General features: G+C 60.5%; 6 protein-coding genes across 19 annotated transcripts in view; 1 reads left to right on the top strand and 5 right to left on the bottom strand.

Moving 5' to 3' along the window:
- Positions 1 to 24, bottom strand: part of LOC102573746 (guanylate-binding protein 1) — a 6,085-nt gene extending 6,061 nt beyond the window's left edge. Inside the window, exon 1 of the mRNA XM_006270267.4 lies at positions 1 to 24. This exon is cut by the window's left edge and continues 82 nt beyond it. The gene's annotated coding sequence lies outside the window, so the exon portion shown is untranslated.
- Positions 25 to 18,198: 18,174 nt separating this feature from the next.
- LOC102577077 (guanylate-binding protein 1) lies at positions 18,199 to 31,573 on the bottom strand. The gene is made up of 14 exons (XM_059718140.1): positions 31,547 to 31,573; positions 31,060 to 31,153; positions 30,353 to 30,639; positions 27,457 to 27,831; positions 25,801 to 26,000; positions 24,411 to 24,655; positions 23,977 to 24,126; positions 23,647 to 23,830; positions 23,351 to 23,544; positions 22,769 to 23,011; positions 22,073 to 22,347; positions 21,508 to 21,720; positions 21,136 to 21,238; positions 18,199 to 20,630 (listed from the first exon to the last, which is right to left on the bottom strand). Exons 1-14 carry the CDS (start codon positions 31,571 to 31,573, stop codon positions 20,260 to 20,262), a joined length of 2,961 nt encoding a protein of 986 aa, XP_059574123.1. The 3' UTR covers positions 18,199 to 20,259.
- Positions 31,574 to 31,627: 54 nt separating this feature from the next.
- On the bottom strand, positions 31,628 to 36,293 carry LOC102574140 (guanylate-binding protein 1). 4 transcript variants are annotated; one of them, XM_059718184.1, is made up of 11 exons: positions 35,742 to 36,292; positions 35,217 to 35,447; positions 34,950 to 35,077; positions 34,605 to 34,714; positions 34,270 to 34,472; positions 33,884 to 34,126; positions 33,196 to 33,476; positions 32,886 to 33,098; positions 32,583 to 32,685; positions 32,280 to 32,473; positions 31,628 to 32,209 (listed from the first exon to the last, which is right to left on the bottom strand). In XM_059718184.1, exons 1-11 carry the CDS (start codon positions 35,767 to 35,769, stop codon positions 31,994 to 31,996), a joined length of 1,950 nt encoding a protein of 649 aa, XP_059574167.1. In that variant the 5' UTR covers positions 35,770 to 36,292; the 3' UTR covers positions 31,628 to 31,993. The 4 variants fall into 4 exon arrangements, with proteins under 4 accessions (XP_059574167.1, XP_019353188.2, XP_059574168.1 ...); XM_019497643.2 differs by having other exon boundaries at positions 35,754 to 36,292; XM_059718185.1 differs by lacking the exon at positions 32,583 to 32,685 and having other exon boundaries at positions 32,046 to 32,209; positions 35,742 to 36,293.
- Positions 36,294 to 36,403: 110 nt separating this feature from the next.
- On the bottom strand, positions 36,404 to 42,826 carry LOC102557728 (guanylate-binding protein 1). Of its 2 annotated transcripts, none has more exons than XM_059717807.1 (18): positions 42,808 to 42,826; positions 41,326 to 41,513; positions 41,151 to 41,257; positions 40,856 to 40,968; positions 40,569 to 40,762; positions 40,213 to 40,431; positions 39,989 to 40,089; positions 39,814 to 39,912; positions 39,455 to 39,734; positions 39,215 to 39,342; positions 38,888 to 38,997; positions 38,551 to 38,753; positions 38,216 to 38,458; positions 37,639 to 37,919; positions 37,348 to 37,560; positions 37,097 to 37,199; positions 36,833 to 37,026; positions 36,404 to 36,730 (listed from the first exon to the last, which is right to left on the bottom strand). In XM_059717807.1, exons 2-18 carry the CDS (start codon positions 41,498 to 41,500, stop codon positions 36,611 to 36,613), a joined length of 2,883 nt encoding a protein of 960 aa, XP_059573790.1. In that variant the 5' UTR covers positions 41,501 to 41,513; positions 42,808 to 42,826; the 3' UTR covers positions 36,404 to 36,610. The 2 variants fall into 2 exon arrangements, with proteins under 2 accessions (XP_059573790.1, XP_059573789.1); XM_059717806.1 differs by lacking the exon at positions 42,808 to 42,826 and adding an exon at positions 41,642 to 41,799.
- On the top strand, positions 41,954 to 46,284 carry DMRTC2 (DMRT like family C2). Of its 3 annotated transcripts, none has more exons than XM_059717808.1 (9): positions 41,954 to 42,928; positions 43,440 to 43,671; positions 43,849 to 44,009; positions 44,091 to 44,182; positions 44,276 to 44,435; positions 44,613 to 44,730; positions 44,949 to 45,024; positions 45,114 to 45,870; positions 46,035 to 46,284. In XM_059717808.1, exons 1-9 carry the CDS (start codon positions 42,598 to 42,600, stop codon positions 46,145 to 46,147), a joined length of 2,040 nt encoding a protein of 679 aa, XP_059573791.1. In that variant the 5' UTR covers positions 41,954 to 42,597; the 3' UTR covers positions 46,148 to 46,284. The 3 variants fall into 3 exon arrangements, with proteins under 3 accessions (XP_059573791.1, XP_059573792.1, XP_059573793.1); XM_059717809.1 differs by lacking the exon at positions 41,954 to 42,928 and adding an exon at positions 42,962 to 43,183; XM_059717810.1 differs by lacking the exons at positions 41,954 to 42,928; positions 44,276 to 44,435 and having other exon boundaries at positions 43,536 to 43,671.
- A 1,998-nt stretch (positions 46,285 to 48,282) lies between these two features.
- Positions 48,283 to 65,134, bottom strand: CIC (capicua transcriptional repressor). 8 transcript variants are annotated; one of them, XM_059719193.1, is made up of 21 exons: positions 65,053 to 65,134; positions 61,300 to 63,765; positions 56,693 to 56,842; positions 56,291 to 56,489; positions 56,093 to 56,216; positions 54,913 to 55,095; positions 54,654 to 54,816; positions 54,407 to 54,582; positions 54,127 to 54,334; positions 53,939 to 54,039; positions 52,762 to 53,851; positions 52,492 to 52,679; positions 51,764 to 51,906; positions 51,489 to 51,673; positions 51,175 to 51,414; positions 50,485 to 50,918; positions 50,149 to 50,405; positions 49,895 to 50,049; positions 49,678 to 49,809; positions 49,472 to 49,603; positions 48,283 to 49,141 (listed from the first exon to the last, which is right to left on the bottom strand). In XM_059719193.1, the coding sequence occupies exons 2-21, from the start codon at positions 63,728 to 63,730 to the stop codon at positions 48,828 to 48,830; spliced, it is 7,005 nt and encodes a 2,334-aa protein (XP_059575176.1). In that variant the 5' UTR covers positions 63,731 to 63,765; positions 65,053 to 65,134; the 3' UTR covers positions 48,283 to 48,827. The 8 variants fall into 8 exon arrangements, with proteins under 8 accessions (XP_059575176.1, XP_059575178.1, XP_059575171.1 ...); XM_059719195.1 differs by having other exon boundaries at positions 49,895 to 50,046; XM_059719188.1 differs by having other exon boundaries at positions 54,127 to 54,582.
- Positions 65,135 to 65,666: the final 532 nt, after the last annotated feature.

Raw genomic sequence — 65,666 nt, 5'->3', positions numbered from 1 at the left:
CAAGGGAAGCAATGTCCCACCCTTTTCCAAAGGGAGGGGGCAAGGAGCAGCTGGACCTGAATGGGAGCTGCGCCAGCCGGGGTTGGAGAACACCAGGGCTGAAGCCCCTGAAGAGTATAAAAGGGGAGTGTGCTCAGCAGGCTGCAGAGAGAGGGGAGGGATGGCGAGGGGGAGAGGAGATCCAGAGAGGGCCATCCTTGGGACCCTGCTTGAGCTTCAGTGGTATGCAAATTGGCACACAGGGATCAGGCTCTAGGAGCTGCTCGAGGCGGCTCGAGCCTGCGAACCCAGAAAGTGGCTGGGCAGTCGGTGTGCAGATGGGCACACAGAGAGCTGGCTCTGGGAGCAGCTCGAGGCTGCTCGGGCTCCACACAGCGTGCAGACTGGCACACAGAGAGCCAGGCCCTGGGAGCAGCTTGCGACTGCTCAGGCTTCACCTGGTGCACAGGTTGGTACACGGAGAACCGCCTTGGAAGCAGCTCGTGGCTGCTCACGTTAGCCCCAGCCCTAGGTCGAGTGACCGGAGCCCTGCAGTGCGGCTCTGCCTTTAACTAAAAGAGCCCCGGTGCCCAGAGCAGGGCCTGGGAAAGGGCAATACCTGCAGTGTGAGACCGGGGGGTCGGAGCCTGCAAGGGCTTGGCTCCCGTAAGAGAGAAAGACCCCTGGGTGCCCAGTGTGGGGTGCCAGGCTGTCAAGGACAGCCGAAGGCGTCACTCAGGAGAGGCTCTTGCGGGATCGGCCACCAGGGAATGAGCCTTGACTTCTCCAGAGAAGAAGCATGAGTTGCTGGGGAATCGGGCCTTGCAGGGGAGGCTGATACGGGTGGGGAGGGTCTGCTGCCTCCACCCACCATTGTGGAAGGGGTGTGTCCATGTCCCAGGGCTGTAAAGGGGAGGGGCTTAGCGCACTCCCTATTTTGTGGTTGTTGTGTTAAGGGCTATATAGCTAGGGGTATTCTTTAAGAGGATTTATATGGTGTATGTGTTTTAATGTCTCAATGTGTAAATTGGTATTGTTATTTGTAAAGGTTTAAATAAATATTATTGTTAATTTACTTGGGTTATATAGGTTAATATTCCTATGTGCTAATTGTGTTGTATAGGTTGTAAGTTATTTGGTTCATATTTGGTATTATATGTGAATTGTGGAATATTATATATAGTTTAAGCCTTGTAAATATTCTGTGTTTTATATTAAGTGTCTGTATTTATTCTTGTAATAAATTGTACATAGTTAAGTATTTGGTTTCAGCCTACCTCTATAGAAAAGGAAGGAAGCCACTCTAGTAGCTGACCCCTTCCTCAGCACCCTGCCTGACCACCACTACTGTCATCGGAGGACACGGCATACCCCCGGGTGTACCAGGGCTAGACCTGCATCCCTCTCTTATGCAAGGGGACTGTGCCAGCACAGAAGTCCCTCGCGGCTAGAAGACCATGGATCCCACAGCCCAAAACAACTAAAGGTGAGGGAATCCAATCCCTCCCTGGAATGCCAGCAGGCAGGTAGGGGCAATCTGGTGAAAGAACAGGTTAGGGACTACCTAGAAAAGCTGAATGTGTACAAGTCCATGGGGCCATATGGGATGCACCCAAGGGTGCTGTGGGAGTTGGCTGATGTGATTGCAGAGCCAGTGGCCATCAGGAGAGGCAATTGGCATCATGGCAATCAGGAGGGGTCCCAGATGATTGGAAAGGGGAAACATAGTGTCCATATTTAAGAAAGGGGAAAAGGAGGATCCAGGGAACTATAGGCAGGTCAGCCTCACCTCAGTCCCTGGAAAAATCATGGAGCAGATCCTCAAGGAATCCATTTCTAAGTACTTGGAGAAGAAAAGGGTGATTAGGAACAGTCAACATGGATTCATAAAGGGCAAGTCATGCCTGACCAACCTGACTGCCTTCTATAATGAGATGACTGGCTCTGTGGATGCAGGAGACCAGTGGATGTGGTGTACCTTAACTTTAGCAAGGCTTTTGGTACAGACTCCCACTGTATTCCCACAGACAAACTAAGCAAGTCCGGGCTGGATTAATAGTCTGGAAGGTGGATAGAAAACTGGCTCCAGCACTGGGCTCAGAGGGTAGTAATCAATGGCTCGATGTCTAGTTGACAGCCAGTATCAAGTGGAGTGCCCCAGGGGTTGGTCTTGCGGCCGGTTTTGTTCAATGTCTTCATCAACAACCTGGAAGATGGCAGAGTGCATCCTCAGCAAATTTGCAGATGACACCAAGCTGGAAGGAGTAACAGATATGCTGGAGGGTAGGGCTAGGATTCAGAGTGACCATGACAAATTGGAAGATTGGGCCAAAAGGAATCTCATGAGGTTCAACAAGGACAAGTGCAAAGCCCTGCACTGAGAAGGGAAAAATCCCGTGCACCAGTGCAGGCTGGGGGTGACTGGCTGGGCAGCAACTCTGCAGAAAAGGCTCCGGGGGTAACAGGGGACAAGAAGATAGATATGAGCCAGCAGTGTGCCCTTGCTGCCAAGAAGGCTAATAGCATCCTGGGTTGCATTAGTAGGAGTGTTGCCAGCAGACTGAGGGAAGTGATTCTTCCCCTCTAGTCATAGAATCCTAGAAGTCGGGTCGGAAGGGACCTTGTAGATCTTCAGGTCCGACCCCCTGCCTGGGCAGGAGGAAAACCGAACTCAAATGACCCCAGCCAGGTAGGCATCGAGCCACTTCTTAAAGACCCCCAGGGTAGGAGCCAGCACCACCTCCCTTGGAAGTTGGTTCCAGATCCTAGCCGCCCTGACTATGAAGTAGTTCTTACGGATGTCTAATCTAAACCTACTCTCCAACAACTTGTGGCCGTTATTCCTTGTTATCCCAGGGGGCACTAGGGGAAACAAGGTCTCCCCCAAACCCTTCTGGTCCCCCCCTAGTGAGCTTATAGACAGCCACAAGGTCCCACCTCAGCCTTCTCTTGTGAAGGCTGAACAGGTTCAGGTCCCATAGCCTCTCATTGTAGGGTCTGCCCTGCTGTCCCCGGATCATGCGGGTGGCCCTCCTCTGGACCCTCTCAATGTTGTCCACATCCCTCCTGAAGTGCGGCGCCCAGAACTGGACACAGTACTCCAGCTGCGGCCTGACCAGTGTCGTGTAGAGGGGGAGGATCACCTCCTTGGCCCTACTTGAGATGCACCTGTGGATACACGATAGGGTCTGGTTAGCCCTGCCGACCGTGACCTCGCATTGTCGGCCCACATTCATCTTGGGATCACTGATGACTCCAAGATCCCTTTCTGCCTCTGTGCTCTCAAGAAGGGAGTTTCCCATCTTTTAAGTGTGCTGCTGGTTACTGCTTCCCAAGTGCAGCACCCTGCACTTGTCCATACTGAAACGCATCCTGTTTTAGCCCAGCCCTGCAACCTATCCATGTCTTGCTGCAGTCTTTCCCTCCCTACTAGCGTGCCCACCTCACCCCAAATTTTGGTATCAGCAGCAAATTTGAACAGGTTGCTTTTCACCCTGTGGTCCAAATCGCTGATAAAGAAATTGAACAGTGCAGGCCCAAGGACCGAGCCCTGGGGGACTCCGCAGCACTAGTCAGCACTGGTGAGGCCACATCTGGAGTCCTGTGTCCACTTTTGGGCCCCGCACTACAGAAAGGTTGGGGACACATTGAAAAAGTCCAGCGGAGGGCAGCAAAAATGGTGAGGGGGCTGGGGGCATGTCCATGTAGGATGTATGGATTAAACCCATCTCTGCTGGGACAGGGACAGGCCCTTGCTGTAGGTCTGTGCAGCCTCTGACACAACGGACTCCCAATCGCACTTGGTTCTGAGTCTTAAACCATCCCCCTTGCTTCACCTGCCAGTGCTTTCAAGAATCCAAGGATCCTTGAGGGCAGGGGCTTCCAGCACCGTGATTTTAAGACAGTGTGACGGGCTAGCTGGTAGTGACCTAGCCCAGGGGTTTTGAAAGGGCAAAAGATGATTGGAGGACTTGGGATTCCCTTTCTTCACCAATCAGGCCCCAGAGACTCACCCCTCAAGTCCCCTGATTGGCCCCTTGGGTCACCTGGAGGGGGATAAAAGGGGCAGCATGGCTGACTCAGAAAAGAGACCAGCCAGGGACCATGAGGAAGGAGCTTCAAAGAGCTGGCAAGAGCTGAGTCAGCGGGGCGGAAGCAGTTGCCCCAGAAGAGCCCGAAGGAGCAGGACCTGCAGGCAGCAGTGGGACCCTCAGCAGCACAGCGTGTGGCCGGCAGGAGAGGCTTCCTGCTGGGCTCCAGGATGCCCTATGAGAGGCTGTGGCCAGCAGGAGAGGCTTTCCGCTTCAGCGAGGATCTGAGCAGCGATCTGAGAGGTTCCCAGCTCAGCTTCCAGCTCCTCTAATCAGAGGCCAGGCAGCTTGACCTGAGGCCAGGACTCCTGGAAGGTCAAGACCCCTAGCAGCTTAGAGCAGTGCCAGCACTGGTGGCTGCATGGCAATATTTCTGCCTACCACCTGGGACATCCACGTTCAAGTCCCAGCTTTGGTGACTTGGGGTGACTGAGCTAACAAGGAAAAATTTCTCTTGCAGGGAAAGGGGCCATTGTGTTTTCCCCCTTTCTCCCCCTCCGGGTACCTAGGCCCTATATTTCTTTGTCCTTTGACATTTTGTATTTTGTGCCTTTTTATGTTTCCCCAACCAGTATTGTTTGCGCTGCTGTTTGTGTTTTATATTTTGTTAACCCTGTCTTTTGCCAATGATTGTAAGTGTCTAACCTTTGTTGAATCCTGCCCCTTGGGGCATTGTAGTGTCCCCTGTACCCCCTGGTTTATACTGGTTATGTTCCCAGTATTGTTCCCTCATTAAAAGGTATATGGTTAAATCCCCAGTGGTGGTCTGGCTCTGCTCTATAGGGGGAGGAGAGTCCCTACACCTCCCACAGCGCTTGTGCACCTGCTTTGATCCCTTCAACTGGAGAGGGGGTACCTCTTGGAGTACTGCCCGGGTTACAATAGCAAATAGGTCTGCAATCAGTGAGAGGTAGAGCAAAGCAAAGCAATGGAGGGAACGGGAAGACAGGAGCCACCAGGCCAGCAATAATGGCTGTGTGAGAGGGAACACCGGGCAGAGCTCCAGAAAGATTGTGACTGCAGGTCAGGGAGGCAAGCTGGTCATTAGGCTAAGGAGAAGTCCCCATGCATGGGTGGGATCCCTGTGACTGGAAGGGGAGGTGCCCAGGGGGACATAAGTCCAGCTCCTGAGCCAGGACAGCCAGCCTAGCTCCAATCTCAGAAGTAGAGGAGCTCCTCTCAGCACAGGCTGCCTAGGAGAATCTGTGGGCTTAGAAAAGGCACTGTGAAGGCCCACACTGCATTAACCTAAGTTGCACCCTCCCACCCCACAAAATCAGATACCAGGGAGTTTCTCCAAGGTGAAACTCCTCTTCCCCCCACACTTTATTACGCCAACAAGTGAAAACTTCCACCACTTTTTTTTGCTTGAAAATGTCCAGGATAAAAAATATATACGCATAAAAATGCAAAAACCAGGTCCCTTCAGCCCGGCAGCTATGCACAGCATCCAGGGGGCTGCTGGCACCCTCCCAGAGCCTGCAGCTCTCAGCACATAATGCAGCTGCAAATGCAGGCAAACTCAAAACTTCTCCAGCTCTGCTACGAGGTGCTTGTGTTGCACCTTCAAGGCCTGGTAGAGCCAGCCCTTCACCCCCTGTCCCAGCTGGGCACCAGGTCATACAGCCTGCGCATTTGCTCCTGGCAGGTGGCTCCAGCCCTGATTCCCTGGTACTGCTCCTCATACAAAGGGAGCCCGTGCGGTTTGTCCAGGAGGGCATTCACCACCGTGGAGCGTGGATCAGCCGCTCCCAGTGTTTGTCAATGACATGTGGGTCTGCAGAGGAATGGGGAGGCGGGGGCACATGTGAAATGCAGCAGGTTTGTTACCAAAATGTCTCTGCTTCTTACATTCCTCTGGGGACAGGGCTTCTTTAGGTCTTCTGGGAATAGCCAGCCCCTCTTGACAACCTGTACTGCGCTCCCTGCCCTATCTGTTGCTCTGCTTTCTGCTCCCTGCCCTATCTGCAGCTGTGCCCTGTGTCCTCTCCCTCTTCTCCCAAGTTCCAGGCCCAGAGGCTGACCATGCTTGTGGCATCCCTGAACTACGAGGTGGCGATGCCCTGTTAGCCCCTACTGACCTGCTTGTTCTTGGGTGACAATCGGGTTTGCTGAATGTCCTCTGGAAACGAGCAGAGATGGGGGGAGAGTCAGAGCACGGGCAGGGGCCATTTGATGCACATCAAGGCTTTCTTCCCCCGTCTGTGCCGTCATTCTGATGCAGACTAAAGAGCCTCTTGCTGAAGGTGTGCAAGCCCTGATTGGGCCACGTCCCCTACCGTAACGCGGGGTAGACGAGAAGGCCACGTGTCCCAGGCACTGCCTGAGGGGAGCAGTCAAAAGTAGGGGCAAAGGTGACACACCCCAGAAGGGCAGGGCCACTGCCCAGCTCACTGCTGTCTGCTTTCTGCTCCCTGCCCTATGACCCCTGCTCAGCTCTTTGCTTCCCGCCCTGTACCTCTGCTCCATCATCTGCTTTGCTTTCTGCTTCCTGTCCTGTGCTCCCTGCCCCATCTATTGCACTGTTTTCTGATCCCTGCCTCTTCTCTCTGCCTCATCAGCTGCTCTCCTTTCTGCTCCCCGGCCCATCTGCTACAGGGCTGCCGACTCCTTCATCCATCTGCCTCGTGCCACACGTAGAAGCGGCCTGTGGCACTGGTGATGTGTGTGTCATGGGTTGGCCACCCCTGATTTAGATAATAGATGGTGCTTACATGAGTATCATCCCTGGGACCTGGGAACAGCATAGAGACCTCTGGTTCACTCCTCTCCTCATTGCTCATTGTGATGTTAAAAGCCCAGCCTCGCCTGGTTGCTGGTAAAAGAAGAGCATCCCACAGTGCCTACCTACTCTCACCATGGCCTTCCAGAGAATTTTGGCAGAAGAAACATCTGTGATATGCAGCTTGATGCCCATCTCCATGTCCCTGGTATAGATTTCAGTGAAGGGCTGCCGCCTCTTTGGCTTGGATAAGAGAACTTGAGTTTCTGAGGCAAAGACAAGAGCAGACTGTGAGAGAGCAGAAGCAGCCTGGGTGGTCTGGAAGCTCAACAAGGTCCTAAAAGCAGTGACTGCAATCTCTTGCCTACTGCATGCCTCCAAGAAAAAAAAAAGCAAAAATATTTATTCCTCTCTCTCTCTCTCTCTCTCTCTCTCTCTCTCTCTCTCTATATATATGACTCCAAGAAAAATACATGCCCGGTTTTAGGAAGGCAGTACGTGGTAAAAAAAGATAAGTAAGGCCAACTGTAGGACACAGAGTAAGACCTCCTGGAAACGTAAGGCTGTCCAGGAAGCGTGGCATTCCAGGAAACACTTTGGGTGATGCAGAAGAAGCTTTCTGGAGGGAATTTTTGATTTGATCACAGTGTTTCGGTCCCTGAAGGGTGATGAGAGAGAATGTGGAGATGGGCTTCTCTTTGTGACCACAGGGACAGGACTAGGAGCAACAGTCTCAAGCTGCAGCAGAGGGAATTGAGGTTGGCAACAAGGAGGGCCTTTCTGCCTGTGAGGGTGGTCCAACAGTGGAACAGGCTGCTTAGAGCAGCTGTGGAGTCTCCATCCTTGGAAATTTCCAAGAGCAGACTGGACAGATGCTTGGCTGGGGTGGTTTAGCAGGGATAATCCTGCCTTGAACAGGGGGCTGGAATGGATATGACCCTGTGAAGTCTCTTCCAGCCTAACTTTCCTATGATCTTGCAATCCCAAATGGCACAAGGATCTCAGCCCCCTCCCTGGAGTCCACCTGCCCTTCCTCGCCCTGCCCAAAGCAAGTGGAGGCTTAGCAACCTCCATAGCAATATTGTGCTGCTCACCTCAGGTAGTATCTCTGCATTTAGAGAGCTGGCTGGCCATGGCGTAATTCCTGTCAATGTACAGGGGTTCGTCCATCTGAGGGGGCTTGTGTAGGAGAATTGTGTCGTGCTTCACCTCATATTCTTCTGTGGCCTGTGAAGAGGTTTCCAGGTTCCACCACTTCTGTTAGATCAGTGGATCTCAACCTTTTCAGATTCCAGTTCCTCGCCAAAAATGTCAGCTCTTAGTTTTCATTCTTTTTTTCACTGCTGAAAAATACCGAAGCAATTCTGCTGTTGCAAAGAACTCAGAAAGACCCCAGACGGGCAGGATACTTTTAATACTATGGAGTCCTCTTTGAAATCTCTGGGTTACCCTTGTGAATCATGTCTGCAGACCCAACCGTGCTCACATTGTGTGACACCTTGTGTACCCTTGAGAGGATTTCAAGGCACCCCAGCATGCTATGTCATCCTGGTTGAGACTCACTGTGTTAGACACGGTACCCATTCATCCTCATTTCTCTCCACTGTCTCTTCTCCGGCCCCACAAGGGTCTACCTTCTTTCCTTTGTTTTCACCTGGGTTGTTTTGAGTTTTAAGCTAGTGGAACATTTTCCACTATCACTTTATAACAAATGGAAAACTGGGTTTTCCTCCAGAAATGAAAGATTTAGTACAAAGTATTATCTTTCTTTAGGAGAAAAAGTATATATCTTTCGGTGGCCCCATGCCCAGAGGCAGGGCTTGTGCGCCCCAAGCCCGGCCCACCTTCTGGTTACGTGACTCAGTGGTAGGGCCAAGGCTGCAGGATGCCTTTGATACTGGGCTTCCCTTTTGCAGTGCCCTGCATTTGAGAGGAGGCTGATCACTACCAAGCGGGGGACTTTTGCTGCTTGCGCCCTCAAGCCTGATGGCTGGGAAGCCAAGGCTAGGAACCATATTTTCTAGCTTACCACCCCTCCCCCCCCCCCCGACAGAAAAAAAAACATTTATCTCCAGAGTTATGGGTGCATACTTCATGGACAGAGACTCATTTGCAGCTCATTCATTCCCTCTTTCCTGCTCAGGGAAAAGTTACCATTTTAATTTTTTCACAGCTGAACTGTTAGCAGATCTTGGGTGCTCAGCTAAAATCTGAAACTCTGGCTGCTGCTGAAGACTGGATCCCCTGAGCAGATTTTGAAGAGAACTAAAAACCGATCTCCAGGGCTGTGAAATATGAGGAGAGAGACCAGGAGAACAGAAAGCAAGATTTCCAAAGAGGAAAGCTTGATTTCTGGAACATGCAATCCTAAAAAAAAAAGGAGAGATGGTCATGAATGCCTGTTGAATGAACAGCCATTAGCAGGAATGAAGTAATGCTACTGAGCCATGACATCATGACATCTTGTGTCCCTCAGCACTGCCTATGTAGAAAGGCTGCTGCTGCTTTCCACACAGAAACATTTTCTGATGAAGACAGACCTGCTGGAGAATGTTGTGCATTTGAAAGCTGGTCGAACTTTATTCCAGTGATGCAGTTGGTCCAATAAAAGAAATGACTTTAAGGAAGCCGTGCCCTGAATAAGACACAGAGCCCAATTTTGGAAGGCCAATTCTTTGGAGGAAACGTGTGTAGTGCATGGATCAACATGGTAGCCCTTTTCTCAACCCCAGCCATGTAGGGTCCCCTCTGAATACGTCTGTCACCATTTTGCCCTTTCCTGTGCTGGGGGGTGAGGTCTTTCCACCTTTCTCACTCTGAAATCTCCATCCCTATCTGTGCCACAGTCACTGACAGACCTGGTCTCTGGCTTCCCCCAGGCATGTGGTGCTTTGAATTCTCCTTTACCTTTTCTAGTGAATCATCATAGATGATCAGGTAGATGTGGAGGGTTGTGGGCGCATACTTGGCAGCGTGATACAGCTGCACTTTGGAATGGACTGGAATATGCCTAAATAAACATCTGAATCATAGAATCATAGAATCACAGAAGTCGGGTAGGAAGGGACCTTGTAGATCTTCAAGTCCGACCCCCTGCCTGGGCAGGAGGGAAACTGGGCTCAAGTGACCCCAGCCAGGTAGACATTGAGCCGCTTCTTAAAGACCCCCGGGGTAGGAGCCAGCACCACTTCCCTTGGAAGTTGGTTGACAGATCCCATCCACCCTGACTGTGAAGTAGTTCTTACGGATGTCTAATCTAAACCTACTCTCCAACAACTTGTGGCCGTTATACCTTGTTATCCCGGGGGGCACTAGGGGAAACAAGGTCTCCCCCAAACCCTCCTGGTCCCCCCTAGTGAGTTTATAGACGGTCACAAGGTCCCCCCTCAGCCTTCTCTTGTGGAGGCTGAACAGGTTCAGGTCCCGTAGCCTCTCATTGTAGGGTCTGCCCTGTTGTCTCTGGATCATGTGGGTGGCCCTCCTCTGGACCCTCTCAATGTTGTCCACATCCCTCTTGAAGTGGGGTGCCCAGAACTGGACACAGTACTCCAGCTGTGGCCTGACCAGTGTTGCGTAGAGGGGGAGGATCACCTCCTTGGCCCTACTTGAGATGCAATACAGAGACCAGAACACAGAGAAGAAGGGAAGACACAGTTTTGAGTTTGGCACCTTAGACCACTGAGCCATCCTGACTGAAAATGAGGCCCAGGCAGGAAAACTGGGGTTCTCCAGCACAGCATAGAATGGCTTCACTTTCGTTGGCTTCTCCAGGGTCACCTCCCCATTAACAATGTGAACAATGTGCACGAGGGAAATGTCAACCTCTCTGCCTGTCTGGATTCAGATAATGGTCAGAAGAACCTTTAGCCAGTGTGACTGCTACCTGCAATGCATGAGGACATGGGCAGGACTCACTGGAGCGTGGATTACCATACCTTCCAACATACAGCATACCCCAGAATGTAACACGCTTTATTTTTGAAACACAGAATAAAGAAAAAAATGTTTCCAGGGTTATGACTGCATAGGGCAGGGAGAGAGCCCAATCTTCAATGCACTCACCCTCCCTTTCCTGTTTAACTAAAGCTGGAAATGCTAGCTGCTGCTGCTGCAGGGTCTCTAGGCGTGGAGCTATTTGTGTCTTTGACAAGAGCTAAAGAGTCATCTCATCAGGGCTCTGAAATAGGAGAAGAAAGACCAGAAGCAGCTAGCAGTCAGCAACATTGCCCACAGAAAGGTTACCTTAACTAGTGGACCATGATGACCATTATCCCAGGCAGAAAATCATAGATTCATAGATTCATAGATGTTAGGGTCAGAAGGGACCTCAATAGATCATCGAGTCCAACCCCCTGCATAGGCAGGAAAGAGTGCTGGGTCTAGATGACCCCAGCTAGATGCCTATCTAACCTCCTCTTGAAGACCCCCAGGGTAGGGGAGAGCACCACCTCCCTTGGGAGCCCGTTCCAGACCTTGGCCACTCGAACTGTGAAGAAGTTCTTCCTAATGTCCAATCTGAATCTGCTCTCTGCTAGCTTGTGGCCATTGTTTCTTGTAACCCCCAGGGGCGCCTTGGTGAATAAATACTCACCAATTCCCTTCTGTGCCCCCGTGATGAACTTATAGGCAGCCACAAGGTCACCTCTCAACCTTCTCTTGCGGAGGCTGAAAAGGTCCAGTTTCTCTAGTCTCTCCTCGTAGGGCTTGATCTACAGGCCCTTAACCATATGAGTGGCCCTTCTCTGGACCCTCTCCAGGTTATCCGCATCCCTTTTGAAGTGCGGTGCCCAGAATTGCACGCAGTACTCCAACTGCGGTCTGACCAGCACCCGATAGAGGGGGAGTATCACCTCCTTGGACCTATTCGTCATGCATCTGCTGATGCACGATAAAGTACCATTGGCTTTTCTGATGGTTTTGTCACGCTGCCGACTCATGTTCATCTTGGAGTCCACTAGGACTCCAAGATCCCTTTCCACCTCTGTGCCACCCAGCAGGTCATTCCCTAGGCTGTAGGTGTGCTGGACATTTTTCCTCCCTAGGTGCAGCACTTTGCATTTCTCCTTGTTGAACTGCATCCTGTTGTTTTCTGCCCACTTGTCCAACCTGTCCAGGTCTGCTTGCAGCTGTTCCCTGCCCTCCAGTGTGTCCACTTCTCCCCATAGCTTTGTGTCATCTGCAAACTTGGACAGAGTACACTTCACTCCCTCGTCCAAGTCGCTGATGAAGACATTAAAGAGTATCGGTCCAAGGACCGAGTCCTGCAGGACCCCACTGCCCACACCCTTCCAGGTCGAAGCCGACCCATCCACCACGACTCTCTGGGTGCGACCCTCCAGCCAATTCACCACCCACCGGACTGTGTAGTCATCCAAGTCACAGCCTCTTAACTTGTTCACCAGTATGGGGTGGGATACCGTATCGAAGGCCTTCCTGAAGTCTAAGTATACGACATCCACCCCTCCTCCTGTGTCCAGGCGTTTCGTAACCTGGTCATAAAAAGAGACTAGATTGGTCAGGCACGATCTGCCCGCCACAAACCCGTGCTGGTTTCCCCTCAGCATCATTTGTCCTGCCAGGCTCTCACAAATGTGAGCCTTGATCATTTTTTCAAAGACTTTGCCAAGGATAGAGGTGAGACTGACTGGCCTATAGTTGCCCGGGTCCTCCTTCCTCCCCTTCTTGAAAATGGGGACCACATTGGCCCTTTTCCAGTCCTCCGGGACTTGGCCCGTGCACCATGAGTGTTCAAATATTCCCACCAGTGGCTCTGCAATGATGTCGGCCAGTGCCTTCAGCACCCTTGGATGGAGCTCATCCGGGCCTGCCGACTTAAAGGCATCCAGTTCCTCCAAGTGACTCTGCACCAACTCAGGGTCTACGCATGGCAGTCTGGGGCCTTGCTGCTGCCTCTCTACAATCCCAGTGAGAGACTTGTCGTGCCCCTCGCTTAGGAACACTGAGGCAAAGAACTCGTTGAGGAGTTCAGCCTTGTCCCCCCTGTCTGTCACCAATTGCTTCTGCCCATTTAGCAGTGGTCCTATTCCTCCCTGGGCCTTCCTTTTACTCCCTATATATCTAAAAAACAATTTCTTGTTGTCCTTTACTTGGGATGCCATCCTCAGCTCCATGGTAGCTTTGGCCCGTCTAACTGCCTCCCTACAAGCACGAGCACAGGAGGTATATTCGTCTTTGGTGATCTCTCCCTGTTTCCACTTTTTATGTGCTCCCCTTTTGGCCCTTAGGCTGCCCTGGATTTCTGCAGTCAGCCAGGGAAGCCTCCTGGCCCCTTTCCCTCTTTTACCTCGCATGGGGATCGTCTCGCTTTGTGCCCGAAGGATCGTTTCTTTAAGGCACAGCCACCCTTCTTGGGCTCCCATCTCTTCGAAACTCCTACTCTGCAGTGCGTCCTTGACTAATCGCCTGAGTTCATTGAAATCAACTTTCCTAAAAGTCTAGCACTTTCACCCTACTCGTTACCTTACCCACTCGACGTCTTATGGTGAATTCTATTATTAGGTGATCACTGTCCCCCAGATGGCTACCGATCTGTAGGTCCGCTACCATGTCATCTCCTGTCGCCAATACCAGATCCAGTATGGCATTCCCCCTAGTGGGACCGTGTACCTCCTGTGTCAGGTGGAGGTCCTGTACACAGGTTAGAAACCTGCGTGAGCGGTGGGACTTTGCCATCTGTGTCTCCCAGCAGATGTCCGGGTAGTTTAGGTCCCACATGACTACCGCCTCTTTAGCTTTTATGGTCTCCAAGAGCTGCCTCAGGAGCCCCGCATCTATTTCTTCCCCTTGGTGTGGGGGTCTGTAGCAGACCCCTACCACCAAATCCCTTTCTCCTTGCCCCCCATGTAACCTAACCCACAATCCTTCTACTTCCTCATCCTTGGATTCTGTCTTGATGAGTGTTGATGTATATTGCTCATTGACATAGAGCGCAACCCCTCCCCCTTTTTTCCCTACCCTGTCCTTTCTGTACAATCTATAGCCCTCAATATGTACCGCCCAGTCGTGGGACGAATCCCACCAAGTTTCCGGTAGCCCTAAGTCATAGGTGTTTTGTGCAAGCCGGAGCGCTAGTTCATCCTGCTTGTTCCCCATATTCCTAGCATTAGTATATAGGCACTTGAGCCCTGCGACAGGTGCCTTTGCTGCCCCCCTGCTCCGAGTCCCAAGGGGCCCCTTATTTCTTACCTTCTCGTTTCTTACCTGTGCCGTAGTGCTGACCTCCCCATGGCTTGCAGGTTCCCAATGCTCTCTTTCTTCAGGCTGGGCTGTTCTTGTGGGTGCCACATGGTTTGGTGGTCCACAGCTTCCCTCGCCCTCATCTTCCCCTCCCCCCAATGAGCCTAGTTTAAAGCCCGCTGGAGGAGATCCACCAGCCTAGAAGAAAACACACGCTTACCTTTGGGGGACAGGTGAAGCCCATCCTAGCTGAGCATGTCCCTCGTCGTAATATGCGGGTCGTTGTCCAGGAAGCCGAAGCCTGCCTCGAGACACCACTGCCAAAGCCACCAGTTGGTCTCTTGGATGCAGTTCTCATGCCGTCTTCCGCGTCCGTTCACTGGTGGGATGGAAGAGAATACCACCTGTGCACCGAACTCCCTCAGCACGCCACCCTGAGCACTGTAGTTCGCCATCAGGTGATAGGGGGTTCTCCTGGCTGCATCATTAGTACTCACATGGACTAGGACCATGGGGTAGTAATCAGTGGGCTTGATCCTGGCCTGGATTACCTCCTTCACATCCCGAATCTTTGCTCCGGGCAGGCAGGATCCTTACTTAACACATGCACCCCAATTTGGGGGAAAAGATGTGTCTTGTATGCGAGAATATATGATAACACATAAAAGATCTTGTCTTACATATATATACAATCCTGTATGTCAGAGGTTGGTTGGCAGGCCAGATCTGGGCACTGGATCTGGCCTGTGAATTTTGGCAGCATCCCATGGTCCTGCACAGAGATTTGAGCGGTATGAGGAATATGGCCAGTGATGGGAGGCTGTGCCTATGGCCACACCAGGGCTGGGTCACATCTGTGCCAGGAGGGGAACAGAGCAAGGCCATCAGGTCAGAGCAGTGATCCTGCCTCAAACCCCAGCTGAGTGGCTCCAATCCGTGGCTCATAAACCTTGCCAACCTCTGCCTTAAACCATGGCTGTAGCAAATGGTCTTTGTGGGGTGTATAAAAGACAGGACCCTTGTGCCCCACATGGCTCTGATGACTTCCCCTATCTTCCATCCATACCTTTAAGGCACGTGACGTGCGGGAGGTGAATGGCTGCTACAGCCCCGCATGGTTCCACCTGGACATTGAACAAGGGGCCAGCAACCATCCATCCCTGCAGCCGATGTGGCTTCAAGTGCTGGTCCCACGAGTCCTATTTGTACTCAGTGGTCACCAATGCCCTCACCTCGAAGCCCAGAGCTGTTTCAGAGCACCGGGACAAGCCTGCCCTGGAGAAATGAATCCTGAAGAGTAATAAAAAGAAAAATCCTATTTTGTTCTGGCACCACAAAGAAAAGGTGGAAGAAGGAGAAGATGCTACACTTTATGGAGAAGACCTTTCAAGGAAAGTTGGCTGCAGTCTCGCCAGAAGGTAAGGATTTGAAAAAGCCCAGTTTGCAAACAAGCAGCAGCTTCCCTGACAGCATGTGCTGAGATCCTGTTCTCACATTATGTCACTACACTTGTAAACAAGAAGTTTCTTCCCATAAACTGTCTGTGAGGCTCATACCGGCTATTGTTCCTCTTTCCAGAGGCTCAGCGTGGGGAAGGGGCTTCCCCCCAGAATCCCACAGCTGTGCTGCAGACAACTTCCCTACAATGAGTCTGTTTCTACTCAAAAATAAAACCAAGTTGTTCAGATATCCCCATCTTGGATTTCCTTGTGTTTTCTTGTGAGTTGATGGCAACTGAGTTGTATTTTCCTGAAAAAAATGACCTCCAACTCAGACCAGAGCTGATGAAAATGGCATTACACTGCTCCATAAATAAGAGACCAACCAAGCTCACATCTCTTCAGCTGACAGATAACAAATAGGCTATTTTGAATTTCTAGCCTGGCAAACTCGCCTTGAGATCAGAGCATCAAGCTGATTTTAATTTATTTTTTTGGTGTTGCCCAATCACCTACAAAGAAACTGTCACTAGACCCTATGTAACAGAACAATCCCGGCTGCTCTCCAATCGCCAAGTTGTTTCTGCAGCATTCAGAGGGTTAAAAAGCTGGGCTTCTTTTCTTAAAACCCACCTGTGCATCAGCAAAGTCAGTAGATGTGAATTATAATTTCCACCCACGTGATTCTGTCACTTCAGACAAGGGTCTTGCTTTGGTAAGCACTGTTCAATGGCAAAATAATTAAAATAAAAGTATATTATTTCTGAATAGAAATGCCTCACCGCAAGCAAACTTCAGACATGCTGGACAGGAATGCCCAACTCTTGATCTCTCCCTACTGCAGCGCTAACACCTTGACTCACTGTTCCTAGGAGACTGTTTCCTTTTGTCTAGCTGGAGACAGCAGGCGTCTCATGCTCCTAATGCCGGAAAAGTCTGTCCCAGTGAGTACGTGAAGAAACGCAGGGGGCTTTGCTTTTCTGTTTGCAAAGAGGTTTTTCTTCCCTGAGAAACTGCTCAAACTCTGAAAATGCTAGTAATCACTGTGGTCACTCCAGTGCACCTCTACACACCTTCCCTCCTCATTGCCATCAATACACACATTAACACACAGACCCTGCCACAGGTTTTTTTTTCCTTTTTTTTACACTGGGAGAGGAAGAGGGAGGAGGAAGACCATCTTGCCACAGCTTTCTCTGTTATGCCGCCCGCATGGCTACGTTTATCTCTATGCCTTTTAAGTCCTCGATCAGCTTTGCCTGCATCTCCCCCACACATCCTGTCTTCCTCCGTTTCTAGGTCCCTGTATTCTTGTGCCCTTCCCCTCTGTGGAAAAGTGGGAACTCCCTGATCAGCCATAGTGCTGGTTTCCCCACCTGTCTCTGGGCATACCGCCCACCTGTCTCGCCTGCCATGCCTTGTTGTAATTAATCATGTTAATTAAGGCGGCAGGCTGACCATTTCTTGCCCCGATGCCAGGGGGTGCTATCTGCAGCTCCGTTCCTCCCCTACACCGCAGCCCAAGCCTTGCAGATGGCATCCAGATGACAATGCTCCCAGCTTACAGCTGGACCAAGCTTAGCCCTTGTTGTCAGGCTTCAAACATACACACATTCATACCGCCCTCCTCTCACTAGGGCCTCTCACACTCCACCCCCTCTCAGGGTCTCTTTTATGCCTCAACAACTTGTACTGCCTTTTTCCCTCTTGGAGCAGGCCCCTTAGGCCATAAGCTTTAGCTAGTTCACACCTTAGGTGGCAGACATACTGTCTTTTGGGCCTCTCCCGCAACCCTCACCAGACTAGCGGCCAGCCAATTACCTGACTGGATCTAAGCTTCCCCTGGCCCCTTCTGGGGCAACTCTATATGCTCATACATACTGGGCTCCCAGCCCTCTGGTTTTCCCCTCACTGGGGCTCCTCATCTCCGCCCCCTCACTGGGGCTACAGGGCTTCCCTCCCCAGTGGGGCTCAGGTGGCCATAGCCATGCCTGGCCCCTTCTGGGCCTTGCACCCTCCCTGGGCTCAGGTGGCTCCAGCCATGCCTGGCCCCCAACTACCTCCAATGATAAATGACCCACCCAAAGGTGAGGGCTGGGGTTAAGGCGCCCCAACCCGCCTTTCACCAGAATGGTAACTGGCCTGGTATTTCCTGGGGGCTCCCACTCCACCGAGCCCCACCAGACCACCCACTCCTGGCAGGGTGCAGTGTTAGGTCATGCCCAGGACTAGGAGCCTCCAAACCATCCCCTACAGCTCCTGCCCTTCCCTCCAGGACATTGTATGCAGGCTTGCAGCCTGGTGATGTTTCTGCCTCACCTGCCAGCAGCGAACTGCCCCATTTATATAGGCAGCCAGAGATCTAAAATGGCTGCTGCAATCACGCACCTGCTGGCTGCTTGGCTCTGCTCTTAAAGTGGCAGCACCCACAGTGCTCCCACCCCTCTGGTTTTCCCCTCACACCTCCCCCCTCAATATAGTTCCTGGGGGAGGTTTCCCCTGCTGCTCCACCAAAGCAGGCTCCCCTCAGAGCCTGTGAAAGCCCTCGAGTGGTGAACACCCCCAAAGGTGCTCCGCCACACCCTCCCCATTGCTCATGCTTCCCACCTAATTGCAGATCTGATCCCCAAAAATAGAGCAGTAAATAGTGGTTGGGGGGTGGAACTTGTAACTGGGAAAAAAAGAAACCAATCTGCTCGTGGACAGTCAAAGTATTCATGATTTTCTTGTCAACTTAAATGTACAAGTTATGAGGAGTCTGGCGGATGGATTAGGTTTAGCACAACGTCTGTCCTCAGAAAAGTCTCTCTTGATGAATATCATCTCGGCAATTATATTTCTGCCTGCAGCTCCCCATTTGTGGCAAAGTTTGCAGTGAACCAGATCTAGCAGATGCATCTCCGCTGCCTCCGTGCTAGATGGGGAAGTTGATAGCCAAGATAAGGTAAGGGATAAGTGGTAGCTGCTTGTGGCAGCTCAATCAGATAATACGAAGCTTGTGCTCTATGAAATAGCAATCAGTATAAACATGCCAGGTCGTGACTCTGATGCCTGAAGCTGGCATTCAAAAATACAAAGCGCGGCTGCCTAGGACCAGTTGTGGCCGTTAGACTCCTCTTGAGTGCAGCTCTTAGCACGGGTGATGCTGGTAAGTGGTGGGAGAAGAGGAAAGTGCAGGGCATTCACAGATGGCCAACCCCTTGCCGGAGCGTGCCTGCCTTTTGGTATTCGGTTAGCAACCCTGCCAGATCCTCAGCTGCTCCTGGGTTTCCAGAAAGCAGCAGAGGCCAGAGGCACTGATTTCCACCTGCATGTGGCAGGTCTGCAGATTCTCAGGCAGCCCCAGGCCTCTGTCATCTCACATAACCTCTGACGTTACACCCGAAACCCACTCAAACGTCAGGTGTCCATCTCACTGTGGGCAGGTGAGAACCCAAGCCCTGAGGATGGGACTTCCTACCTGCTTCCCCTGGCTTTTCTGGGAGAACACCTGGGGGGTGGTAGTGGAGCCCCGAAATGGTTGTGATGAGGATTTGCCATTGATTAGTACTTCTTCATCAGACTCTCTCTCCACTTTTGGATATGCCTTTAAAGGTGATCACGGGCCTATTTTATAATGGAGACACCTTGCGGCTTAAACACCCGGACAGAGAGTGCAACTTCGCAGAGCTTCTCTCACTGTTTTCAAACACAGTTAAATGGTCTGGTGCTTTGGAAAGCATCCCCTCCGCCTCCCCCCATCTTCCTAAGGAGCATAAATCCCTTCAGAAACCCCAGTCCTGCCATTTGAAATATGATCACAGGCCAAGCATGCTTCTTGTGCCTCTCCTCTGGTGTCACACGCTTCCCAGAAGTCAGGCCCCTGCAGCAAATTGCACGATAGTCCAAGGTCCCCAGTCCCCCTGCGCACCGCTGGAGGCAGCTGCTTCCCATGCCCTGTCTACCACTCTGACACAAGCAGGGCACATTGAGGGGTCAGGGTTTATCGCTGACTGAGCTAAGGCAAAGTCTAAAGTTCTACCTTGTGTCCTCAGCCCCTAGGCAGCAATGATCAGGCCTGCGACACCGAGCAAACAGCGTTCTCCAGCTGGAGGGCACGCTGAGGATGTCTGGACAGGATAACGTGGCTGAAGAGAGGGGCTTAGTCTTGCACCTGGAGCAGACTTGTGGGGAGCGTGGGACATGTGTAAGAAGCACTACACGTGACTCAGTTTACCCGATGGCTGGGAGAGGAGGGTGCCAGCGGTGTGCTTCTGTTGTCCCCTTTGGGGACAACACTTCCACAGGCAGAGAACAGAGAAAAATTGTCCTGCCCCCTGGTCATCCCAGCACTGGGGCTGGAGGATACCAGCTGCGACTGCCTTATTGATAGCAAACACTGGGATGCAGGTGCTCTGGGCTGCAATACAAGGCTGTTTAATGGCTCTGAGTGAAACAAGATGCAGGCCATGTGCAGCACGTGGGGTACAGGGGCTGAAGCAGATGCTGACATGCACGTCACTGAATGCTGGCAGGTGCTGCTTCAGGTGCCACAGGTCCACACATCTCCTCCTCACAGCCACTGAGGCAGGTCCACAGAGAGAAACCAGAGGTCCCCCTCAGCCAAACCCACCAGATCCCACTGCCCTCCCAGAGCCAGAATCTAGGGATCTTGCATCACTGGGCCAGTATTTCACAGCTGGTGGATCACGCCTTCCTGAAGCTCGCATGGCTAAGCAGAAGCTTTAAGCTGCAGGCAGGGGTTGTTCCCTGAAGCGCCAGCAGGCAGGAAGCCAGCCTTTTCCAGCAGAGGCACAGCTACTTGTGTTTTGGCTGGGCCGTCTGCCGGAATTTAGTGAGACTTGCGATGCCATTGATGGCTCTCAGGCCTTCCCCGATGGTGGTGAAGATACCTGAGAGCAGACCTGTCACATCTATGGACTTCATCCCTTTCTTCAATCTCCTCCTGCATCAGCTCCATTTGCTTAGTAAAGCCCTTACTCAGTATTGCCTCTTGCTCCTTCAGCCTGTACTCCAAGACCTGTGCGGCCTCCTTCCTAACTCTCTCTGCCTCGTCCTTCATCTTGGCTTTCAGCTGTTTCAGGTTCTCCTCGTAGCTGCGCTCTTGGTCTTTCATCAGCATCCTCTTGGTCATCCATCTGCATCCTCTTCTCCTCCGTTGCCTTCGTCTGCTGCTCCACACCTCGGCTTTCTGCTTCTCATCTGGATAAAAGTAGTGGAGGGAGAGGAAATGCAGTCCCACTCCCTGCTCTGGAAAGAGGTGACCCAAGGGACCTGGCCCCTTCTACTCAAACAATTTAAGTGATTGGGTCCTCAGATCCCAATGAAAGTTGGACTTTGGTGGCTTTTGGGAACTTCAGCCATGGTCCAGGCTGGGAGTAGAGGTTATATCTAGGTCAGTTCAGTCCATGGCCCCACAGGGCTGACCGACTGTAACACATTCAGGTGTTTTTCACCTGCTCACTTAAATAACCACATTGGAAATGAGCATCTGAGTGAGGTCAGGTGCTTCTCCATATCTTGTTCTGGTAGTGACCCAGGTCATGCTGCATCTAGGGATGTGGGTTAGAAGGGACACACAAAAGCCCTGGACTGGTGGGAGAGCCAGGAGCCTCCAACATAGGCCACAGACGGAGGTGTGAAAGACACCTTTGTGTTGCTCCCAACCCACCAAAGGAAAGAGCAGAGGATGGCTCACGGGACGTACCCACAATGTGCTTCTCTGCCTCCGTCAGCTTGGTGTCCACCTTCAGCACTGCCGCCGCCTCTGGCTGCATCTTGGCCAGGAACTGATCCAGGACCTCCTCTGCCTGGGGCAAGAAACCAGCAATCCTTGGTTATTCATGAGCTCTCACTAATATACTAGTTAGACTTCACTTCATGCCACTTCAAACCATTCTCTGTGTGCTGTGACAGGACAGGGAATCTGACTCGGCCACGGGGCCGTACGTGGCAAAGCAGCTGGGATTCAACAAGCCGGAGTAAATTCCAGCTTCCTCCTCCAGGAGCTGTGTTAGCTCCTAAAACAAACCAGCCCCAATGTGGAGCAGAACAGAGGGAGCTGGTCGCAGACACCCACCTTGACCCCTTTGTTGGGTTTTCCCCAGTAACCCTCCACCACCTGGCTCAGGTCTGCCTTGTAGACCCCATAACCACCAGGTCGTGAGTAAACTCCATCACTGAGGTTCTTCTTCATGGGGGCTGGGAGCTCCTCCAGCAGGGCCAGGCAGATCTCCTTGGAAACATCTTCATTTTGAGCCAGGATGTTTCCACGCTGTTCGGCTATCCCGACCTGCACAACAAAAGGCTAGGGTTGGGCTTCTGTCCCCTCTGGACTCCTCTGCTGCAGGAATGGACCTGTACACATTTCTGTGGCAAACTGGAAGAAGGGCACACCGAATGATCACTGGCTAACTGGGCGGGTGGGCTGGCCTGGAGGGACTGTGGATCCAGTGAGCCACTGACAAGATAAAGGCTGTTGGCCTGAGCTCTTAAGGATGCAGCAGTTTCTGTCCTACATCTGTGCTCAGCGAGGCCTCAAGACACCATCCCCCAGCAAATGAAGACTAGCTGTGGTCTCCAAGGCTGGACCCTGTACAGACAGGCTATAGGAGTGCAGACCCACACCAAAATGCCCCACCTACTACAAGCTGCTTCTGGTATTGCTGCTCGCTGTCCCTGAAGGAGTGCTCCATGAAAAGCTTCAGGGCTCCCTCTTCGCATTTCCCATGAGCCTCCAACAGCTTGTCCAGCTCCACAGGCAACTGCAGCTTCCTCATCTCAGCCTCGTAATGAGCCAGGGCCGCCGTGATGACAGCCTCGTTCTCTGTGGCGGCCAGGGCAATGACGGTATTGTCAATGCAGGGCACCTTCCCACTGCGGATGGTCTTCACGTAGTTTTGGACTAAGGAGCTGAACACTGGGAGTAGGAGGAGGAGTAAAGATCTTTCAGGGAGCGATACCACCCCATGAAAAGCAGTTAGGATCTGGTGGGAGATTTCTAGGCCTCCTTGTAGCCACAGATGGCAAAACACTCTGCAAGTGAGAGGGAGTCTCCTCCATCCTGTTCCTACAGGACAGAGACCAGGGAAGCTGCACCTAAATCAGAGTAGCCCAGAGACCACCAGACTCGAAGCTCAAGGACAGAGCAGCCGAGAGCTTGAAGACTGGTTGCCCCTGGGGATCTCTCTGCAGAGTGGCTGTGGAGACCCCCCCCCCGCACCTTCCACAACCAGCTCAAAACAATCCTCCCCTTGGAGGATGCGCCACAGCCCAGACAGCAAAACAGCATGCATGGACATTGATGTCTTTCTGTAAGAGCAGCCGTGTGGTAGATGTACTTCGCCCATTGACACAGTGCCTTCCTTTGACTGTCTTGGCCTTGGCTTCTTGGAAGACATAGTTGCAGAAGTGGCAGGTCTGTACCAGGAACTGTGGGTCCAGGGTGCTCTCAGGCAGCAACTCAAGTTGACTGATATCCTTTGCGGGGACTGTCTGGACAAAGATGAAGCACTTGCAGGTTGGGAAGAAGCTGCAGAGGCACTGGTGTGGCAGGTTGTACTCCATCACCCTCTTGCTGTTGCCTGTGGGTCCAGAGAGAAGCAGAGTTACTGAAAGTCTGGTGGTACCTGCTGAGGGTTGTTAGCACAGCCCTTCAGACATGCCAGTCACAGGGCGTCACAAACTGGTGCCTGGGCACAGCTCACACCAAGGTCTGGCTCGATGCTAACAGAGTTCAGTTTTGGAAACAGCCAATGAAGTTTCATAGGTGCTGAGGTTGTCAGAACAGCTCTGCTCACACCAATCTCTCGACCTTTCCACATCTTCCCCTTCCCTGTATCCATCTCTGACCAACGATGGCAGGTGAACAGGGCCCAGGGGACCCACCCTACAGAGTTACCCATCAGCCGCCTCCCTCTTACCGGGCTTCAGGGCGAGCGCATTCTCCAAGTACTGATCCTCTGTCACCGGCTGCCCATTGCTTATCAGCTGCAGGGTGAATTCCTGCACAGCCCAGATGAAGCCAGGAAAGAAGCGGATGAACTCTGTGTCATCACCCTCACCATCCCCTTCCTGGGCCTTGACCTTGATGTGGTCCATCAGCTCGGACACGAAGCTGGTCGGCAGGTGCAGCTAAGGAGTCTAACGCAACTGATAGGGACAGGCTGGGGGGCCCAGCTCCACACCCCTGCAAAGCTCCCCTGCATGGAAAGGATACTGGAGCTGCTCCATGGCATACTGGTCGACGGTGCCTTTGCTGTTGTAGACCAACAGGCTGCTGAGAAGCACAGCCAGTGCGAAGATCCAGCAGTCATTCTTTGTGTTACCCTGGGGAGGGAGGATAAGGCACCAGGGGTGGCTCAGCCAAGTGGAGGGATGGCAAAAGTCACCAATGGTTTTGTCTGCTGAGGACAAGACAGGTTGGAGAACTCCCCCTCCCCCCCCAGCACCACCCCCACCCCTGGCATGCCAGTGGGGCTCTAGCACATGCCGTTCCACCCCACCAAAGTGCTGGGAGGAGCGGTGTCACCCAAGGACACCCCAAGACCTTGTCCAGCTCTCTCGCCCACCCTCTCCACGTCGCCCAGCCCCTCTATGTCCAACAGCACCAGGACGAGGTCACACCGGCAGGGGTGGGGCATGCACCACATCCAGATGCCCTTGGTGTGCGACTGCACCGTGGAGCCCAGGGAGAAGCCTGCAGGCAGAGGGATGCAGGAGTTGCACACACACAGCAGTGAACCCGGGAGTCCTGGCTCCCCCACACCCGGCTCTAACTCGCTACCCCCCACTCTCCTTCCTGGACTGGGGACACAACCCAGGTGTCCAGAGTGTCAGTCCTCTCTGCCCTGAGCACTAGATTCAAGCCCTTCCCAGAGGTGTGGACACAAACCCACAGGACAGCTGGAAGTGGATGAAGGATGTACCAGGGGACCAGACATCTCCCTGGGGGGCTGTTGGGACAGGAGACCATGTAGCCACCTGTCCTCTTTCCGGCCAGCTGGTTCATGAGGTAGGACTTGCCAGTGCGGTACAGCCTGGCAATGGTCACCACCACCACAGGCTGGGTGATGCCACGTAGGATCTCCAGGGCATTCGGGTTCACCGTTAGCTCCCCGCCGGTGTCATTCCCCACCAAGCACAGGGGCTGCTCCATGGGTATGTTCAAGGCCATTGCTGAAAGCTGGATGACAGCAAAGCTACTGTCCTGCGCAGGTCCCACAGGCCTGTCCAGAGCACCGGGTCCCTCAGTCAGTCCCCAAAATCCTCGGGGCACCCCTCCTTTATGAAATGAATGGAAGTGGATCGAGCAGATGGGGCTGGGAGCCAGGACTCCTGCGTCTTACCCTGGCTCCGAGAGGAGAGGGGCTGGGAGCCAGGAGTCCTCTTTGCTTTTAACCAGGCCGTGGCAGGGCAGGTTTGTGCCCCCCGGGACAGGACCCCCATACCTGCCACCAGGGTCAAGGCTGAGGGCTTGGATGGGGAGAGTCACTCACTGGTGTCCGAAGCCTGTGCTGCAGCACAGCGCTCAGTGTTGCTGCCTCCAGGAGGCAGGACTCCAGCTCGCAAAAGTGCAAGGGAAAGAAGCAGAGGGCAATCTGGCCTCCCTCACACGGGACCCCTCCTGGCCTCCTTTCCTGGCCTGGCAAGCTCTGCCTTGGGCTGAGACCTGTCCCCCGAGCTTGAGCTCCAGGCTCATCCCGTCTCAGTCAGCGTCTCAGGGCAGGCAGGTCAGAGGGGGCTGGAAGGCAGCCAGGAGGCACAAGGTGCGGGGCGTGCCACTGCCCTTCCTGCAAAGCAGCCAGTTGTGGGAAATCAGCAGAGCTCAGCCTGCATTAAGTGTGCATGCATCAGCCTGGGGCAGGGCGGGCCAGGAAACTGCAGGAGCACGAGCGTGTTCTGGCACAGGGACCTTGTACAAGCAGCCCTCAGGCGTGGGGGGATGGGGCCAGGCAGGTGCTCAGCATCACGTGGGACTAATGCAATTCGGCAAAGTGGTGCTGTCACAGCTGTGGCCAAAGCTCAGCCCCTGCCACCCACACTTGGTGTCACTTCACACAGTTTCTCTGCCCCCATGCACCTTCCACCTCCTTCTCCGCCTCCTCAGTGCACAGGATGGCCTGGCCGGGAAGTCCTGTGTCTCCTCCAGCCGAGGCAGGTCCTGCCCGCGGGCCGGCTGCTTGAACACGAAGCACTTGCTGGTGAGGAAGAAGCGGTGTACCGCCACGGGCCCCCCAGCCACCAGTGAGAGGGGAGAGGTGACTGCTCCAGGGGCGCGGCAGGCCCCAGAAAACAGCCTCCCTGCCCCAGGCCAGCCCTACGTACCTTGGGAGGATGCCTTCACCCTGGTGCAGCCTCCCCTGGCACCCACCTGGCCTCAGCCTCAGCCTCAGCCTCAGCCTCAGCCTCAGTGTATGCTCCAGGTACTCGTCTGCCGTGATGTCCCGCCCGTTCAGCTGCAACTACAGTGTGAAGTCCTGCACGGCCCACACGAAGGCCAGGAAGAAGTGCATGAACTTGGCCCTGGCCAGCCCCGGGCACCGCCTTGGCCTGGATGTACTCCGTCAGCTCCTAAGGAAACATGGACACTGGTGTCCCTGAGATGGGTATGGGCCCCATGGCCCAGGGACCCACCACCTCCCCCGAGCTGGCAGCAGCAGCAGGTTATTAACCAGTCCCGGGGCCAAGGATACTGCAGCTGGTCCAGGGCGCTGGTCAGTGATGCCCAGGCTGCTGTAGACCAGGGAGCTGGAGAGCAGCATCGCCAATGTGAAGATTCACATGTCATTTCTGGCATCGCCCTGTGGGACGGTTCCCAGCTTCCACCTGCCTAGCGCTGCTCCAGGAGGCCAGGAGTACGAGCCGCACTGTGGGGAAACTGAGGCACGGGGAGGGACTCTGCACATCTCAGCTGACTGAGGCTGGAACCCAGGTGTCCTGCGCTCCGGCCCTCACAGGAGCGAGAACCTGGAGATGGAGGAGCCAGCCCCAACCTGCCTTGCCCACCTGGCATCTGACACCTCTGGCCAGCCCCTTAAGCACTCTGCCCTTTCCCAGCATGCTTTGCCAGACCCCAGACCACACTGCCAGCTGGCCCCAGGGCCCATTACTTTGCCCTGTGTCTGGCTGGCCGGTGCTGCCAGAGCCAGGAGGGCAGCTTTGGATGGAAAACAAGGCAAAAGCCAGAGCCAATGCGAAGCCCAGGTTGGGTGGGGCTCCAAGGGAGGTGGTGGTGAAGGAATCTCACACACACACGCACACACACGTGCACACACATGGGCAGGGTTGTCACAGCCATCCACAACGCGACTCGCGTGGTCTCATACATGCCTCGCTACATTCAGCTATTGCCGGCAGTGTGGCTGGTTCTACGCCTGAACATGCCGGTTTCACACACACATGCAGTTGTCACACGACTGCTGCCACTTTGGCGTGTTGACAACACACATGTGCAGACATGTGACACGTGGAGGCCCAGTTCAGCTCGTCCCATACATGCCATCACCCCAGCTCTCGCACGCACACCCACTCAGGCGCACCAATGCCCACAACACGTCTTAAGATGCTCACACCAATGCCCACCCTGTCCTGCCACCCACATAGGGGGTCTCACATGCAACCTCCCATACCTGTGTGTCACACACACGCATATGCCTGTGTTACACATGTCCCCAAGGCCACCCACCCGCCAGAGCCCCAGCCCCACAGACATTGCCCACAGGACCCCTCCCCACAGTGCCCCCGGCAGTCCCCAGGCCCCCCACAAGGCAAAGGAGACTGGGGCATCTGCAGAGCATTCTTTATTGCAGCAGGGCAGCGGGATCCCGACAGCAGCACAGCCCCGCTCTGTCTCCGCAGGCCCCGGATCTCGTTCTAAAGCAGCTCGACCTGGTGCTGGAAGCCCTGCTGCATCAGCAACTGCTGCTGTTGGGTGGGGGCAGAGTCAGCCAGACCCGGGCATCTGGGAACCCAGCTCCCCGAGCCAGGAGACAACCCAGGCATCCGGGCTTCACCCAGCCCCCTGTACCCGCAGCTTGTGGTCCAGCACCTGCCAGTGCTCGTCCAGCAGCTGCTGGTGCTCGGCCTCGAGCTGAGCCTTCAGCTGCCGCATGTGCTCCTCATGGCTGTGCTCAGCCTCCTGCCGCTCTGCTTGGCCACCTCCTGTGCTGCCCGCTACGCTGCCGCCTTGCACTCCGCTGCCTCCGCCCATGCCCGCTGCTCTGGGGGGCACCGGGTGCTGTGTCAGGGCCAGGCTGGGGTGTGGAGCAGGTGGGGCAGGGGTGCCAGGTGCGGTTTCACTTGAAAGCTCCTTGTCGGGCTCGCTGAGGCTATGATCTGCCTGCAGGATGGTGTTGGCCACGGCATCCTGGGACTGCAGGAACTTCTGCAGGACACTCACCGCCTGCACGGCATGGCCCATGGTGAGCCACAGCTGTGCCCAGCCCCAACCACCTGTTACGTCTCAGCTCTGTGTTCTTGGGGCACAGGATGCAGTCTGTCTGACTCACAAAGAATTCCCCCTCCCCCCATGCCTAAACGAAACTGATTAAGGTGCAGTGAGAGACACACCTAAAACCCTCCAGATCAGGGCAACAAGAGTGAATCAACTGCCCTAGGTCTCATTTGCATCCGAGATGGAACCAGATGACCATTCATTTACATGAGAGATGGAGAACAGAAAGCCTGAAGCAGAGACTGCAGTGAATTCTGGGACCAGAAAAGCAGGAGAGCACTGCATGATGGGGAATCTGTGCTCCAAATGTTAATCAACCCATGTTCACACACATCCAGCTCAGCATTTATCAGACCAGTTCTAATCTGGATTTACAAAGGACTTCCCCCCCCGACACACACACACACCTCTAAGTTTAATAGGTATATTGGGCCGTACATTCCCCGGTCCCGCTATGGGAGGCCTATTTAAACTTGATTGACTAAAACTCGGTTGCCGGGTTAGGGAATGCTGAGGCAAGAGACGGAGTCAGAGGGGGCATGGGCAACATTTGAACAATGGTAAAGGGTTCATCACAGCGTCCAGCCCATTGGAGCCCTAATCCCAGGTGTTGTCATGCTTTTCCCAGGACGACCGGTGGAAGTCCTCCTGCCCAAAGGTTATAAACAGCCCAATAAATGCCTTAAGTCTGTTAAAAGACTATAGTAAGATCTGGAAAAGTCATGCTAAGCTGAGGCTTGTTCACAACAAGTAAAAATCCAAAATCGTGATGCTGCAAGCTATCTATTGTTTCTGAAGAAACCATGAGATATCCCATGAGTATATCTGCTATCCATAGGAATTTCAAGCTGGCTCCCAAGTGTCTGGGTACTCCATAACCTTATGTGTTTCCTGATTATCAATCAGTTTCTTGAGATGTTCCAAACCAGATAACCCCTTGTCAAGAGAAAAGACAATGATTTACACCATTGAGAATGCTTCGAAGCAGCTGAACTGAGGGTATAAAAATCTGTAAAAAGCAGCAGCGTGCGCGCTTCAAGAAGAAAAATTGTGTGCTGACACCACCCGCTGTTGTTCTTGGGACGCTGGAAGAACATATCGTCTCCCTTCAAGGACTGTGCTAGGAACTTTACCTGTCAGCTTTGAGACCCAAGTGCCTTGGACTGGGGAGATCCCAGCTCTCTCTCTCTCTCTCTTTTCTCTCTAGGCATAAATTTCTGACCCTGAACTGTACTAGTTAAGCTCGAGCTAAGTTTCCCCAAATACTTAGTGAAACCAGGGTAGTACTGTAATTGCTTGTGTTTGTTTTTTCTTTGCATATCTATTACTATTAGTACCATTATATATTTCATATGCTTAGCAATAAATAACTTTTATAGTCAACCTGGTAGTAACTGGGTATATTTTTCCTTCTCTGCTTCTCTTTCCTCCCGTGCTCTGCAGCAACACTTCTTTTACCTAAGCTAAAGATCCCTGCGAAGCCCAAAAATACTGTGGGGTCTGCTCATCAAGAGGCCAAAGATTGGGACGTGCTGAGTTTAAAACACATAAGGGGATCAGCTTGTACAGGCTGATTGACCCAGTTTGACTCAGACGTGCCCTAATGACCTGAATGCTGGCCCACGAGGGTGTCAGCTGGACACCCAGCCGGATGCAGAGGGAGTCTGTTCACCTGTGTGCTTGTGCCTGACTGCAGTGTATTGTTGCTCTGATGAACTGATTCTTGGCATATGAGGGTGTCAGCCTGTCCATGCTGATCAAACCGGCCAGGTCAGGCGTGTCACGTTAATCTGTGTGTGTTTGTGTGTATGACTGATTTGGTGACTGGAGGAACCCAGCCCCATTGAGACTGAGTCCTGCAAGGTAGTTCCATTGGGGGGTGAGGACTTGCAGAAGGGAGATATACAGCTCCGTATAGAAACACCAGTACACAAGCAGTACATTGACAGAATTACCAAGACCCTAGAAACGTATCCCTTTAATGAGCACACCCCAAAATAATGGGCAAATCTGGTAACACACCACGCCAGGGATGTCACCAGCCCTAGGAAGGTACGCCCAGAGCCAGAGCTGGAGACAACCTAGGTGTCCGGGCCCCCAGCTCCCAACCCCCACCCGGGCCTGGACAGAATCCAGATGTCCAGGCCCCCAGCCTGCTCCGGCCACCCCTCTGCTGTAGTCACCATGAGCCCCTTGCTTGGTATCTTCCAGTACTGCCCCATGACCTGCCGGCACTCATCCAGGTAGCCGCAGGACACTGCATATGTGCTGCTGTGGATGTGGGCATCCAGGTCCCTGGACAGCTCCTGCAGCGCAGCCTGGCACCGGTCCCAGGACTCCTGCTTATCGGTGATACACTCAGCTCCATGTCCAGCGGGTCCTGCAGGGACACAGTAGGTTGGAGCTGGTGGAGCTGCACTCCCACCCCCACCCAGGATGCGACCCAAACTCCGGCTGCCCCGCACAGGACCTTGAGGTGGCACTGGAAGACCTTGAGGTGGACCTTGTCACAGAAGGTGTGTGCCATGAACACCCGCAAGGCCTCACACTTGGCCTCTGCATGCAGCGCCAGCAGCTCCAGCAGTGCCTCTGTGGGCAGTGCTGACTGTGGCCTCAGCACCGCCCTGCACCAGGCCAGGGCCTCTTCCACCACTGCTGAATTCTCCACCTGCGCCAGGGCCAGCACAGTGCTTTCCAAGTGGGGTATTGCCCCGCTGTGGATGGTGTCTACGTAGGTCACTGCCAGGTCCCGCAGCACTGAGGACAGCACGGCTCAAAGGTGGATTCCCGGACCCCCTCCAGGATGGATGTGAGGCTGGTACCAGGGCCTCTGCCCTCCACATGTGTGCACCCAAGTTGGCAGAGACATCCTGGAGTTACCCCTTTGCCCCAGGACAGTTGCAGCCACACAGGAGAGCTGTCCTGGGAGAATCTGCTCCGCTCTGGTGCTGCTTCCCTTCTGCCCTGGGCTGCATGCGCTCAACCTGGTCTGCTTATGATGCCACCCTGAACCCCTCAGGGTTTCCAGGGCCTCTCAACCCGCTCACCCAGCATTGGGCACAGACCCGCCACTGTCCCCAGGGCACTCATGCTTTCCTGTTAGAAGGTGGCCACCTGGCAAAGCCTTGGTCTGAGCTGTGCCTCAGATGTGTGTGCAGAAGCGGGCCGCCTGCTCACAGAAGCCAGGCTCCAGCTGGTCGTCGTGCAGCTCCTCCAGCCGGTGCAGGTCGCACCAAGGGGTGCTCCAGCATGGGAAGCAGGACACCAAACGCTGGAGCCAGAGGGGTTCTGGGGGGTAGAGCCAGGCACTGGGAGCTCGACACCTGGGTTTGCACCCAACCCCCAGAGCCATGCCCTGCGGCTCCCCTTGCTCGGAGCTGCCCTTCTGTGGGCCTGCAGGAACAGGAAGGGGCTGGAACTGGCAGCCAGCGTCCCCAAACAGGATCCTGGCAGTGGGGCCCTTGGGGCTGAGACTGAGCCAAGCACGGTACAGTGAGCAGGCCGGGGGAGGTGCGGGCCGCACCACCGCCCTTCCTGCCAAGCAGCTGATTCCAGGAAACCAGCAGGGTTCACAAGGCAATACGTGTGCACGCATCACCCCAGGGCAGGGCAAGCTGGGGGACTGTATGTACTCGCACGGGGACCCCAAGCAACTGACCCTCACCCTGCGCAGGGCTGAGGTTCTGGGCATCTTATTCCTCAGCTGTTCCCAGCAGGTGCTCAGCATCACACAGGACCAATGGGATTCAGTAAAGGGTTTATTGGAAGTATTGCTGTTGCACTTATTGGAAGCAATGCTGTTGCAGCTGGTGCCAAGCTCGGCCCCCTCCACCCACACGTGTCCCGGGGCAGACACTGCCCTGTGGGTGTGGAGCAGGGGGCCGAGGCTTGGCTTGGGGCAGACTCTCGTCTGGGCTCCCCATTCCCCCTACATTCATTCCCCGGCCACGACTCCCCTCCGGGAGCTGGGTACAACCCTGGGGTCCTGGAGGAACCCCTTTGCCCCAGGCCCATCTAGCCTGGCATCCTGCCCCCTCCCGCACCCCAGGCTGCACAGTGGCAGCAGGGACGAAGCAGCCCCCACGCCAGGCAGCATGACTCCCCGCTGCCCTTATAAGAACCGCCCGAGGAGCTGGGTGCCCCAGCCCATGACCTTGCCCATAAGGCACGGGAGCATGAGGGAGGCCACGTCACCCAGCAGGGCCAGCGCAGCACTGATCCAGGATGGCTGGCTTACAGCAGCGCTCTCCTCCCTCAGCTGGCGCAGCTCTTCCCCCATGCGGGCTGACTCCTTCCGGAAGCCCTCACACAGCAGCGCCTCCTGCTCCTGCAGGGACATGCATGTCAGCCCCCATCCAGCCCTGAGGCACCGCGTGGATGCCCTCCTGCCCTCGTACCTGCAGCTTCTGTGCCATCGTCCGGTCCAGCTCCTCCAGCAGTGCCTTCTGCTCCCGCTGCAGTGTCTCCTCCAGCTGCCGCACGTGCTCCTCATGGCTGCGCCTCTGCTCCTCCAGCTTCTGCTGCACCTCAGCCTGCTCCTGCTGCAGCAGCTCCTGCTCCCGCTCCATGGCATCTGCCCGGGCGCGCTGTGCTGGGGGTGGTGTGGAGGCTGCATTATTGCACCTGCTGCCCCTGGCTTTGCATCCCATCCAGTCCCTGCCCCTTGGCATTGTCTTATGCAGTGCCTCTGCCCCATGCACCTTCCACCTCCTTCTCTGTCTCCGTCAGGGCCTCGTCAGCATGCAGGATGGCCTGAGCCATCGGCTCCCTGGAGGTGAGGAAGTCCTGCAGGGCTGCATCAGCCTGGGTGAGGGGCAACAGCCCGGGGCGTTATCCAGCGAGTGTTGGGCAGGCCAGGGGCCTTCCCCTTTGGATCCAGCCACTGTCCAAGTGTCCGCCCACCTGCTCACATCATTCCCAGGCACGAGGGCGGTGGGTACCCAGGACAGGTGTGGGATCCCTGGGAAGGCCCTGGCAGAACAGGGGGCTCAGCTGGGTCCTACCTTTATCCCCTTGCCTGGCATCTGCCGGTAGCGCTCCACCATCTCCTGCCGGTCACCAAGGAAGCGCTGATAGCCACCAGGCACCACATAAAACCCGTCCCGGATGCAGGCATCCAGGTCCCGTGAAACCTCTGCGAGTGCAGCCTGGCAGTGCTCCAAGGATGCCCGCTCGTTGCGCTGGCAGAGTTCCTCCTTCTGCTCCTCCAGCCGGCGCTGTGGGATAGACGGACGTGCGGGACAGGCGTGAGGGGCACGTCCCAGCAGCGGGGCTGGGCCAGGGCAGTGATGCCCCCGGGGCCATGGGACATACCATGAGCTCGCTCTGGAACTGGCGCGTGTCGTCCTTGAAGGCGCGTGCCATGAATACCCGCAAGGCCTCGCGCTCAGCCTGCGCGTGCAGTGCCAGCAGCTCCGGCAGCGTCTCTGTGGGCAGTGCCAGCTCCGGCCCCAGTGCCGCCGAGTAGCAGGCCATGGCTGCCTCCACTGCTGCCGAGTTCTCCACCTGCGCCAGGACTAGCACGGCGCTCTCCAGGCAGGGCACCGCCCCGCTGCGGACGGCGTCCACGTAGGTCACCACCAGGTCCCCCAGCACTGTGGGTGGCACAGCTCAGAGGCGGCTTCCCAGACCTCGTCCAGGATGGACACTGGGGCCAGTATCGGGGCCTTTGCCCTCCCTGTGTGGCCACCAGAGTTGGCAGAGACGTCCCAGAGGAAGCTCTTTGCCCCAGGACTGCCACGGCCACGTGGCAGAGCTGTCCCGGGGGAGTCAGCCCCACCCTGGTACTGCTTCCTGGGGTAGGGGGACTCCACAGGTTTGGGTCCCTTCCTGTCTGCCCTGGGCCATGTGCATGCAGCCTTGCCCAGGCTCATAATGTCTCCCCGAGTCCCCCAGTGCTTTCTGGGGCTGTTCGTCCACCCGCTCCCCCTGTGCTGGGCACAGCCCTCCCACAGCTTGCCCAGGCTGGGCCGGGCTGGCCCCATCCCGCAAAGACACTCACGCTTCCCTGTCACTACGTGGCCGCCTGGCAGGGCCTTGGTCTGCGCCGTGGCCCAGATGTGTGCGCAGAAGCGGGCCACCTGCTCGCGGAAGCCAGGGTTCAGCTGGTCATCGTGCAGCTCCTCCAGCCGGTGCAGGTACTCCCTGTGGGCTGGCTGCTCAAACACGAAGCACTTGCGAGTGGGGAAGAAGTGGCGCAGGCATAGCCGTGGCAGGTTGTAGGTCTGGGCCACCTGGCCACTTCCTGGGGTGACACGTCAGCAAGAGGGGAGACATGGCTGCTCTGGGGCTGCGGCAGGCCCCAGAAAACAGCTCCCCTGCCCCAGGCCAGCCCTAGGTATCAGGGGAGGATGTTTTCACCCCAGTGCAGCCTCCCCCGGCACCCACCTGGCTTCAGCCTCAGCGCGTGCTCCAGGTACTCGTCCGCCGTGATGTCCCGCCCGTCCAGCCGCAGCTGCAGTGTGAAGTCCCGCACGGCCCACACGAAGGCTGGGAAGAAGCGCACAAACTGGGCTCCGTCCTCCCCTGCTGCTGGGCTGGCCCCAGGCACCGCCTTGGCCTGGATGTGCTCCGTCAGCTCCGTCACGTAGCTGGGGCCAGCTAAGGAAGCACGGACACCGGCATCCCTGAAATGGAGATGAGCCCACGGCCCATGGACCTGCCACTTCTCCCCCAGCTGGCAGCAGCAGCAGGTTGTTACCCAGCCCTGGGGTCAAGGATACTGCAGCTGCTCCATGGCACGCTGATCGATCATGCCCAGGCTGTTGTAGACCAGGGTGCTGGAGAGCAGCACAGCCAGAGCGAAGATCCACGTGTCGTTCTTGGCATCGCCCTGTGGGACCCACCCATGAACCCTGTCAAATCTGGGCTGGGGAAAACTGAGGCAGCCCCAAATCCCCAGCACCCGGAGCCCTGTGAGCCTCCGCCCAGGGGGCTCCCTGGAGAGAGACCCTAGGTGACACCCCAGGCCCTGCGCTACTGCTCCTTCATAGCCGCCCCTTCCCAGCATCCCTTACGAGACCCCAGACCACGCTCGCAGCAGCCCCACTGGGCTGTGCCCCACTCACCTTCTCCACATCACCCAGCCCCTCGGTGTCCAGCAGCACCAGTGTGTGGCCGGGCCGGCGCGGGTGGGGCACGCACCACATCCAGATGCCTTTGGTGTGTGACTGGATGGTGGAGCCCAGGGAGAAGCCTGCAGGAGAGCGGCGCTGGGGCTGTCAACAGCAACAGGACCCAGGCATCCGGAGCCCCCAGCTCCACCCTGCTGCAACCCCCAGCCCTCAACTCCCCTCCCCAGGCTGGGTGTGCAACCCGGGTGTCCGGGCACTCACCTGTCCTTCTGCTGGCTAGCTGGTTCATGAGATAGGACTTGCCGGTGCGGTACAGCCCCACGATGGCCACCACCACCACAGGCTGGCTCCCGGCCTGCAGCTGCGCCAGCGCCTCCCGGTTCACCTGCAGCCCCCCTGCAGGGCTGTTCTCGATCAGGCAGATGGGGGCTGGCATGGGGGTCTGCAACGCCATCGCTGTGGGGTGGGCAGCCTGCGGAAGGGCTGCTGGCGCTGGGCAGGGGTGAGAAGGGAAGTGTCAGGCTCTGGGGTGCAGCCGTGAGGGTTTGGTGGCCCGGCTGAGGGTCACAGGGGCTCGAGGGGTCAGAGGTACAGGAAAGGGCTCGAGGGATGTCCAGATTAAGAAGCCCAGGGGATTAGGACTCAGCCCCCACCCCATCTCCCGGACTAGCCCTGTCTGCGCCGGGACTGGGATCCGCCAGTTTACAGGTGCTTGCACCCCAGGCACCGGAGCAGATGTGGGCGTCTGGCTCTTAGTTGCCCCTGGGGCACAGATGCGTGGGCTACCTGTCTCGTTACCGTGCTGTGCATCCATGCCTCTGCCCGGCAGCCCGGCAGCGCTGCAAGAGCCAGGACGGACGCCTCAGTTGGAAAGCGAAAGCAAAAGCTGGAGCCAGGGCGGGTCAGAGGGAATCTGGCACATGCGCGCGCGCACACACATACACACACACACACCACACACACACACGGGCAGGGTTATGTCACAAGCATCCGCAACCCAGCTTGCATGCTCTCACACATGCCCTGCTATGTGCAGCTGTCACCCACAGTGTGGCTTGTCCCTCGCCTGAACATGGCTTTACACTCATGCACAGTTGTCACACGACTGCTGCTACTTTGGCGTGTTGACAACACACCCATGCAGGCATGTGACACGTGATGGTCCAGTTCAGCTCATCTCATACATGCCATCACCCCAGCTCTCGCATGAGTGCCCACACAGATGCACCAACACCAGCACGTCCCAGACGCTTACGCCAATGCGCCCACCCTGACCTGCCACCCACACAAGGGGTCTCACATGCCTGCCCCCATATCTGTGTCACATGCAAGTCCCCAAGGCTGCCCACCCTGCAGAGCCCCAGTCCCACAGACATCGCCTCAAGGATCCCCTCCCCACAGTGCCCCCGGCTGTCCCCAGTGCCCCCCACAAGGCAGAGGAGACTGGGGCATTTCCAAAGCATTCTTTATTGCAGCAGGACAGAGGGACCCTAACAGTGGCACGGGGCCCCACTGAATCCAGCCCCCCCAGGCCTCTGGGCCCTCCAGGGGCAGAGGGAGCAACTCCAGGGGCAGAGGGAGCGAGTCCAGCTGGGGTGTGCCCCCCTCTCCTGGGAGGGGCAGCAGGTCCAAAACATGTGCGCCTGCACAGCCCCTCAGAAGAGCACGCAGGTTTGGCGTCGGGACTGGCTTATTTGCCTCTGCAGGCCCCGGATCTCAGCCCGCAGCTGCTCGGCCTGGTGCTGGAAGCCCTGGTGCAACAGCCGTTCCTGCTCCTGGGTGGGGACAGAGAGTCAGCGGGACTCAGGCATCTGGGTGCCCAGCTCTCTGAGCTGGGAGAAAACCCAGGCGTCTGGGTGCTACCCAGCCCCTGGTACCTTCAGCTTGTGGTCCAGTGCCCGCTGGTGCTCAGCCAGCAGCTGCTGGCGCTCAGTCTCCAGCCGGGCCTCCAGCTGCTGCACGTGCCCAGCCTGGCTGCGCTTGGCCTCCTGCCGCCTCTGCTCGGCCGCCTCCTGTGCCATCCGCTGTGCCGCCACCTCATGCTCCGCCGCCTCTGTCCGTGCCTGCTGCCCTGGGGGGCACCATGTGCTGTGTCAGAGCGGGTGGGGGGTGTGACCTGGGGTGCTGGGGTGGGGTCTCACCTGCAAGCTCCTTGTCGTGCTCACTGAGGCTCTGGTCTGCCTGCCGGATGGTGTCAGCCACAGCATCCTGGGACCGCAGGAACTCCTGCAGGGCGCTCACGGCCTGCACGGCACAGTCCATGGTGAGCCACTGCCACGGCCGCACCCAGCCCCCAACCACTGCACCGGGGATGTCACCTGTCCTGGGAGGGCATGGACAGAACTGGAGTGAGCCCAAACATCCGGGCCCCCAGGCCCCTGACCATACTCACCATGAGCCCCTTGCGCGACACCTCCTGGTACTGCTCCACCACTCGCTGACGCTCATCCAGGTAGCGCTGGTAGCCACCAGGCACTGCGTAGGTGCCACTGCCAATGTGGGCTTCCAGGTCCCCGGAGAGCTCCAGCAGCACAGCTTGGCACCGGTCATGGGATGCCTGCTCGTTGGCGGCGCACAGCTTGCTCAGCTCCACATCCAGCTGCTCCTGCAGGGACATGGCTGTTGGAGCTGCACTCCCCCCCACCCAGCACTGAGCCAAACCGGGGCTGGACCCACACACTACCTTGAGGCTGTGCTGGAAGAGATGATCCTCGTCCTTGAAGGCGCGCGCCATGAACACCTCCAGGGCATCGTGCTCAGCCTGTGCATGTAGCGCTAGCAGCTCCGACAACGTCTCTGTGGGCAGCACTGACCATGGCCCAAGCGCTGTCCGGTACCGGGCCATGGCCTCCTCCACTGCCGCTGAGTTCTCCACCTGCGCCAGGGCCAGCACAGCATTCTCCAGGCAGGGCACCGCCCCGCTGCAGATGGCATCCACATAGGTCACCACCAGGTCCCCCAGCACTGTGGAGGGCATGGCTCAGAGGTGGGTCCCCAGACTTTCTCCAGGACCTCAGAGACATCCCGGAGGAACCCCTTTGCCCCAAAACTGGTCCAGGCACATGGGAGAGCTGTCCCAGAGGAGTCTGCTCCACCCTGGCTCTGATTCCTGTCTGCCCTGGGCTACATGTGCTCAGCCCCATCTGCTCACAATGCCTCCCCGAGCTCCTTGGGGTTTCTAGGGCCTCTCCTTGAACCGCTCCCCCAGCATTGGGCACAGACACCCCTGCTGCTTCCAGCACCGCCCACAGGGCACTCACACTTTCCTGTCACTACATGGCCACCCGGCAAGGCCTTGGTCTGCGCCGTGGCCCAGATGTGTGCGCAGAAGTGGGCTGCCTGCTTGCGGAAGCCAGGGTTCAGCTGGTCATCGTGCAGCTCCTCCAGCCGGTGCAGGTACTCCCCGTGGGCTGGCTGCTCAAACACAAAGCACTTGCGAGTGGGGAAGAAGTGGCGCAGGCATAGCCGTGGCAGGTTGTAGGTCTGGGCACACTGGTCATCACCTGGGGGTGAGGTGGGAAGAGGCGCCGGCTGAAGACATGGACAGCTCTGGGGTCCCCAGGCCTCACTCCTGCACCACGGCCTCAGGCCGCACCTGGCTTCAGCCTCAGCGCGTGCTCCAGGTACTCGTCTGCCGTGATGTCCCGCCCGTCCAGCCGCAGCTGCAGTGTGAAGTCCCGCACGGCCCACACGAAGGCTGGGAAGAAGCGCACAAAGTCGGCCCCGTCCCCCGCTGCTGCCAGGCCAGCCCCAGATGCTGCCTTGGCCTGGATGTGCTCCGTCAGCTCCGTCACGTAGCTGGGGCCAGCTAAGGAAATGTGGATGCCAGCACCCCTGAAATGGAGACAAACCCCCACAACCCATAGACCCACCACATCCCCCCCAGCTGGCAGCAGCAGCAAGTTATTAACCAGTCCTGTGGCCAAAGATACTGCAGCCGGTCCATGGCACCTTGGTCAATGACGCCCAGGCTGTTGTAGACCAGGGTGCTGGAGAGCAGGATGGCCAATGTGAAGATCCACGTGTCGTTCTTGGCGTTGCCCTGTGGGACCCACCCATGAGCACCGTCTGACCTGGGCTGGGGGAAACTGAGGCAGCCCTGAATCCCCAGCGCCCAGAATCCTGTGAGCCTCCGCCCAGGGGAGGGAGACCCCATGTAACACCCCAGCCCTTGCGCTATTCGTAGTCACCCCCTCCCAGCATGCTTTGCTAGACCCCAAACCACGCTCCTGGCAACCCTGGGGCCGTGTCCCGCTCACCTTCTCCACATCGCCCAGCCCTTCCGTATCCAGCAGCACCAGTGTGTGGCCGGGCCGGCGCGGGTGGGGCACACACCACATCCAGATGCCTTTGGTGTGTGACTGGATGGTGGAGCCCAGGGAGAAACCTGCAGGAGAGCGGTGCTGGGCTGTCAACAGCTACAGGACCCAGGCTTCCAGGCTCACAGCCCACGTTTCCCTCCCAGAGCAAGGAGAGACTCCAGGCGTCCGGGCACTTGCCTGTCCTCTTGCCGGCCAGCTGGTTCATGAGATAGGACTTGCCAGTGCGGTATAGCCCAGCGATGGCCACCACCACCACGGGCTGGCTCCTGGCCTGCAGCTGTGCCAGCGCCTCCCGGTTCACCTGCAGCCCATGGCTCGGCACATTCTCCACCAGGCAGATGGGCCCCGTAGCAGAGGTGGCCTGGGCTGGGTCCCACAGTGACACCTGGGCACTGTCTCCCCTGGTGCCACCCCTGTCAGGGGCTGAAGATGCCTGCAGGACCACAACAGCCTCCACCTGTGGGGAGAGGGGTGGGCTGAGCTCTGGGTCCCCCCTGCTCTCAGCCCCTGTCCCGGGGCTGACACCTCTCCTCTACCTTGGGCTCGGGCCTGAGAGGCTGCGCGGCACTGGCTGCTCCTCTGCTCTCCAGGACTGGCCCCAAGGGGCTGGGGGTCCTGCAGCCTTCAACCTCATGCTGGGGAGGAAGGAGAGAGACAGTCACTGGCTGCACCCCCCCGCCCACCAGCAGTGCCCCCCAGCCCTGCCTGTACCGGCATTGTCGCCTCCAGCAGCTCTTTGCACACTTCCTGCAACAGGATGGTCTCATCCCGGCCCAGCAGCTCCACGATGCGCTCCAGCAACCCAGCCAGAACTGAGGGGGAGGGTGGGGTGGGCATGGGGTCAGGTACCTGTCTGCCCCTGACCCTTGCCAACCCTCTGACCACATTAGGGGCCACCTGGACACCTGAGCTCATCCCCTCACCCCTGCACTTACACATCCCGTCTATGAGGTGCTTCCCCAGGGTAGCCTTGGGCTCGCAGCTCAGGACGTACTGCTGGAAGCGCTCCAGCTGCCCCTGGAAGGTGGGGTGCAGTGGGCCAAGGGGGGCAGGCGGCATCCCCCACTCCCCGTCCAGGCCAGGGGGGCAGAAGCGGAAGAGTTTGCGGCAGGAGAAGGTGCTCTGGATGCAGTGAGTCGGGGAGTGGTCTGCGCCTGTGGGGAAACAGGGCCCGGCCCCAGAGTACCTTGTGGTCAGCTGGAACTGGGCTGGGTGTCAGGGCTGGTATCACAGGGTCCCTGAGATGCAGCTGGCTCTGGGGTGGGCGTTACCACTAGCCTCCCCAGCCCACCTGGTGTAGCGCTGACAGTGGAGTCCAGGTTATGCTGCTCCTCTTCCAGCTCCCAGTCAAGCTGGGGGTCGGGCACCACATCCCGCAGGCACCACACAAAAGTGGGCAGGATTGTGCTTAGCAGCACACTGTTGTCCCAGGGCTCGCAGCACTCGGGCAGCACACACACCCGCTGTGGCAGCTCCCGCACGTAGCTGTGGCACCAGTGAAGGAAAAGTGAAGCATGGGCAGGGTGGGGGGCAAGGAAGGGGTGGGGGCCTGGCGGCGCGAGGGCATGCAGAGGATACGTGAGGCGCTCAAGCTGGGCCTGGGGGTCACCGTCACCACGGCTGTTGTAGACGAAGACGCTGCTGAGCAGCACGTTCAGCACGAAGAGCCGGGAAAAGGCATCCTCGTCGTCCTGCGTGCAGCTGCACGTCAGCCGCGCCCCCCAGCGAACCCAGGCATCCCGGCTCCCAGCCCCCTGCTCTCACCCCGCAGCTCTCCCAGAGCTGGGGGGACCCAGCATCTGGGCTCCCAGCTCCCCCTCCTCTCACCCCACAGCCCGCACTGCCCTCCCAGTGCCCCCTCCTGCCCAGGCACCTGCTCGTGGTCGGGGAAGCCCTCGGTGTCCAGCAGCACCAGGCTGTGCCGGGCCCGGGCAGGGTGAGGCAGGCACCGCATCCAGATTCCGCGCTGGGGCCCAGAGCCTGGGGGGGGCGGGGGTAAGTGTGGGGGTCGTGGGGCCGGCAGGAGGGCGTGTACAGGGGGCACTCACCTGCAGCAGCCCCTGCCAGCCGGTCCAGCAGGAAGGACTTGCCGGTGCGGCGCGGCCCGAACACAGCCAGGACATGCAGGGGCTGGGCGAGCGTGCGGAGCCGGTGCAGGGCACTGGGGTTCACGCGCAGCACGCCGGATGCGGGCACCCGCTCCACCAAGCACACAGGCTCCATGGGTGCAGGCGGCCTGGGCAGGGGGAGGAAGGGGGGTTACACCGAGCCCGGGGCCCCCAGGCATCCCCACCCCCCGCTCTGAACCACTAGATCCTGCTCCCCTCCCAGAGCCGGGAAAGAACCCGGACGTCCGGCTCCCACCTCCCGGGGCAGCGGTGCAGGCGCTGCACTGGGGCGCGCGTCGGGGCGGGCGCATCACGGGCTGAGCTGACCGCTCTGCTTTCGCTTTCTCTAGCTGCCTGCTTGGCCCGCTGGAGGGCACCACCGGGCCCCGACGCCCAGAGCAGCGGGAGGCGGGGCGGGTACCACGCTTCGTTGCTGCCACCTGCAGGAAGCAGGCGCTTATGATGGGCCCGTCCTAGGCCCTGGTGGCACTCAGCTCTAAGCCGCATGGCACGCTGGGAGCCACACTCCCCATGGCGCACGGCATGCTGGGAGCCATGCTCCTCTGGGCGCACGGCATGCTGGGAGCCACGTTTGCTGTGGGTGCACGGCATGCTGGGAGCCACACTCCCCTGGGCACACGATATACTGGGAGCCACACTTGCTTTGGGCGCATGGCATGCTGGGAGCCACGCTCCTCTGGGCACACAGCATGCTGGGAGCCATGCTCCTCTGGGCACACAGCATGCTGGGAGCCACGTTTGCTGTGGGTGCACAGCATGCTGGGAGCCACATTCCCCTGGGCACACGGCATGCTGGGAGCCACGCTTGCTTTGGGCGCACTGCATGCTGGGAGCCACGCTCCTCTGGGCACACAGCATGCTGGAAGCCACGTTTGCTGTGGGTGCATGGCATGCTGGGAGCCACGTTCCCTTGGGTGCACGGCATGCTGGGAGCCACGTTTGCTGTGGGTGCACTGCATGCTGGGAGCCACACTCCCCTGGGCGCATGGCATGCTGGGAGCCACACTTGCTGTGGGTGCACAGCGTGCTGGGAGCCACACTCCCCTGGGAACATGGCATGCTGGGAGCCAAGCTTACTGTGGGTGCACTGCATGCTGGGAGCCACACTCCCCTGGGTGCACAGCATGCTGGGAGCCACGCTCGCTCTGGGTGCACTGCATGCTGGGAGTCACACTCCCCTAGGTGCACTGCATGCTGGGAGTCACACTCCCCTGGGTGCACTGCATGCTGGGAGTCACACTCCCCTGGGTGCACTGCATGCTGGGAGTCACACTCGCTCTCGGTGCACGGCATGCTGGGAGCGCTGGGAGAGCATCCCCTTGGCCGCGCTGGCGCAGGGCATGCTGGGAGAACATTCCCTCGGCCGCTCTTCGTTCAGAGGGCAGATCCCCCTTGGTTTACCATGGTTCATCCCAACGGCTCCAACTCTCCTGCTCCCGAATGGTTCAGCCCAGGCCGCGCGCGTTCCGACCCGCCCCCGCCCTCCCGAGCGACTCTGAGGCGCTGATTGGCTCATTCCCAGGTAGCGCGTGAGGCGGGGAGAGGAGCGGCTGCTCCCCTCCTCCCTGAGGGAAAGGCGAACCTGATTGGCTGCCCGACGGCGGGAAAGAGCCGGGCGCTTCGGATTGGTCGCCGCCTAGGTGTCACATGAAAGCAGAGCCACAATTGGCCCTTAATGTTGAGCGGGCGGTAAAAGAGGCGCTGTGATTGGCTCGGCGGCTGCAGGGTGGGGGCAGAGTGGGTTCGGGTCAGTTGGCACGGCCGGGTCGGGCTTGAGGTACTGCGGCCGCCCCTGCCCCGGGCACGTGGCCCCGCCGCTCCGGCCTCGCCCGGCAGCGGCAGCCCCGCCCACGCGGCCACCTCGGGCTCCCGCCCCTGCTGGGCAGGCGGCCTCGAGGCGCCCGGTGGCCAGGCGCCATCCAGCCTGCCTGGAGCGTGGCGGGCGCCATCTGGGTCTCGGTTGCAGGCCTCGGGCTTGGCCGTCATTGCTGGGGCCGGGCAGTTGCTAAGGCAGCCAGCGCTTCTCCCCCCAGGGACCATGGAGGGCGGCGGGGACCCCCCAGGCCCGGCCACGTCCCGCATCCGGTGCTGCCTGTCGGACTCCACCACGCGCGAGAGCAGCGCGTCGGACCGCGCCCCGGCGGCCCTGACCCGCTCCCCGACCTGTGCCCGCTGCCGCAACCACGGAGTCAAGGCCCTGCTCAAGGGCCACAAGAAATGCTGCCAGTTCCAGGGCTGCCAGTGCCACAAGTGCATCCTCATCCTGTATGGAGGCGGGGGTGGGGACGCGCCCCTGGCACGTGTGCGCCACGGGGAGCGCTGGAGGGGCAGGCGGGGGGGGGGGGGGGGGGTCAGTATGGCGCTGGAGGGCAGGCCGGAGCCAGGGGTTTGCCACATCTTTTTATTTCCCCCACGGTCCGTCTCTCCCCCTGCTCCTGGCAGGCAGCGGCGCCGTGTCATGGCAGCCCAGGTGGCCCTGCGCCGGCAGCAGGAGACGGAGCTGCGCCGGCAGCTGGCCAGGGGTCTGCTCCCGCTTGGGGACGGCTCTGCCGTGCGAGGGGAGCCGTGCGAGGGGAGCCAGCGGCAGAAGGCCGTGGGCAGAGGTGCGTACGCGCCCCCACAGCCCTGTGGCGCAGGGTGATGCCGGCTGCACGACCTGCCCAGCCCCTTCCTCCTCATTGCAGAGGAGAAGGAGAACGTGGAGCCGGCCAGCGGGGAAGCAGGGAGCGATGCCACGGCGCCTGCCGCCCGCCAGAGACACCCGCTCGCCAAGAAGGTGAGGAGAGGGAAAGGCACGGCTGGCAGCCACTGCCCTGAGCAGCTCCCTGCTTTCTCTCCTTCCAGCCGCCTCTCTTGTGTCCCCTTGTAGAACAGCTCCTGGGTGCCTCTCCCCCACTGGCCAAGCACGCCAGACCTGCCCTGGGCCTTTGGGGAATACCAGCCAGCCCCAGCCCCTTGGTTCGTGCCACCTCTCCCCCTGCCACCGCCCCTCTGCTGCCAGGTGCTGCCTCACCTGCAAACTCACCCAGGTGCGTAGCCCCGTCGCCATCAACCCCCATAACTGCGACCGGTGTGATCTGGATCGTCCGTTCCAGGATGGCCGGGCACTCTGTGGGCTGCTCCCCTCAGTGGGACGGGAACGCGTCACCCTTTCAAGCAGCGCCACGTTGGCCCAGCATCTCACGTCACCTCCTGTTATCTGGCAGGGTGCGAGGGCAGCGAGATGGCATGTGCCCCACCTGGCCTCCTGGCAGTCCCTGGGCAGGTGTTCCCACCACCGCTGGGGCCCATCTGGTACCCAGCAGCGTGCTCTGACCTGCCTGGGTAGGTATCTGGGCTGGCTGGCAACGGGAGGGGCTTGTTTTGGGTTGCTCCACACGTGCATCTGCCAGAACTGAACCAGCACCACAGCGGGCTTTCCCCCGCGCCTGGGGAGGACGAGATGGGTTAGGCTGGACAGCTTGGGCATCAAACCACCAGGGCTAGGAGGTAAGTGGGCTCCCAAACACTGTGCACCTCTGATGCCCACTCTGTCGTTGCAGCCGCCTGGTGCTGGGCCCCCGGGACAGGAACGCAGGCTCCAGCGCCCTCCGGGAGCCGATGCCACTGGGCACCCAGGTACAGAGCCCTCAGATCCATCCTGCTCATAGCCAGATGCTGGCACGGGTGAGGGGGTGCCTTAACCTCCCCCAACTCCTCTCTTGCAGGTGCCCTCCGCCTTGGCTCCTTTGCCGCTCTGGCCACCTCAGGGCCTCGTCTTCTCCCCCATCTCCGAAGAGCAGCTGCAGAAGGAGGCCGCTGAGGCCTTGATGGTGCTGAGAAACACTCCCAAGCCAGCCCCTGCTGCTGCCATGCCCACCTTCCTGCCCCCTTGCCCTACCTGGCCGCCATTCCCCGGTTTCCCTGCCCCGCCCTGCGACGCCAGCCTCCTGATGGCGTCAGACCCCACCCAGGCGCAGGTCCTGACGGGCTCCAGAGACAGGGCAGCACCTGCAGGGCTGACGCCGCTACGGGCAGCCCTGCACCGACACACCCGCACCCCTGCTCCGCAGTACCGGGGCTCCCGCCTGGTCTCGCCAGGGCCGCCCTGGTGTCCGCCATTGGTTTCCAACACCCAGGGCTCCAGAGCCAGCTCTGGCAGGGCTCCCCGCAGCAGTCTCCGCTACCCACCGGATCCGCCCTCTGCGGCCCACATGCTGCTTCCTGCGCGTGCTACCCTCGGTAGCCCCTACCCGCTGCTGCCCCTGTGCCCTGAGGTGCCTTTTTCCCCTCTGCCCCTGCCGAGCACCCCCATCATGATGGAAGTGCATGTGCTCCCCATGCTCAGCCCCGCGCCTTATGGCACGGCTCAGCTGCCCCCCACAGACCCCGCACCCCCCCCAGGACCCACGTCACAGCAGGGCAGCAGCAACCCGGCACCAGGCGAGAGCAGCAGCAAGGCACCAGGGAGCCCAGGAGCAGCAGGTACCATGGAGCCCACCCCACCACCATACCCCTGTCCCAAGCCTTGTGGGCATACCCCCACCCAGCCTGGCAAGCTGTGTGGTGCCCAGGCGGGATGGGGCATAGAGAATGTACAGTGGGCATTGCGGGGACATGATGACAGCCTGTGCGCTCGTTCCCCTTAGATCCTGCCAGTGCGGTGCCTGGCCACCAGGACCTACACCACCCTGCGCCCAGCACTCCTCCCTCCGTCTCGCTCGACCTCCACCAGCTGGGCTCCATCTCCATGCCCAGCTAGGGCCATACTGCACAGAGCCTTCCCCTGCTTGTGCTGGCAGCTGGTTTGGAAGAAGCCAGGGGTGCGTTTAATTGGTTTTTAATTGTCCCATGTTGTCTACAGGCAGGCTACGACAATAAAGTCTGGTTTGGACATGGTGCCCGTCCTGAGTGAAGTCATTGCAGGTCCATCCCCTGCCTTCCCTGGCTGTGCAGGATGGGACAGGGTGTGATCAGCAAGGAAGGAAAGTATGGCTGATGCCACCGCCTGCGTCCAGCATGGCTTCTGCCTGTGGGGCAACCCCATACCCTAGAGGGGTGGCAACTGAGTGCCTCTGAGCTGCGGGGGCAGGAAGGAGCCCGAGGGGGGAGATAGCTCCCTGCAGTGGCTGCAACCTGTGGGAGATGGGGTGCAAAGAGTGAGGGGGGCATTTTGGTGCAGACACACCCCTGGGGAGGAAATGAGGGGGCAAGAGCAGGCCCGTAATCCCCAAAGGGACAAGAGGGCCAAGGGAAGGGTCTAGAAGCATTCGGCCCCTCCCCACCACCTTGCGGGCTATGTGCAGAGCACCAGGGCCACAGTCGGCTCAGGACAGAGTGACCCCCAAAGAGGGGCCCAGGCCCATGAGGGGAAGCCCCCCAACATGAGGACCGAGCTGTGCGGCGGAGCCCTGGGAGGGTCATGCGCTTCCCACGCAGCCTGGCCTGGCCGGTACTGCAGGGGGGCAAGGTGGCCCCAGCTGTGGGACTCGATTAGCCCTTCCACCTCGCCCTGAACGACCTCCCAGGAGAGCCCAGCGCCACGGCAGAGGCAACGGCCGCGAGGAGCACGATGGCTGCACTGCACCAGGTACTCATAACCCAGCCTCTGCGGATAAAGCGTCCCCCGTGTCCCCGGACCTCGTGCGCTTTCCGCTGGACAGGCTGAGCCCGAGGACGGCGCTGAGGGGCAGGCGGGGCCGGCCTGTGCCTCATTATTCCAGCTGTTCCTGGGTTTCGGGGTGTCCCGGTCAGGCCGATCCCACGGGGACACTGGGCACTGGGAACCCAGGAGCTGTGGGGCCGGCTTGCCAAAGACACCCAAGACGCAGCTGCTCTGGGGGGCAGGACTGAGCTGGTTAAGGGGAACAAGGGGGGGGGACAGGAAGTGCACAGGAAACGGGACAGGCCTGCCCTCTGGGGCAGTCGTCCACCCTCTCAGAGGGTCCTGGGACCAGGCCCCTTGCTAAAGCAGCTGCTGGGGGGGGGGGGGTGAAAGGAACAGGCAGCACTAGCGGAGGGGGGGCAGGATAAAGGGACCAGCCAGCACCAACGGTGGGGGGGGGGGCGGTGAAGGGAACAGCCAGAACAGGGATGGGGGGGTATGAAGGGACCAGCCAGCGCCAGCACGGGGGCGGCGGGTAAAGAGAACAGCCAGTAGCAGCTGGAGCGGGAGGAGGGGCGGAGCGAGGTGGAGGGAAGAGCCAGCAGCAGCTGGAGGCAGGGTGGAGGGAAGAGCCCCGCTGAACTGGGGGTGGGGGAGCAATGCCCGGAACAGCCCCAGCACAGCAGCGGGAGGGGCACAGAACAGCACGACAGGGTGCTGCGGCTCGCATCATCTCCACGCGTCGCGGTCTAGCTACAGCGCCCCCCCTCCCCCTCTCGGGGCAGTGGAACCGCCCGCGCGCACTGTGGACGCGACCATTCTGCCCCGGGAGGGGGGGGCAACTTAACTCTGTTCTTACCCGGTGGACCAAACCACTGTCCCTGCTGGGTAGGAGCAGAATTTCTCTCTCGCGTTGCTCCTGGGCACGACCCCAGCCAGGACACAGGGGCGGGCAGCTACAAGAAACTGCTTGGTAGCCCCCGTGGGGGGGCGGGTGGTTGGGAAACTGACCACTACCTCCTTTCTCCACCTCTGCAGTAGGCCCCCTCCTCCCGCGGGAATGGTATCCCCCAGCCCTCCAGAGGGAGTGGAGGGGACGGGTCCAACCATTGCAAGGCGGGGGAGCTGAACTGTTTCTCTATACAGGGACCCCCAGGCCAGTGCCCCGAGGGCCATTGCCGGGCAGCTCCTGCCCCCAGCTAGGCAGCTGCAGGACCCATGCAGCAACTGCGAGGTGGAGTCCCCACAGGCAGGGGCCATGGCGGGAGCAGACACACACGCAGTGGCCGGCGGCTTGTTCAAGAGCTTTAATAGCGAGGCAGGGGTGGAGACCCCCATGATCCACATGTGCCGGCGGCGGGGAGGGGGCACCCCCCAAAAGGGGCTGCCTGCAGCACCCCATGGGGGGCCACGCTGGAGCCCTCCACCCACGGGGTGCAGCCACGGCAGTCAGAGTGGCCACGAAAGCCGAGCCCATCCTGTAGCTGGAGCACGGGTGCCGACTGGCCAAGGCAGCCGAGCCCTGCCTCCTCCCGTGGCAGGGATGGGCGACACAGAGGCAACGAGTACGTCAGGTCTCAAAATATTTAACGTTATGAAAAGAGTCGGTCACTTTACAGGTGTCCGTGGCCCCCATGCCTGGCCCCGCCCTCCCCACGGTCTCCATGGCAGCAGGGGCGGGGCCTGCATCCTGGAATGGTGGGTGCAGCAGTGCCACCTGCGTCCGTGGAGGGCAGGTGCAGGGGCAAGTCTTGGCCCCCAGTGGCAGGGCGGGGGGGGTGGCGTAGGGGCGAAGCTCCCACAGTGGTTTATGACCAGCCGGCCCACATGGGGTTCTTCATCTGCTGCTGCTGCTGCTGGCACCTCCTGGTGGTGAGGGCTGCGTGCTGTCCCAGGCAGCCCCGCTCGGCCCATCCGCCCCAGGGCCCGAGTCCTGGCCCGCGGCTGGCTCTGGGGGCTGCCCCTCGGGGCCACCAGTGCTGCTGCCTGCTGGGGCCACAGGGCCACCTGGCTCGAGCGTGGAGGGGGCCTGCTCAGCCGGCGTGGCCGCCTGCATGATCTTCTGGCGCACCTCACGGATCTTCAGCTGCAGGCACACCTTGGTGGGGAAGATGTCAGCATAGCGGGCTTGGAAGGCGGCTGTGGCCTGGGCTGTGGAAGGATGAGATGGGTGTCAGCACGGCTGCAGGGAGGGCCGGCATGTTGGGGCTCGGCCCCTAAGGATCACCCTGGCGGGTGCCAACACATTAACTGGGTGTCACAGGCCTGGGGTGCAGCAGGCTCTGGGGTGAGCATTGGTGCAGGTATCACACCCCAGGGGGCAGCTGGCTCTGGGGTAGGTGAGCCAGGAAGTTCCCGCCGTGCCGCCCAGCCATTTGGGACAGGAAGTGGGAAAGAGGAAGCTGGGCCGGCAGGGCGCGAGGAGTCCCTGCGCTGCACCCTGTGGAAAGCCTCCCCACCCCGACCACCCCAGGCACAGACCTGAGGGGAAGAAGCCGTGGTCCTGGAAGAGCTGCATGACGAGTGCGCGGCGCTGGTCCAGGGTGCGGCGCAGCGACGAGTACGGCACCTTCTCATACTCCAGCTCACCCAGCACATCGTCCGCCTCCGAGCCTGCGCAGCACCGGCACGTGTCAGCCCCACCCTGCGCCCCTGCTCCACCCACACCCAGCCCAGCCCCACCTCACCTGTCTTCTCGAAAGTGAAGATGTCCCCCTCGCACTTGGCGCTCTTGGGCGTGTTGGGCTCCGAACTGCAGCTTGAGCGGCGCCGCATCTTCCGCTTGGGCGAGATGGGGTCCTCGGTGGATGAGTCTAGGTCTGGGGGGCAGCAGTGAGGGGGGTCAGAGGTGCCCGCTGGCCCCCCCCAGGGTGCCCCCACTCCACCGGCCGTGCCCCCACTGACCGGTGGAGTTCTTGCGTTTCTTGCGGTAGCTCCCCAGGATGGCACGGGGTGAGGTGGCGAGCGACTGCAACGTGGGCGAGGGCAGCACCTCCTCAGGCTTGAACTCGGGCAGCTCTGCGAACCGCTCCTCAAAGTCCACCTCCGACAGGACCCTGCTGGGGGGCGGCAGTGCGGGGGAGGGAGGGGTCACAGGGAGGCCCTCCCAGACACCTGGGTCCCATGACAAGACCCCCCCCCACCCCGAGATCACTCACTTGTCCACAGAGTCAAAGGTTTTCTTCAGGGGGGGCGGTCGCACCTTGGCCTTCTTGGCGCTGCCCTCCTTGCGCTCCAGGCCCTCGGCAGTGGGTGGCGTGGGGGCCGGTGCAGTTCCCCGGGGCCCCTCGCCAGACCCAGGGCTGGCGGTGGCCGAGGAGGCTGAAGCCGAGGGGCCGGCAGGGGGAGCCGGGGCATCGGGGCGGCTCTCGGGCGCTGGGATGCGCCAGTCGGGGGATGCAGGGAACTTGGCAGCCTGCGGGAGAGTGGGGGGCAGAGCTCAGCTGACAGGGGTCAGAAGGAGGGAAATTGGGGTGGGGTGGGGGAGCACTCACCGTCTCAGGGCCTTTGGCAGGTGAGGGGGCTGCCGGCGCCAGCCTGTCCTCGCAGGGCCCTGGTGCAGGGTCCCGCTGGCTCCAGCCCTCGGCGTCCAGCGTCTCGGGCGATGGGTGCTGGGGGGGCATGGGTGAGGAGGAGGGAGGGGGGGCACCCCCATCCCAGGCCTCACGCTCTGGCTCAGGGCCGGGGCCGGCCTCAGTGCCCCGGGGGGGCGGTGAGGGAGTGGGCGGTGAGGGGTCATGGTGGTGTCGGGGTGCGCCCCCAGGCTCGGGCGGCTGCGGCGTCCCTGGGTGGGTGCGGGCGGTGCCAGGCGAGGGGGCCGACTCGTAGGAGCCCACAGGGATGCTGGCGATGGCGGCCTTCACCTTCTGGGGGGGCTTCGACAGGGGCCGCGGGGGCCGGGCCGGTGCAGGTGGGAAGCCCAGGGGCCCTGCAGGGGGAGGCGCAGTCAGCCCCATCCACAGTCCCTGGCTCTGCCCACTCTGGACCTACTAGTCTGAACTCCTGTCCCAGGCTTTTGGCTCTGTCTAACTACAGCACTATGCAAATGAGGTGGGTGGGGCTGCCAAAAGCACTGTAGTGCCTTACATTTGCCTAGCCCTGCCCCTTAAAGCCCCACTATCACTTGCATGCCCCACCCCATTCTACATCCCTCCTTTGCATTGCCCCACCTCTCCTCCACATACCAGTGTGCCCGGGGGCGATGGGGCCCTGCCCAGCGGCCATGCTGCCCACCCCCTTGGGCAGGATGGCGGTGGGGGCAGCAGGCGTGGAGCTGGCCACACTGTAGACCAGCCCAGGTGCAGGCGGTGGTGCGGGGCCAGGGTAGATGGCCGTGATCACCTGCCCACTGGAGGCTGGGGACAGTGCCGGGCCGGGCAGTGCCGGTGTCCCCACCTGCCCCGGTGCCAGCAGGGAGCTCTGGCCTGCAGAGGAGACGCGCAGTTAGATGCTGCTGCCTGCCCCGCACCATCCCCCCCACCCCCTGCCCAGGCCTTACCGGACAATAGGGGCTGGACGATGGCCTGGCCGTTAGGCCCGATGGCGGTAAAGCCCAGCGCCATGGGGGTGGCCCCCACAGGTGCCTGCACGTAGGCGGGGGCAGGCACAGGGCTAGGCTGGGCTGGTGAGGCCGAGCTAGCCAGGGGCAGGGGGTGTGTGGGTGCTGACTGCACGTAGGTGATCCTGTGGGGGGGGAGGTGGGGAAGACAGGGCGGTCAGAGGTTGAGCCCAGCATCCCCAGCCCGACTGCCCTCCCAGGCCCGGCAGTCCTACCTGGTAGAGGAGGGCAGCAAGACCTTCTGAGGCTGGCTGGGCGCCCCCACCACTGCCGCAGGGCTGAGCGGGGGCACCAGTGTGGCACTGCTGGGCACTGCAGCCGGGGGCTGCACCACAGGCACCGGCGTCAGCTGGATGATCTGCAGGGGTGAGAAGAGGGTGTGAGGCGCAGGCATGCGGGACCCAGCTGTCCAGGACAGGCAGACGTGACACATGGGGAACACAAGCATCTGGGATACAGCCCCAGGCATACACATGCAGGACACAAATATCCCATGCGCACACACAAGACCAAGACATCTTGCACACATACAGAACCCAGGCACCAGGAACGTGCACACACAATCTGGAGTCTGACACACACAAATGTGTATGGTACATACATGCACGCAAACACACACCCACATATATGCATGCATACACACAAGACCCAGGCATCCAGGACATACACACATATGACTGGTATCTTGCACACACATGGAATGGAGACATCCAGAACCTGCACACACACGCACCCAGAACCCAGGCATCCATGGCACACGTGCATGGGTAGCACCAAGGCATCTGGAACACATGCACACATGTACACACACATTCACGTATACACACAGTACCCAGGTGCCCGGGGTACACGTGCACACATGCACCACACACACACGAAGGATGCAACACATGCGCACCCCACACATGCGCAGGATGCAGGTGCCCAGGGCTGGCGCACTGACCTTGCTGGTGGTCTGGGCACCGTTCTGCACAGGAACGGGGAAGGGTGGGGCCACCTGGGGCAGGGGGCCGGCAGTGCTGCTGGGCCGCACTGTCACCTGGGGGGCCGCCATGGGCACCAGCACCTTGCCCTGCACCAGGTGGGCTGCGGCACCTGTGCCCGGTGCTTGCACTGGCGACGCCGCCTGGGCTGTGGAGACAGTGACAGCGGGTGGGGGTGAGCAGCACACCCCCCACCACCGAATCCCCACCCCTGGATTGGGGCCCCTTACCTTTGGGGGCAGTGGAGACAACAGTAACGGTGCTGCTGGGCACACCAGGCGCGGGCTGCAGCAGGGGCAGCCCTGGGGGGGCACCAGCAGGTGCGGCCAGGACCTTGCCGTTGGCAGGCGGCAGGGCGAAGTGGATGCTGGGGGCGCCTGGCCCGGCCCCCGGCCCCTTGCCTGGCCCAGCCACCTGCAGGGGCTGTGGCAGTGTGGGCAGGATGTACTGTACTTGAGTGATGCTGCCCGCCTTGCTCGGTGGCTGCAGGATGCCCAGCGGCACAGCCCCATTGGGCCCTGCCGTGCCTGCTGGGCCCTGTGTGATGAACTGCACAGCAGGTGGCTGTGCCAGGGCCGCGCTGGGCAGCACGGCCACTGAGGCCCCCCCAGCTGGGCCTGCCGCTGCCCCCCCAGGCTGCCCGTAGCCGGTTGCACCCACCAGCAGGCTGGTGACCACAGTGCCAGCAGCTGGAGAGGCCTTGCCCATGGACCCTTGGGGCTTCTTGTCAGTGCCGAGCAGCCCAGCACGGCCCAGCACCGCCGCCTCCGCTTTGGGGGGTCCCGGGCCCAGCAGGGCCAGCGGGGGATTGGGGGGCTCAGGGCTGCAGGGCGGCTTGCTGGCGATGGGCACTGGGGTGCTGCTCACGGGCCGCACAACATTGGTCACCACAGTGGAGGCTGCCCGGGCACTCCCCCCATAGCGTGCCCCCCCCTCGGGCAGCACCAGCGCCTGCAGCACCCCCCCGGCGCCCGGCGCCAGCACCGAGGGGGGGGCCGCCTCAGGGCCCCCTGCGCTGCGTCGACGGTACGGGGGGGCAGGTGCTGGCTCAAAGCGGGCCTCAGGACGCTTGGCTGGGGGCAGTGCGAGGGGCCGGGCACCTGCCCGCCCCTCCTGCGCCTTGAACGGGCTAGGAAAGGGTGCTGTGGCAGGTGAGGAAGTGGGTGGCAGGGCAGTGGCAGGGGGGGCACCAAAGGCTTTGGCGGGAGTCTGGGGGTCGGGGGTCTCAGGCTCCAGGGAGGGAGGGGGCCGGCAGGGGGCGAAGGCGCCCGGCAGCGACGGCGACCGGATGACAGGCGAGAAGAGCTTCCGGGCGAAGCCCTGCGGGGGAGATGGGGGTCAGTGCCGTGCAGGGCACCACCCCGCCGGCATGCCCCCCACCCCCGACCCAGCGTGGCGTGGCCCCACCTTGGTGTCAGGCTCATCGCCCGAGGATGCATCACTCTCACTGTCCGTCACCCGCTCCTTGCATTTGAGGTCGATGTCGGCCAGGCTGAACCCGTCATCTGCTGCGGGGGACAAGGGGGGTGGTGACGTCCCTGAGCGGGCAGCTCGGGGGGTGCAGAGGTTGGGGGGGGGAAGGGGGGGGGCCTCACCGATGACATCATCATCACCCTCCTCTTCGCAGATCACCATGCGCTCCTCATCGCTGGTCATCTCTTCGCTGGCTGGGCGGGGGGCTCGGGGGCCACGGGCTGGCGGGGGCAGCAGCGGGGGCCGCGCCGCCTCACCCGGGGGTGCTGCAAACCCCCCGAAGGGTCCCTTGCTGGCCGCTGTGCCATAGGGTGCCTGCCCCGTGCACATCTGCAGCGGGGATGGGGCAGCATGAGCAGGGGTGGCCACGCCATGACCCGCCCCTGGGGCCCGCCCTGGTACCTGGGTGAGGTCCTGCAGCGCCTGGGCATCACGGGGCCCCGTGTCTAGGCCGTGCACCCCACTGTGTGAGAAGGCACGGGGTCGTGGGTGCTGCGCGCTGGCACCCCCTGCCGGCGCCAGGGGCAGCGCAGCCCCAACTCCTGCCCCCGTTTTGGTATCCGGCAGCTCTGCCGAGGCTGTGGAGAGCAGAGCAGAGAATGAGCGGGCATGGGCGGGTAGGGGGCACCCCGGGGTGGGGAGGGCTCACCTGCAGCAGCTGCCGTCTCCGACATGCTGCGCTCCCGCGGCTCCTTGGGCCCCCCCCCAGGCCCTGGCCCTGGCCCCGGCGCCTTGGCCTCCGAGCTCGACTTCTTGCGATCCTTGTTGCACCACTTCCAGTCGGGGTGTGCCTTGAAGTGTGCCTCTTTGACCTGCATGGTCGCATGGCACCGGGGGGTAGGGTCAGGCCAGGGTGCCCCCCAGCCCTGCCCCCGCACCACGCCGTGCCACCCCCTGCCCTGCGGCACCTGGAAGGCGAGGTCATGGTATTTCTGCTTCTCCTTGGGGCCCAGCGCGTACCACCACTCGCCCAGGATCTTGCTGACAGTGCGGTTGTCCTGGTTGGGGTGCCGTTGGTGCACCAGCGCCCGGTGCCGCTTGCTGAAGATCATGAAGGCATTCATGGGCCGCCGGATGTGGTCTTTCTCCCGCTGCCGCGCAGAGGGGCAACATCAGTATGCAAATGAGCTGTGCCCCACTCCTTCCCCTGTGGCTGGGGACCCTTGGGGGCCTCATGGAACGGGCTGTGAGGAGGGCACGGGGATCCCGGGGAACTCCTGGTACATGCCATGCAGAGATGATGGGGACCCCTCATGCTGTGCAGAGGATGGGGGTCCTTGTGGTGGGTGGATGCACCTGCATGGGGTGTACCACTTGTGAGCAAAGTGGGGGGGTGCACAGACCCCCTTGGAACATACCAGGTTGGGGTGAAAGGGAGGGGAGCGCCAATTCCTATGGACTATACCACGTAGGGGAGAAAGGGGAATAGCCCATGGAATAGGGGTGGGCAAAATGCGGCCCGCGGGCTGAATCTGGCCCGTCAGGCCATTCTATCCGGCCCTTAGGGCCCCTAAAAAATTTAGAAAATTAATATTTATCTGCCCCTGGCTGCCTGTCACGTGGCCCTTGATGGCTTGCCAAAACTCAGTAAGTGGCCCTCCGCCCAAAATAACTGCCCTCCCCTGCCATGGAATCTCCTAGTTCTAGAGGGGAACATGGAACATGCCATGTGGGACTGGGGGGGGGGCAGGGGAGTACAGCATGCCCTCAAACTTTCTCAAGGACTTCCACTGGGGGAAACTGGGGGGGGGGGTGGTGACATGAGGTCTTGGAGTGTTCCATGGGGGGGGGCAGGGGTTTCCCTAGGAGCGGCCCATTGGAGAGGGGGGAGGCTTGTTTCTCTGGAGCAGTCCATTGCAGGGGGGCAGTGTAGGGGGAGCCTCCAGTGTGCTCCATTCCGGAGGGGGGGCAGGGTGCTGGCTCTACTAGACTGTCCCATTCCAAAGGAAAGCAGGGTAGCTTGTGTCTCTGGACCATTCCATTCCAGAGCAGGTCAGTACTTGCACATGGGGGCATTGCTCCAGGGTGGTCCATTGCAGGGGCCCCGGGGGGGGGGGGGGGGCGGGGGGGGGCAGGGGAGTTCCTCACCTTGTTGGGGCTGCGCCCATCCTTGTCCGAGTCACGGTCCTTGGGCAGGGCACTCAGTGACTGCGTCCGACGCTTCCCCGGCGCCAGTGGCAGCTGCATCTCAGGGGACACAGTAGACAGGAACCTGGGGGGGGGCAGAGTGTGAGCGTGTCCCAAATACACCCCCCCTCCTCCCTGAGACCCTGGCCCTGCACTCACGCGTCGTCATGGTCGCTCTCTGTCTCGCTGTCCAGGCGCAGGGGCCCCGGGGCCTCATCCTCGTGTGTGGGGGCAGCACCCGCATGGGCCTGGGGGGCAGCGGGGGCAGGGCCGTCCGAGCACGATGCCCCAAGCCGCCCTGGCTCCGCCCCCAGCGCCCCCGAGAGGTCAGGGGCCACGGCCGCCGACTCCGGGGGTTCTGGGTGGGGATATGCCACACCGGTGGATGGCGGAAAGTGCCAGCCCCGCTTCCCTCCCCCATTTTTGTGGGTCCCACCAAAACCCAGGGAAGCCATTTTTGTGCATCCCACCAAACCCAAAAGGGCCACTCCCTGCCCCTGGCTCCTCCCCCAACACCACGGGTACGTGGCTGCTATTTTTGCAGGCCCTGGGGCCTCTCACCTTTGTTGTGGGCAGTGGTGGCAGGGTGGCCAACAGGCTGCTGTCCCTCGGTGGGCTGCACAGAGCAGTCAGGCTGGCTCGGCGCCAGGAAGGGCACAAGTGAGTGCCACGGGAACACAGCCACAGAGCGCGGCTCCACGTTGGTCCACACTGCGGAGCCAAGGGCAGGCGTCGGGTGAGGACGCGCAGCGCCCAGACACCGGGGTTCTCTGGCAGGGGGAGCCTGGATGCCTGGCTTTCGTGGGAAGGGCATGTGAAGCCCGTGGATGCAGGTTGGCGGGGGGTCAGAGTACCACCCCCGCATGGGACCCGCCTGCCACAGGCCCCACCCTCTTCCTGCCTGCCCCTATCAGAGCAAGGAGCACTTCTGGGGGGGGAGGCAGAGACAATGGTGCGTGCGTGCGCACACACACACACACACACACACACACACACACACACAGAGTGACAATGGCCTGGATTTTGGCCAGCATCACTCTGTGCACACCGAGCAGAATACACCTGCTCGTGCCAGGCAGCACACACAGTCTGTGCCCCCGCCCGTGCGCAAGATGACAATGCACACACTTGTGCAAAGCGCATGCACACCAAGGACATGTACAGCCACGCCAAGGCAACTCGCAACCCAACCCTCACGCTCACGTGCGCACATGCGAAGTAGTGACCCGCCACACGCACGCGCAGGGCACACAGAGGCACGATGCCAGGCACAGTCCATGCTGCACACGTGTCTGCACACACACAGCAGCAACGGACCACGACCCAGTGCCTGCTTTGCCCGCACATGTGCACATACCATGGTGCGATGCACCATTACAGCCCCGTGCACAAGCCCTGCCCCAGGGAAAACACGCCTGTTGCATGCCACTGACACCACCACCACAGGCCTCTCCCCACTGCAGGGGGGTGGGCTGGAGCAGGGGGGCTCTGGAGCCGAGACGCCTGGGTTCTGCCCTTGCTGGGGGGAGCTCTGGGGCCCGGATGCCTGGGCTCCCTCCCTACTCCGGAAGGGGTGGGAGAGGAGGCAGCCGCTGCGACTCCTCTGGCTCTAAGTGCCTGGCGGTCGCGGTCGCTGCCGGGAAGCGCCGGCTCCACAGCTTCCTCTCCTCCGGCCGAGACCACAGGGGGGAGCACTGCAGCAGGACCCCTCTCTGCTGGGGGGGGGGGGGAACTGCCACGCCCCTGCCACTGGCTGGGATTTGGGGGGTAGCTCTGCTCACCCCAGCCATCTGGGATCCACGGGGGAAACTGAGGCAGCCAGGGCACAGGAGTACTCGCCCAGCCCCCTCCCACCAGGCCTCACTGCCCTACACGAGCTGCAAAGAACCCACGTGTCCGGGCTCCCGGCCCCGCTGCTCTCACCCCCCACATCCTCCCAGAGAACCCAGGCATCTCGGCCCCCCAGTCACCCCCCAGATCCCACTGCCCTCCCCAAGCAGGAAGGGAACCCCAGGCGTCCTGCAGATGGGCAGACTTCGTTTTCACCCCCCAGCCCCCACCCCACTCCCCAAGCTGCAGAGATCCCAGGCATCTGGGCCCCCAGCTCTCACCTCCCAGACCCCAGTCCCTCCCAAAGAACCCAGACCCCCCTCTATCACCCCTCACCCCCTCCCCTCCCCTCCCAGAGGACCCAGGCGTCTGGGCCCTGGCCCCCCCACACGCCCTGCACTGACCGAACATGCCGAGACCGCGGCGGGACGCCAGGGGGGGCAGGGAGGCTGGGGGCCCCCGCTCCGCTGAGAACATGGCGGGGGCTGGTCGTCACGGCGATGGTGCTGCCCCCTCCCCCCCCCGCCTGTCAGTGGGGCCCTGCCCCGGGAGGGGGCGCCCCCATGCGGCGGGGCGGGCGAGGGTGTGTGCAAGCGCGCGTGCGTAGAGGGGCCCAGGGGCCGGGGGCTTGCCGGGGGGCCCCGGGGGCGTCGTCGCCGGGGTAACCCCGCACCATCCGGGGCCGCTGCCTCCTCCCGAACAAGGGCAGCCCCCCACCCCCCCACACCCGCCCCGCCTCACGCATGCCCAATTAGGCCCTGCCGCCCCATTGGCTGCCACCGCCGCCGGGTCATTCACATGCAAATGAAGCCCGGTCACACACACTGCCTGCCCATTGGCTGCCAGGGCAGAGGGGAGGGGAGGGGAGGGCCCTGATTGGCTGGTGGTGGGGAGCAGAGAGGGGGAAGCAGAGTGGGGGGGGGATGCAGACAGCTGATTGGCTAGGCTGGATTCCCCCCTCCCCTGGTTCCTCGTCACTGGGTGGGGGGGGCGCAGGGCCACGCCCGGGGTGAGGGGGCTCAGCTTGCAGAGAGGGGCATGCTGGGCCCACAGACACACCCGCTGCACGCTAACGGGGCCCACGCACCGACACACCACCAGGGTCAGCTTGGGGTCACACACATTCACTGCTACACCACCGCAGCACTTGGCTGACACACTACCAACACGCTCAGCCAACGCCACTGCCATGCAGAGCCAACACGCCAAGAAGGTCACCAGACTGCACGTGCATGGCCAATGCGCCACCGACATGCTCACCGTCACACTTGGTCAACATGCTAACCCTCACATACTCAATTACCACCACGGTACCTGCATCATGCTCAGCCGACATGCTTCCTGCATGGCTGACACGCTTACACATGTGCAAATGTGCTCAGCCAACATCTGTAACTAACAACCTAACACGCTTCTGACATGTAGACCTGGTCTCAAGCCCAGTCCCCACCTTGGCTGACACGCTCAGGCCGTGCCTGTCCAGTTTCTGCACCTAAACGCATGTCGCACCTGGCATGTGCCAACACAGACACGTTCCATAAACGTGTGATGGCACCAATATGCCACAGCGTACCCGCATGTGACCCCAGCACTGGGCAATACACACACACCGTGACCACACCAACAAGTGTCGCACGGGCACACTGCAGCACACTCATACCCTACCATGTACATTTGCATGAGGCATGTACAGGAGCATCCACACATGTGTGTTCTTACACTCACGCGCATGCAACACACCACAAGGGCAGGTGCTGAGGTGCACAGGCGGGCATTGGGGTGCTTATGCGCATGTGTGCGTTCACACACAGCATCACATGGACATGGCAGCACTGTGCTGTGCAGGTGCGTGTCGGGCTGGCCCCTGTGCACACCCATACTCCCTCACACGCATGTGTGCCCCACCCCACGCCAGCTCAGCCCGGCCCGGCTGGGGATTACGAGCTTGCGGCGCAGACGCATTCCAGAGATAATCCCACGCGGGGGAGGGGAGGGACTGCCTTCGTGTGGCTCCGTGACTCATCCCCACCCCTGCACACACCAGGCCTGCAGCCTGACTCACCTCCCCCCCGTGGCCTGGGGGGGTGCAGCCCCCTCCCAAACACAGCATGCACATTCCTGCAGCGCAAAAGTGCAAGCACAGCCCAGCCCTCCAGGGCTTCCAGGAGGCACGCTGCCCCCTGCACATGCATTGTGAGGGGTCGGAGGCATGCCAGGACATGCCTGGAGGTGTGCAATATGGCCAACACACTATAGCACCTGTGCACAAGTGCCCACACACAGCCTTCCCCCCACTGGCAAGTCACATACAGCCACATGCAAGTGCAAAAAGGGGGAGCTGCGGGCAAGCACACTGCCATTTATGCAAGTGTGGGAGAGGGTGCCCCCACATGTGTGTGAGGAGCTGGGTATGCACGTGGGCTTGCACGCGCGGCAGTATAAATAGCGTAGGGGCCAGGAGTGCGGGGAGTCAGGGAGACGGTCGTCGTGGCAACGGGTTGCCGAGCGACAGCAGGCAGCATCCCCTAGGCTGCAGGGAGAGGAGGGTCCTGGGACACACGCCTGGCAAACCCCGGGCTGGCTTCTACAACAGCCCAGCTGTGCGCCAATCATGCGAGAGCTGTGAGGGGCACCAGTGTACAGACAGCATGGGTCACAGGCAGAAGGCCCCCAGATGCCCCTTGCACAAGCGTGCGAGGCAAAGCCTGAGCGTGCAAGCCCACAGGTTGTGTAAAGGAGGAGGGGAACCAATCCCTGGAGCCATCTGGCTCATGCAGAGCGAGTGTGCAAGACTGTGCAAGCACCAGGACCTATGCATGTGCAAGAGCAGCCGAGCAAGGGGCAGTGAGCGTGCAAAACGTGTTACACAGCCACTCTGGCGTCAAGCTCGCGCAGGTGGTTGGGTGGGGGTTGGCACGCAGAGGTGGGAACCCAGCAGGAAGCGTGGGAACATGCAAATGCCCACGTGTTACACACATGCCTCAGTGCACGTACCACTGCCTCCACATATGTGCACATGGTCTCAAGCGCAGCTGCACACACAGGAGTGCACAGGAAGTGACACCCCAGCACGCGCCACATCTCACACAGCCATGTGACCTGAGCGAATGCCCGCCTGGGCCCTGCAGCCACCCAAGCCCTCGACCCCCAGATGGCTGGGGCCTCCTCCGCAAACACCAACACTCAGAGCCATGGCCACGGACAGCCACAGACCCAGGCAGCAACCACGGCACCACAAGTATGGTGGGCGTCAGGATGAGTATCACAGGGTCCCCCTTTGGTGCCCAGCTACATTCTGACCGACCGCCCCTCCCCCCTCACGTGCGACAAGTACTTACCAGTGCCAGGGCGGCCCATGATGATGTCCTTGCGTGGAGCTGGGGGGCCAACGTAGTCGCCTGGCACGATGACAGGCAGCAGTGCAGCAGGCGAGGGGTGGAAGGCAACGGGCTGGAAGGGTGAGGAGACGCCGAAGACAGGCACGGGTGGCTCAGGCGCAGGGGGGGCCCCGCTGGGCGGGCAGGCTGGCAGCCCCCGCCCGGCGTTGATGGGCACAGGTGCCTGCAGTGGGGCCTTGGGCGCATCGTGAGGGCCAGGTGGGCCACGGCGGGGGCTGCCGGGGCGCTCAGGCAGCTTCTCGGCAAAGGGGGATGGTAGTGGCACATCAGGGTTGCGCACAATGACGGGCGAGTCGCGCTGCACAGCTGGCACACGCCGCACAGCAGGATGTGGCTCCGTCTGCAGCAGCAGTGGTGAGGCCTGGCGGGAGCGCCCAAAGGCGCCTGGCGCAGCTGGCGACACAACACGGAATCCGCCAGTGCTGGACTCCTCAGGGCCCCCCGCACCCTCTGGCTTGTGAGGCTCAGCCCCGGGTGCCGGGGGCTCAGGCCGGCGTTTGCCGGGGCTGACGGGCACGGTGAAGGTGAGGCTGGTCTGGAAGGAGGGCAGTAGGCCTGAGGGGTGGCGTTCGCGGGCGCCGGGCGGCAGCAGCTCAGGGCTTAGCACGGTGCCCTTGGGCGTGCTGGCGCTGACGTGGCGGCTGCGGGCGGCCGCACGCTGGATGACAGGTGAGGCTGTGATAGGGCTGAAGCTGGCAGGGCGCAGGCCAAAGAGTGGTGAGGGCGAGGGTGAGGGCGCGGGCGAGAAGGGCGACTGGTTGGAGCCGGGCGAGAAGGAAGGGGTGCCTGAGCGTGAACTGCCCAGCGACACCAGCATAACAGCTGCCTCGCACTCGTCCAGCTCGAAGCGCGACAGGTCAGTGGGTGCCAGGCGGGGCCGTGAGTCGCCCCGTGCGCTGCTGGCCTCACTGTCCCGCGACGTGTCATCCCAGTCGAACTCAGCGCTGCCCTCGCGCAGGCCACTGCCTCGCCCACTGCCTTCCAGCCCCTCCAGCTCCTTGGTGCGCATGGAGAGGTGGCGCGAGCAGTATCCACGTCGCTGCGACTCCTTCATGCAGCCCTCGCGCGAGCACAGGCGCCGCCACTGCTTCCCATTGAACTTCTTACGGATGCCGTTGGGTGTGCATACCACATCACCCTTCTTGTATTTCTGCTGCGCCGCAGTCAATGGCGTGCGGCGCCCTGGGCCCGGCCCCGGTGGCCCTGGTGCGGCACCCTTCTCCCCGGATAGCCCGCTGCTGCTGCGGCTGCCGCCTGCCTCAGCACCGCTGGGTGGCGACGGTGCCTCAGGCAGGCGGGGCAGCCCCGGTGACTTGGGGGGCGAGAGCGGGCGCAGGATGGGGGCCGGCGGCTCGCCTGCACCCGCGCTGATCTTGGAGACCTCGGCGTCCTCAGGCTGCTTGGCCTCAGGACCGGGTGCCTCATCTTCCACCTCACCTGCCGGCTTCTCAGGCTCAGCACGGGCCCAGGGTGGGCGCAGCAGGCGCAGGCCAGAGCGCGGGACCCAGGCTGAGTCGCGGCGCGGGCTGGGGCTGGGGCCAGGTGACAACCCGAACCGCACCTTGTAGGAGGCTGGCTTGATGCTCACCTCCACCACAGTGCCCTCGCGGTAGGCCGTCTCACCTGGGTCCACACAAGCGCACACGGGCGTGCCCACGACCACAGCGCCTGGTGGGGGCGTGGCGTCCAGGACCACATCTGGGGCCCCGGCACTCAGTGCCCCCTCATAGTAGGTCACAGCCCGGTCACCGCCAAACTGTACACCCAGGTCCTGCCCGCGTCGGATCTGCTTGACCACGGCGGGCTGGAAGAGCCCATCGCGCCGGGCCAACACCCGCTGGGAGCGCAGCTGGTGCAGGTCATAGGGTGCGGGTTGAGGCGTTGGGCCCCAGGGCTGTGCCACCGGCCCTGCTTTCGCCTCCTCATCAGCCGAGTGCTCGCTGGCTGTGTCCGTGCTGGATGAGGGGCACCGGCCCCCAGGCTCATCCTCCGGGGGGGCAGCTGAGCCCTCACTGCCACTCCAGTCCTCACCAGGCCCCACCGCTTTGCGCCGTGGCGTGCGGGCCTTGAAGGCAGCTGTCTTGCGGTTGGGGGAGGGCTCCCCGTCGGGCCCTGGCGCCCCCTCTGCCTCGGGGGCCTCTACAGGTGGGCCCAGGGTGGGCTCCATGGTGCAGCGGGCTCCGGGGAAGACAGGTGGCTGGTCAGGAGCGTCCTCGCTGCCCCCGCCCTCCTCTTCCTCCTCCAGCCTCGGGCCCCCCTCAGCCGGGCGGCGCCGCTGGGCCTTAGCTCGGGTGGAGGGGGGAGAGTGGCTGCCACTGCCTGTGCTGGACGCGGGTGAGGAGCTGGCAGCCTTCCTCGCCGCGGGTTTCATCTTCCTCTCACCAGGCCAGGCAGAGACTCAGGGACCTGCGGGGAGCAGGGGTCAGATTTCCAGGCACCCCTGCTGTCCTGCCAGTGCCCCGCACTCCCAACCTGTAGCCCCTGTCCCCTCAAGGCCCACCCCCAGCCCAGCCCAGCCCAGCCCCTGCACTGCCCTGGCCCCTGTTCTCCAGCCCAGCCCCAAAGCCACCCACAGCCAAGGGGGCCACGTCCCCAAGGACTGGCCCCCAGCCCACCCTACCCCAACACCCCGGGGCTGACACAGCAATGCCCCCCATCCCATAATACACCCCACTTCCAGGCATCACCCACCCTCCACCGCACACAATCGTGGTAGGGCCCAAGGCCTGCTACACCCCCAGAACTTCGCTTGGCACCAGCGTGCCCCCGCCCCCTGCTTTGGGGTGGTTGGTACGGCCCAGCTCTCACCCCATATCTGGGAGGGTAGACTCTCCTGACCCACCAACTTTGGGAGACAAGACCTCTCTATTCACCCCCGCCCTGGAAGCAGTGGCACCTCCCGGCACGCCCATTGTGGGGGTGATGGTAGCTCCCACTCCCCACTCTTGGCGGGGTGACAAGGACTTCCCCCCACCAACCTTTCCGAGCGAAATGGTACAGCCGACCCCCCAGCTGTGGCACAACCCAGCCCTGGGGCCGCCCCCCCGTTACCTGCCCCCCCGGCACAGGGGATGGTGCGGCCCGGCCCCCCCTGCCCGCGGGATGGTGCGGCCCAGCCCCACTCGGCCGCCCCGAGCCCCTTTTACTCCAGCAGACAAAATGGTGAATGAATCCGGACCAGCTGGACACACTGGCCAATGGGAGCCCACAACCACCTGACGGGCGGCGGTGCCGCCCAATAGAAGCCGGGCCTGGCCCGTGTAAGCCCCGCCTCCCACAACAGACAGCCGCGCAGGCCAATGGGCCCCGGGGACGGGGCGGGCGCTGCGCGGGGCCGGTGCTCCCAGCTCCGATAGACGCTTACAGTAGCCAATGAGGGCGTGGGGAGCGCGGTGCCGGGGAGGTGCCGAGCTTACAGTAGCGAATGGCGGCGCAGCTGGGGCGGGGCCCGGCGGGGCCCGGCCTTGTTTACCTGGCTCTGCGCGAGGCGGAAGCGCGCGGCCCTCGCGGGGGCTGCTGGGAAGCGAAGTCCGCTCAAGGGGGCTCCCGGCAGGCCCCGCGCGCAAAGCCTCACGGGATTTGTAGTCGTCCCCCCCCACGGCCGGGGCAGAAACTCTACGGAGAAGTCGCTCACCCCCGCGGAGCCCTCATTTGCATGCGATTTGCATCTCATTAGCATATGCATGAGCTCACCCCCCCGGCAGCCGCGGCCGGTCCCGCGTCGGCCCCTCGCGCTTCCCCTCAGCAACAGCGGAGCCGCCGCGGCCAATCAGCACCCGGCCCCGCCCCCCCGGGCGCGTGCCCCACGTGGGGGCCCTGGGCGTGGCCCGCTGCGGCCAATGGGACCCCGGGGCGGCCGAGGGATGAGGTCACCGCTGCGCGCGCCCATTGGCCGGAGCAGCCGGCCAATCAGGGCGGGACCGGAACGGGGTGAGCGGAGGGGGGAGCGGGGGGACACGCTGGAGCCGCTCGCCACGCCCCCTGCCCTGGCCCCACCTCTGCCTTGGCCCCGCCCCCTGTCCCCATGCTGTGAGCTTCCTCCAGCAGTGCCCTGTGCTGGCTTTAATGCTGTGAGCTTCCCCCAGCCCTGCCTTGAGCTGTCCCCATGCTGTGAGCTCCCCCAAGGCTGTGAGCTTCCCCCAGCCCTGCCCTGAGCTGTCCCCATGCTGTGACCTTTCTCCAGAAGTGCTGTGAGCTCCCTCAAGGCTGTGAGCTCCCCAATGCTGTGAGCTTCCCCCAGCTCTGTACCTGGGGACCGCCCCCACACATGCCCTGAGTTTGCCTGCAGCAGTGTCTGGACCCCAGGC

This window comes from Alligator mississippiensis, chromosome 15 (genome assembly GCF_030867095.1).
Source record: "Alligator mississippiensis isolate rAllMis1 chromosome 15, rAllMis1, whole genome shotgun sequence".
In the NCBI taxonomy this organism is placed as follows: Eukaryota; Metazoa; Chordata; order Crocodylia; family Alligatoridae; genus Alligator; species Alligator mississippiensis.
The sequence above is the reverse complement of the archived record's forward strand: the minus strand, read 5'-3'. Positions and strand labels throughout refer to the sequence as shown.

Bases quoted from the DNA above. Each gene is read 5' to 3' on its own strand.
- LOC102557728 (XM_059717807.1), bottom strand. From the start codon at position 41,500: ATGGAGCCTGTGTGCTTGGTGGAGCGGGTGCCCGCATCCGGCGTGCTG. The intron at 40,969-41,150 runs GTGCCTGGGCAG...AGCTGCACGCAG, and splicing joins GCTTCCCCGACCACGAGCAG to GACGACGAGGATGCCTTTTC. The intron at 37,920-38,215 runs GTGAGTGCCCTG...TGCCCTCCACAG, and splicing joins CCATGTAGTGACAGGAAAGT to TGCTGGGGGACCTGGTGGTG.
- DMRTC2 (XM_059717808.1), top strand. From the start codon at position 42,598: ATGCTGGGAGTCACACTCCCCTGGGTGCACTGCATGCTGGGAGTCACA. The intron at 44,183-44,275 runs GTGAGGAGAGGG...GTCCCCTTGTAG, and splicing joins GACACCCGCTCGCCAAGAAG to AACAGCTCCTGGGTGCCTCT. The intron at 44,731-44,948 runs GTAGGTATCTGG...CTGTCGTTGCAG, and splicing joins GCGTGCTCTGACCTGCCTGG to CCGCCTGGTGCTGGGCCCCC.
- LOC102577077 (XM_059718140.1), bottom strand. From the start codon at position 31,573: ATGCCCAGAACCTCAGCCCTGCGCAGG. The intron at 31,154-31,546 runs GTGAGGGTCAGT...CTCTGGCTCCAG, and splicing joins GAACCTCAGCCCTGCGCAGG to CGTTTGGTGTCCTGCTTCCC. The intron at 23,012-23,350 runs GTAAGAGGGAGG...CTGGACCCACAG, and splicing joins TGCGCTCGCCCTGAAGCCCG to GCAACAGCAAGAGGGTGATG.
- LOC102574140 (XM_059718184.1), bottom strand. From the start codon at position 35,769: ATGGATGCACAGCACGGTAACGAGACAG. The intron at 34,127-34,269 runs GTGGGTGCCGGG...GTGTCACCCCAG, and splicing joins CGCGCTGAGGCTGAAGCCAG to GAAGTGGCCAGGTGGCCCAG. The intron at 32,686-32,885 runs GTAGGACCCAGC...CCCCTCACCCAG, and splicing joins TGCCAGGCAAGGGGATAAAG to GCTGATGCAGCCCTGCAGGA.
- CIC (XM_059719188.1), bottom strand. From the start codon at position 63,730: ATGAAACCCGCGGCGAGGAAGGCTGCCAGCTCCTCACCCGCGTCCAGC. The intron at 53,852-53,938 runs GTGGGGCCACGC...TCTCCCCCGCAG, and splicing joins GCGATGAGCCTGACACCAAG to GGCTTCGCCCGGAAGCTCTT. The intron at 49,142-49,471 runs GTCTGTGCCTGG...ATCCTTCCACAG, and splicing joins CCACGGCTTCTTCCCCTCAG to CCCAGGCCACAGCCGCCTTC.